Raw genomic sequence first — 72,089 nt, forward strand, 5'->3', positions numbered from 1 at the left:
TTTTACATATACATGTGCGTAATGTTTCAATTAATATATACATCTTTATGGGAAGAAGGTAAGCTACAAATTACTAACACAACTTAAATTGATTGTTACATTTTTAACACGAAAAAAAACCGGAATACTTGAAATAGTCCCAGTTAACAACCCAACAAGTATAAACATTTCCATCTTAATAGTTATCAAAAGTACCAGGATTATAATTTTATACGCCAAACGCGCGTTTCGTCTACATAAGACTCATCAGTGACGCTCAGATCAAAATAGTTAAAAAGCCAAATAAATACAAAGTTGAAGAGCATTGAGGATCAAAAATTCCTAAAAGTTGTGCCAAATATGGCTAAGGTAATCTACTCCTGGGGTAAGAAAATCCTTAGTTTTTCGAAAAATTCAAAGTTTAGTAAACAGAAAATTTATAAAAATGACCATATAATTGATGTTCATGTCAACACCGAAGTGCTGACTACTGGGCTGGTGATACCCTCGGGGACGAAACGTCCACCAGCAGTGGCATCGACCCAGTGGTGTAAATAGTTATCAAAAGTACCAGGATTATAATTTTATACGCCAAACGCGCGTTTCGTCTACATAAGACTCATCAGTGACGCTCAGATCAAAATAGTTAAAAAGCCAAATAAATACAAAGTTGAAGAGCATTGAGGATCAAAAATTCCTAAAAGTTGTGCCAAATATGGCTAAGGTAATCTACTCCTGGGGTAAGAAAATCCTTAGTTTTTCGAAAAATTCAAAGTTTAGTAAACAGAAAATTTATAAAAATGACCATATAATTGATGTTCATGTCAACACCGAAGTGCTGACTACTGGGCTGGTGATACCCTCGGGGACGAAACGTCCACCAGCAGTGGCATCGACCAAGTGGTGTAAATAGTTATCAAAAGTACCAGGATTATAATTTTATACGCCAAACGCGCGTTTCGTCTACATAAGACTCATCAGTGACGCTCAGATCAAAATAGTTAAAAAGCCAAATAAATACAAAGTTGAAGAGCATTGAGGATCAAAAATTCCTAAAAGTTGTGCCAAATATGGCTAAGGTAATCTACTCCTGGGGTAAGAAAATCCTTAGTTTTTCGAAAAATTCAAAGTTTAGTAAACAGAAAATTTATAAAAATGACCATATAATTGATGTTCATGTCAACACCGAAGTGCTGACTACTGGGCTGGTGATACCCTCGGGGACGAAACGTCCACCAGCAGTGGCATCTGTAAAACTAGTAAATCTTAATCTGAACTAGTAAAACTAACTGTCAGAAAGATTATTTATGTCAAAATAAAATTCTTACTCACGAAAACTAGTTGAAAACATTCTATAGGTTTAAAAAGGCAAGATTGAAATCCTAAAATTCTGCTAATATAATAAGACAAACTTGGAATCCTTGAAACACCGAGAAAATGATATATGACATGTCAATGAACATTCCAATAACCAACCAAAAACCAAGAAGATTCTTTCAGTGTATCACATTGATTTAATTCAGTAAGAACAGATAAATTCGTTATAGCCAGTAGTTTTATAAAAATCTTACTTCTGAAAAAAAAATATTATGAAGGAGCATCTAAAAAAAAAACAAATGAAGGGCAAGGCAGACAATCTATAATATTTAAATATAAAATATATGTTCATATTCTTCAAAACGATACAAGTATTACAAACTCTTTTCATTCTTATTATTTATACCAAAACATCGTTCAACACAAGACTAGAAACATGTTTTTTGACAGTCACCGTGAGTAGTGACCAATAGTTGCAAACATCCACGTCATTTGGACTTCCAAGGCGGTGGACTACAGACCAATGACATCAACCTTCAAATGCAGCAAGCAAACACACCAATGATCAAATTGACAGAAAAAAATATTCTGTTAGATCCAACTGAGTTATTTAAATCCTCCCTCGTGCCTATATATCGAAGCTAAGCACATATAGCACACTATTTACAATCAAACTTATCACATTATTCTTTACAGCAAACAACTTTCCAGCGAAATGTTGTACTTCATTTGGCGATCATTGTAATTAGATTTGATTTTATTAAGTGTCGTAAATAAACATCATGTACAATTAATTGACACAAAATTTCATTTTTCTTTGACATAAGTTAGAAATATTATATATATTCTATCAAATCTGATGGAAGTATGAGATTTCCTCCTACATTTTCACTCTGAATGTATATGGAAAATGAAATCACGAAATTTGACATTTGATGCCTCTTAAATTATCTCGATTTTTTTTTTTTTTTTCTAAATTCTATTTGAAATTTGTGTTGAATAAAACAAACTTGTTTGTTGCTTGTTTCTCATTTTTGCAATTTTCTTTGTCTATATGCCTTTTAATGTTTCTTTGTTATATATATGACGTGGCTCTGTACATCCCGTCAATGTGTTATTTTACTATGGTAAATTATGTATTCTTGTCTTTAATTGTTGCTACTATTCTTGATCTTTATGCCATTCTATGCTTTTTTGTTACAAATATGTTTGTTTTTAATTGTGATTAAGATTATTATAGTATTAATGAATGGGTGTTTTTATAATGGCCCTGTTATATGTCCAAGGTCTGTAATAATGGTCGAGGAAGTCTGTAATGGCCCGAGGCAACGCCGAGGACCATTACAGACATCCGAAGCCATTATTACTGACAAAGGACACATAACAGGGCCATTATATAAACACCCATTTCTTAATACATTTATCAACCAACTGAAAAAAAGTGTATGTGTTGCTGCCAACTTGATGTAATCTCTTACTTTTTTAATGACAGTTCAGTTTGAAAAAAAATAATTTGTACTTTACCATGATCAGGCTTTAAATATACCAAATATCCAAGATATTAAGTTGAACGAAGTTATGTGTTGAAAAACAGGATGAACAGTGATCCCTTTATATGATTCTTTAATGTTCGTTGCTGGTTACTAAATTAAATAAAATACAAAAAGGTATTATACTCTTTACAGCTTGATTTTTTAACTTTATTTAAAAACCCTAACTTGGCTTAATACAGACAAGCTGGGCATTAATACAGGGCCTTTACAGAAAAACAGGGCCATTACAGAAAAACAGGGTCATTACAGAAAAACAGGCCCATTATAGAAAAAAACAGGGCCATTACAGAAAATATGTTATTTTTCATAACCAGTCATTTTTGGCAATAATGTACTTAGTTGGTTAATAAAACACATTATTGACTGATGTCCTTTTGACATTTCTACCTATTATGTTTGTATATTTTGATCACGCATCGTTGATGATTTGCAGTAGTTTAAAGATATTAAAAATGTCTCGATTACGCATTAGAAAACGTAGGCTGTAGCAGAGTGCTACCAAACGAAGAAAAAGGATTGAGATGTTAAGGATCACCACATTTCTTTCTCTTTTCTGTTTGTTTCAAATGGTATTTCTTCTCAAAGGAGTATTTGACAAAGGGAGGGGGTAATTTGTTTTGGATTTCTAAGTGTATTTTCACGGATCTGAGATACTAAACAAACAATACAATTTACCTAACACTTTTTTTAGTATTGCATTTATGAATAAATCGTTGTTTGGGTGAAGACCAGTGGCAAATATTTCTGTTTACGTCCAGTCAATTTGGGAAGACCTTTTCAACTGAATAATGTGTTCGGCAATGATGATGCTTCAAGTCTTTATTTAAGGAATTTTTTCTGTCTATGAAGAAATAACATAAAAAATGTGGTGCACACTGAATAACATGCGTAGCGGGTTATTTACAGTGTGCACCACATTTTTTATGTTATTTCGAATAGACAGAAAAAATATTACAGTCATTTCTTATAATTTAATTCTAAATTCCATTTTTAAACCGTAGAAAATTATAAAAACGTTGATGACGTCACGGTCACATGACTTAATTATGTTTATGGGCTGACAACAAAATAACGTCAGCCAATCAGAAGACGAGTTACATCCAAAATTAAATTATAAGGGGTTAATAAAGCTACATGAAGTTATTTTTAATAACAAATAGATATATCAAGTTTAGACAAATATTCTGTAAAGAACTGTATAATAATTGTGCATTGATATAAATATCAATTTTATTCAAAAATCGTTTCTTTCTTAAATATACATGGTAAAATTAATGTTATAATTGCCTAGTTTTGTTTATACTTAATCTACACAAGGCCAACATTGACTATCGACTGCATATCTGGCCTAAGTAGAAAGATGTTGACCAGGGGTAATGCAAAGAACGTCTCGTACTTTTTCTACAAAAAAGTTCATCGAAAGATACCAAGACGTTGTTGATAATTATTCTGTTTTAACTTCACAAATCATAAACGATGGTGTATAGGTATATATTCGAAGGACTGACGTCGTTTATCATCTTAAAAACGTGTAATAATAATCTTTATTCAATTTTGTCTTTGTAAATTTAATTATAACTTTTAGTATTTAGTTTATTTGGTAATATCCATTTGTAGTGGGCGGTTACATAAACATCCTGTAATGAATCAAAGTTATCCATAAAGCGGGAAGTTTGGCATGCCACAAAACCAGGTTCCACCATTTTTTCATAAAATACCCTGTACCAAGTCAGGAAAATGGCCATTGTTACATTATAGTTCGTTTCTGTGTGTGTTACATTTCGGTGTTGTGTCGTTGTTCTCTTATATTTGATACGTTTCCCTCAGTTTTAGTTTGTAACCCGGATTTGTTTTTTTTATCTATCGATTTATGAATTTTGAACAGTGGTATACTACTGTTGCCTTTATTTATCCATTGTGTCTATTACTTAAATAATTTATTGTATTGATATCTCTTCATAATTAAAGCGTTTTCTTGGTGGTGTAAGGACTTCGTCCTAGTCGTCCTGGTGTATGGGTTTGAGTGTGGGCTTACATAATTCAGTTCTTGCGTTCGAATCCCAGCATAGATGCTGTATTTTTTCTACATTAATTTTAAGTTTTATTGTGGATTAGACATTCCAGCCAGCGGCTCATTAAGGGTTTGAATTAAATAATGATATATAACGTAGATAATAAAGATTGTATGGCGTTATAATCTAGATTTTATGAAGCTTTTATGATTTTAACTAATCTAGTATAGTTGTAATGTAAAATCGTTATCCCATTTGGACTTGGAATGTCAGTGTATTAATATTAATATCACCCTCTGGTCTCCGGTCATCGTGATGATCTTACACTGACACACCAAGTCCTCATGTGATAGCTATTACGGAAGAAACCATTGAATATAACCTGATGACTTCATTTCAAAGTCTGATTTGGGAAGCGTTGATTCGAGAAAAAAAAAATCAAAGGTAAATGAATAGACTGACGTCATGACTATGTAAACCATAGAATAACTTAACATCAAGGTGTAGCTTCAAAGCTAAAAATTAAATAAATTATTATTTGATTTTGTCGTGTGACCCCTTCGCAACAGCTTATACCCTAACATCTGATTTAAGCTGTCATACACTTATAATGTTATTTCATAAATGTCATCTGAACCTGCGGAAGACAAGAAAGATTATACACTAACACCCTTCAGTTAAATATCATTTGTGGTGTTAAATTATAAAGTAAGTCAATAGTAATTAATTAATGCCCCAAAACGAATGAATGGCCATCGTAGCGACTATGCATGCAAGATAAGCCTTATCTCAGTCGACATTTGAGGTCCTTTGGCCACTCTCAGGCAGATCGCAATCGACTGCCAATTGCCATCATAGACCACAACACTGCTTGCTCTAAGGAGGGTGGACTCATCAGGGAAAGATTATTAATATGAAAATAAAAAAAACTTATGCACAAAATGGAATAAATGAAAAGGTGTAGTTCTAATTTGCGCAGTGCATTTCATTTGAGGTATAAAACATATTACGACACAGTCTTTGTTGCTATTTATTGACCGTTGCCAACTCTGGAAATAAACTAGCTTAAATCGCAGGGTTCTACTAATTTAATGATGTACAAGTACGAAGTCACGTTTAATTACTTCAACTTGGTCAAAATGTATTATTGTTTTTTACTCCAACTATTATCAAACTGCTATTTATTTGGGATGTTTAGATACGCAGATTTTGTTTTTATTATTTAACTGTCGTCAAATTCAAAACATTATATCAGCTTAGATCGGTCAGTACTGTTACTTGTTTATATCGCACATTTTTTTTTCTTTGAAGCATATCTATGCTTCTCTGTTTTAAATAGCTATATAACCAACGTTATTTCTGAAATTTATTTTAGAATTGTACAAGCGTTTTTGTGTTCGATTTTAATTGTAAATTCAAGATTGTTAAATATAAACTACAATAGATTAGTATGATTCATTTTACATTAAAATCATATTGCTGAAGTATATTGGTTATCCAAAATATTTATAAATAATTACATTTATTTGTTTCCTTTTTTAACTTTTGGTTTTGTTTTGTACACTTTTTTGTCGTTTATATATATTATAATTTTGTTCTTAAATGAAATATAACTTTTTGTTTATAAAATATGCAATCGCATTATGAAGGTTAATTGAAAACCAATCATTTAATGAAAAATAAAATATTTAGACAGGATAGTTTATATATTATTTTACATATCTGATTGTGCTTTTAACATTACCAATCAACAAATAAACGTTTTATACCATTTTCACAGCATATGCAGATTCGAAAAGATATAGTTCATACTTTTTCATTCTTAGGAAGTTTGAAGCTCATAAAAATCGGTATTGCAGTAAACAAGTATCATACGATTTCTTCGTGATCTTGTCTACTAATTGATTTTAGTCAATAATCTATTTAGAGCCAATATCTGGTGTTGTTGCAGTTATATATGCGTTAAACGTAATATGATATTGAATTTATAGACATAAAGACTATGAACTTGTAACATGTTACTTCATTGGATCATCGATTTTACCTGAAAGTTCATATTCTAAGAAAAGCTGTAGATAATTTTATGTTTGGTATGAGAGAGCATTCCAGAGATTGTTAATAAAGTAATAATGGATACAAATTTCATTGCTCCTTTGGCAAGCTTTGATAAATTAAACTTAACGTTAAGAAATTATAAATATACCCATAATATATCATTTAAGATTGGTGAAAATGACAGTGATGATACTATGAGAGCTGAACACTTTTTACATGTTCTTCAATATCAGTTTCCTCTCTTACATGATGTGTGGAAAAACGAACCAGAAATAGCATATGGAGTACACATACTAATTGGATTTGTAGCTTTGATAGTAGGAACAGCAGGTTTAATTGGAAATTTAATAGTCATTTGTCTTTTTGTGAGGTAAGCACTTTTACTTTTATGTTTTTGAAAAGTCTACATGCAATTCTTTTCAATCTGATTTGTAGCTAATGTTTGAATTCAAGTTTGCAATTGCAAAATAAAGCAGGATTGCAATTCCAACTTGGAACGCTGGTGTAACATATTTATTTCTGTCCAGGCAAGACCCTTTGTTCTAATGATGAAGAAAGTTCTTTATGTTTCTTTATTTTTTCATTAAATATATTAAAAGAGGGACAAAGATACCAAAGGGACAGTCAAACTCATAAGAATAAACAACACGAACCCCACCAAAAACTAGGGGTGATCTCAGGTGCTCCGGAAGGGTAAGCAGATCCTGCTCCACATGTGGCACCCGTCGTGTTGCTTATGTGATTACAAATCCGGTAAATAGTCTAATTCGGTAGGTCACATTCATGAAAGGGAAGGGGATTGTAGTAACGACGTAAGGAACATATCCGATGTCATTTGTGAAACGGTTATTCCATAACGGTCAACCAACTCGTGATGGCGTCCGTAAAATTTACGAAGGGATGCTTTCAACTTCACCATTTGGTATAAAAGATGTATGCAGGGACTCGATTTGCATGCTGCTTATCGTGTTCAGTTTCTATAAGCTGGTGTTGCTTCGTACGCAATTACTCTATTGGTTTATTGCTAACATTCGGAATAACCATTTCAAAAAGTAAAAATCAAACACAATCCACCATTTTTTTTCTCAGAATTTCTGTACCAATTTCTTAATAAGACTTGATTTCCATTCGTTTCGTTAATTAATATAGGCTAACGTTTGACTTTTTAATTTTTTATCGTCTACCCCTTTTTAGTTTTAACCTTAAAGTTCTGTATTTTTGTTAATCACTTCTTGTAGATTTGAGAAATTTGAAAAAGAGTACAATAGATTGAACAAGCAAAAATGGTAAGTCATTACACCATTATAAAAATATCCAATACATAATCGTTAATCAAAACCTTCCATATCCTTATTTCCGATTTCATTTTCTTTTTGACATATTTGGTTAAAACGGTATAATTTCTCAAAAGCTTTCAAATTACTTTTATATTACTTTTACATATATGATGTATTGTATACAGCTGTTCCTTCTCAAACGATTTATCAAATTTCTGTAATTTCTGTATTTCTCTAATCCTCAGTATTTAATTGAGTGCGTAACTGTTGGTTGTATCTATAATACTAAAATTACGAGGTCCAATTTGTCAGCCGTCATCACGTAAAAACGACGAATCAAAGAATTCAACTTTATATACAACTAATATAATACAAAGGTGTAGATTAAAAATTACACCACTCCAGGCCTTTTTGTTTTCCACGTAATTAATATTGCCAATAATTAGGAAGTTCCGGGTCGAGTCCGATACCGATACCAATAGTATAATCACCTGTTACCTATTACCTTATCTGTACGTTCCGCATCTGACAGGCGCACCCCCAAACGGTGTATTCAGGATTAATATGCTACATACACGGGTCATAATCACAGGGTTGACACTACTAAATTGTCAAATTGTTACCTATTGTAGTATTTTAATCCGTAAGACTTTCTAAGATAATAATACGAATACTAAAAATCTGGACTAAAAATATGTTTCAATTTGTTAGCGGGCATTTATTTATAACTAATATAGGACAATGCTGTTGATTAAAAAATACTCCATTCCAGGACCTTTTGTTTACCAAATAATTAATATTACCAATAATTGATAAGTTCCAGTTCGACAGGTTCAAACAGAAAGATTTGAAAGCAGAGAAAATTGTGTATCTTATAATCGGCATGACTTTATCAGATGACAGTACTAATACTAAGATAAGGCTTGCGCATAGTTATATACTTTAATTCAGTCACGGACCCGCGATATCACGGGTGTGTTCTAGTATTACATACAAATATTTCCTTTTTATTTATAGTTTAATTATATTTGTAAATCTTTGGTTTTCTGTTTTAGACTTTCGATGCACTTCATGACTTTAGATAATGAAAATTTCTGATATAATGTTTTGTAATAAAGGACGTAAGTGACAGTTTGCAGAGTACATTTTAGCGAATCGATAGGACATTGACGTAAAGGTGCACATGTTACAAATATCAGCGTCAAATTATAATCAATTGCAGCAAAACTGATAAATTAATGTTCATAATAGCTACATAAATTTATCCATATATACTTATATTTTACACACGATAGTAAAATGTTGTGATTATGTAAGGTCATAATGTTAAAACAGCTCAATAATGAAATGTCAAATTTCATAAAACAGCTCAATAATTAAATGTCATATTCTATAAAACAATTGCAGATCGAAATAAGGAATATTTGGAACACTACAATCATTCATCCAATCGAATACAACCCTAATATATACATGTAGCTTGCATTTTTTTCGTATTGGATGCTAGCGCTATTGCTTTACCTTTCAATAATCTGATGATCCAATAACATCTATCTGTTAGTTGGGTAACAACATTAATGTCAATTTTTAAATAAATTTTACAAGTAAGCAAAACTTTAAAAGTATGCCCAAAATTAATCATTCCTCTTATTAAATGTAACTATTATTCAACTCATCTCTTGAATATAAATGGTTCAAATGACTTGGCGCTAAATGGGCTATAAATTCGGTTATGAGGTAAAATTTTCATTTATATTTTGTAAAAAAGGTTATGACTGGATTCGAGTTTTTACAACAAACTATTGAATTAAAATATCATACATTATGGTGATGACTTCACTGGTAAATAAATTACAGTGATAATATATATAGAAAGGCAAGTAGTTACTTAGCAATCAATAACGTAAGTACGAAGAATCACACGTAAAATCGCAGCTCAATATAAATATTAACGAAGTATATTTTACGTTCCGTTCTAATCAGTTTCAAAGCGATGGTAGTCAAGATACTAGTAAGAGTAAAATAATAAAAATACGAAACTTCAAGAACAACTCTAAACAGAAAGTCTATAAGTAAATGGCAAAATCAAAAGGTCAAACACATCAAACTAATAGATAAAGATAATCCAAAATCTGGCTTCTATATTGAACGCTTTCATCAAATCGATATTTAGATAAACGATAAACGATAAAGCAGATAAAGTTAGGTCTGTCTCATATATTGACTTTCATCTAGAACTTGACAATAAAAGTCGGTTGAAAACAAAATTTTACGACAAAAAGATGATTTCAACTTTCTAATTGAGAACTTTCAATTTATATGTTGCAACTTTCCAGAGGCGCCTGCATACAGAGTATATATCTCGCAGTTCATACAATATTCCAGGGCTTGTATTTTCTATATATATCATGATTTCCCTGATAGAGCATTGCTGATTACAAGGAAGCTTTTAAACCAAGATTTCCAAGTGGTGAAGTTGAAATCATTCTTTTGTAAGTTTTACTGACGCCATCACGAGTTGGTTGACCGTTATGGAATAGTCGTTTCACAAATTATGGCGTAGCTACAATCCCGTCCCCTTTCCCCAAATGTTAACTACCAAATTGGACTTATAATCGCGTTTGTACTAAAATTTGTAACACGACGGGTGCCTTTTATGGAACAGGATATACTTATTTTATGTGTAATACATTGGCATGCTAAGGGTAGAAGCTACATTTATGGTATAAATTCTGATAATGAAGGTTTTTTTTTCAAAACACAAAATCTGAAAGCAAACGTTAGGTGCACCGCAAAGTCAGCATTATCGTCATTAATTGGAAAATATTCACATTTTTATACATGTAATAAAGATATATAAGATAAGCATTCTGTACAAAACTATGCAAGACTACAACAATAATTAATTACAGCACATTATAACACATTTATACGTAAAGTATACAACATTCCTACGTCTAAATAAAATATGTAAACAGGCTACGAACCAGTATATATTAATTAATGAACACCTATATTTCTGTTAATCATCAAAATTATCACTATTAATACAATTTGTTATCAAATAAATGTTGCATAGCACCCTCAAACGAAAGGACACTTTAAGATTCATCTTCTAAATTATGTTTACGATAAAATAGACTTGATCTTGTAAATGTAAATTTTCAAGTTCTCCTTGTTTCAAATCTAAAGTTGTGCAACTCAACCTCAAAATACTTCATTTATATGGATTAAAGACATTTTATTAGAATGTTTCAATGTTTCAGTTTCAAAAAATTATATGTTCGAAGTTTGCAGCCACCTTTGCTTACCAGAGTTCTCTTTGTTTATGAATTGCATGCCACTGATAAACCTATTTAATGCACGTTCTAGAAATATAATAAAAGCAAATGAGGGAATACCAACAAATTCTGTAATGTTACTCAAACAAATATTCTACATAGTACACATAAAATGTTTGCCTTACGTTCATATTCTATTTTTTTAAATACTAAACATGTAGTTTGAATAAGCCTAACTGAAGAAACCAAATCTCATGCGAGGTCAAACATGCGCAGATTATTTTTGTCATGTTTATTGTACATTAATTGGAATATTAATATAACTTATACATATGATTATATAAGGGTGAACCCGTCATAGATTGAAGTATTTAAATTCGGTACGCCAGATACACGTTTCGTGTACAAAAAACTCATCAGTGATTCTCATATTCAAAAGTTAAAAGGGCCAAATAAAGTACGAAGTTGAAGAGCATTGCGTATCCATATATCCCGTAAGGTTTTGTCAAATACAGAAAATGACATCATTTTCTTAAATTGCTAGCGTACTTGCCTTAAATAGAAACATAAGGGGGAACTTAGCTCAACTATGGTGTTAGATGGTACACTCGTGAAAGGAAGAGTGGTTGGTTTTTTCCTTCGACTAAGTAAAAAACCATATTGCGATATAATTTTGGGTATTCGAGTATTCCTTTTGCATAAAGTGATATCCAGAGGAATTGGGTTGAACCATTGCTGGAGGAGATCAATAATAACATAAAAACAAATCATTGTCTTGTAAAGGTACCATTTCAATTGAAAAAGGTTTCCTCTGTTGAGAAATTCTTTCTGTATTCTGATAAATGTTCACAAAGTAAAAGAGAGGCGGAAGATACCTAAGGGATATTCAATCTCACAAGCCGAAAACTGACAACGTTATTGCAAAAATAAAGAGATCGAAGGATAAACAACTGTACACAAAAAACAAACATAGAAAACTAAAAACTGAGTAATACGAACCCAAACGATATTCAAGGTATCAAATTATCTCAAGAGTATGCACATCCTGTTTCGCATGTGAATCCCGTCGTGGTGCTCAAGTAAGAACTATACCGATGATAAATCTAATTTAATAATCTGCTTACCCTTCCAGAGCACCTGAGATCACTCCTAGTTTTTGGTGGGGTTCGTGTTGTTTATTCTTTAGTTTTCTATGTTGTGTTATGTGTACTATTGTTTGTCTGTTTGTACTTTTTATTTTTAGTCATGACGTTGTCAGTTTATTGTCGATTTATGAGTTTGACTGTCCTTCTGGTATATTTCGTCCCTATTTTAATATGTTACATTCGTGAAAACGAAAACGGGATTGTGGTTACGACAATTGGAACATAATCATCTTCATGTGTGAAACACATATTCTAAAACGGTCAATCAACTCGTGATGATGTCTGTAAAAGTGACAAAAGGATGCTTCTACTTTACCACTTGAAACTCTTGGCTATATTGCCACCATGTGAGATAAAGCCCTCTTTCAATGAAATCTAGATTGGAATTGTAAACCTTGGTATATTGTATCAACTACGAAATATAAGGAGTATGCACACGCTTTTGGGATGTTGCTACATAGAAATGGAAAGTATAAATTGGAAAGCTTAAATAATCTATCTTGTTATTTAATTCTGTTTTGTTACAGAGCCTGGTATTCAGTGGTTGCTGATAATTCATGTCTGCCATAATTCTGGTTTTCTGATTTTGTTCCCATTTTACATCTTGACCGCCAATGACAGAGATTTCATAACTGTTATTGATCTTTAGTATGAACGGTTAATGAAGTCAGCATTGTTTGTCACATAAAACTTATTAGTACGGTCTTGCGATGCTTTATAGTATAAAAGAAATGTTTTACATAATGTTATCGTATTAATGATATAACTGCACATTGGGATATTCAGTGCTGGTTCTGTTGTTTATATTGAATATGAGTATGTAGGCGTAAACCCCCCAATGCTACATCCGATTCATTACAATTATATCTAAATATCTCAATGCGCGGGGATAAAGAATTTAAGATCTGTTTATTTAAAACTTTTATAAACAAAAAAACAGTACAAATAAGCTATGTTCGTGTGTTGTATTGTTACAGCACTGACCTACGTTATGGCAGTCTTTGCCGCTCACAAACATGTTTAATTCGGCACATTTCTTTAGTGCCACCTGTAAAGTCGGGACCCGGTAATCCAGTGGTTCTCGTTCGTTTATGTTTGGCACACATCTTTTTCGTAAATTGTATTGATATACATAATGTCGTTATTTTCTCCTTCAAATTATTTCACATTCTACATGTCAGTGCCTTTTATCGCAAATCATATGTTTTTTTTGTTCATTTTTGAAGGTCGAGCAATAACCTATAATTGTTTATATCTTAGTCATTTGAACTCCAGGGGATCGTTGTCTCAATCAAATCCATACCTCATCTTCTTATTTATATGTTAATGTGACAAAAATGTCTAATTTATTATCAATCCATGATAACAAGATCAATTCAGAATTTCTATCGTTTATAGTTCACATGGTGGTCAGTCATCGATGCAATATAAATCGGAAATTAATTTAGCCAACAGGAGAAAGTTTCACAAGTTAAGGGCGTACAGGAGAATGTGTCACCATATTCTGTATGTGTAATTGTCTTGGACACATCTCGCTGCTCTTTTTTTCACTTCTTATAAAAAAAGAAGATGTGGTATGATTGCTAATGAGACAGCTGTCCACAAGAGACCAAAATGACACAGACATAAACTACTATAGGTCACCGTACGGCCTCAACAATGAGCAAAGACCATACCGCATAGTCAGCTATAAAAGGCCCCGATAAGAAAATGTAAAACAATTCAAACGAGAAACTTAACGGCCTTGTTTATGTAAAACAAATACGTTACACATAAACAAACGACAATCACTGAATTACAGGCTCCTGACTTGGGACAGGCACATGCATGAATAATCGCTTTAATCTTTTTTTCACTTGATAGATCGATCCAAACTGTGCAAGCATATTGCAGTGTAGTTGAAAGAATACGTTGCTTCTTTTACACGTTAGATGTAATCTTTTAGTTTTCGATGGATAAATTCCAATGTCTTATTTGTTTTAATTACGGTGTTGTCAATTAATCTATCACTATAATGTGTTGTTAATGGTTATTCGTATGTATTTACTGACTTAACCGTTGTCGAGTGAATGTCCATGGAGCGTGTATAATGTCTCAAACACTTGTTTGCTCTTTTTTGTTTTATTTTTATATATTTATTTGTATGTATTGCCATTTATTAATATTCTCCCAATCTTCTAAGGATGTTGGGTCTAGAGAAAAATAACGCTGTTTGTCTGGTTGTTGGTCGTTTGAAATATGAAAATCTTTTGAATAGAATATTTGCTGTATAATACATTAAACCTGAACTCTAAATTTGGTGACAACACAAGTTCCGTGATTGGCAGTTCTAGTTTATGAACTGAAAAAAAACGAATCTCAAGCATTATGCTATTTATTTCTATCGACCAACATATAATAAAGTATGATTGTCATTCCTTTATCTGGACAAGTCTCTATGATTATTATATTGTCATGCTTTATCTTGAGAGATTATCTTTAAGTATAGAAACGAGATGATTAGAACTTTCGTGATCATATATTACGATCAATATTTATAAATAGTCATATTCGTGATAACTGACAAAATAATGTCGAATATTGTGTCACGAGATTTATTAACTATTAAGTATCTTCAAAGAAATTAGAGAGAGCAGATGAAATATTAAAATCAAATATTGTGATCAAATGAATAAATTATCATTAAGGTTAAAGTAGTAAACAACCGCAATATTGATACTGATTCTTTGTAATGCATCCAAAATAGACGAGATGGAGAGGTGTATGCGCTTAAAACAAAGTTAGCCATAAAATCTGTTAATAATAGAACGTTAACTATTAACTCAAAGGTTTGCAGTTGAGTTAAGAAATCGACCTCCCTAAAATACTGTTTTTATTTTTTCACAATACCAATACCATTTTCATGCTCACATTATACTCATTATAAATACTCGCCAAATTAAATTATGTCATATAATGAATAAATTATGAGAGTTGAATAGACAATGGAACATCAATGTCGAAGATTTGAGTTACATATAAGATAACATAAGATACAGCTAGTTTTGCTTTGAAAATTGGTACGCCCTAAAATCGGTTAATTGTTCAACTTTAAGTATAAAATTCAAAGGTTTGTAAAGTTAGTTAGGATGTGGACCTTCCTACAGTACTGTTTTTTTTTATTATTTCGTTTTGATTATAAATACTATAATCATTACTCGAATTTACTCTCTATACTAGACTCAGCAAAGTTAAAGATTTGCTGAAACCGAGTTAACCACAGCATTTTATCTCTAAATTATATTTACAAGGAAAGAAAATCGAATGACCAACACTTCTGTTTTATGTTTAGGGAAAGTAAATAGTCGTTTTGGTGTCAATTAGTTATGACAGTCCTATGGTCGATAATAACTATTATGATGTATCGTTTCATGTCAACATATATAAGATAATAATAACAAAATCACATGTAAACGTTTAATGAGACAACTACTACACAAGTGATAACAGAACCATGATCTCGTCTAACAATCTTCAAATATACTCTCTATAGGTATGGAGTAAGATACTTTATATATTAATAATAATAATCTTGATCTGTCATATAAGTAACATTATAATTGTGACATAAACAAAAGTAACGCCAACAATAAAAATAACTGAGTTGTACACACACATATCTATATATATACAAGTAAAACTAACTGAAAGTCCCCTGTCCTCAGCTCTAAAGACTGTTTTATAAAGGAACCTGTTTTTTTCACTTGGTTTATATTAGACGGAATTAGTAGGACTACTAGTTTTTTCAGTATCGGATAGATTTGGAAGCATGGGATTATCTATTGCCATGTCAAATTAGTTTTTTGTGTTTTTAAGACATCATGAATAGTTTTAAAAAGCGTTATTCGGTGCAATGTCTATAATAAATAATAAGGAAGTTTCAACATTTCGATTGTTATAATACAATGTGTTTGTCCTGGAATGGCTGTAGAAATACGAGCAACACGTTAATCCCCTCTATCAAAACAAATTTATGAACGTACTTTTTACAAAATATAATTACTGCTTTCTTACAGAATAATACTCTAATGACCATCTGAAGGATTATTATGTTGGATTTATAAAAAAAAAATGATATTTGCGAATCCGAGGTTAAAAGGGGCTGATCATACCTCAGCTTGTATATGTTTTTGACAAGCTAGTATATTGTCAGGAATAGACAAAAGTTAGTCTCCAACAGTTTGAAATATTAAGTTAACCATCTGCACTCGTACAAGATATGTTATTTGTCTGAAGGGGACTTCTCTTGATGTTTCCCAATAACACGAATATGTTTTTCCGCATCATATGTCAGATAAAACATTTGATTCTTTATTAAACTATAATAATTAGAAATGTATATTGGATTGTATCTAGTTTTGAACATAAAGTACTGTATTACTATGGTTTTATGACTAAGAATGGACATAAAAGCTATCAATAGATTTGTTGCTAATTTGTAGATCATATCTTGCTTTTGAAGCAAAAACTAATACATGTAACAGGGGCTTATTTACAAGGTTGAAAAACATATCGATATCTATTTATTGACTGTGCTTTTGTAAAAGTTCTTATTTTTGTCAATATCTCAGACTGACCTTCATACAGATAAATAACATTTAGTTGTTACATTTGTGTACAAGAGTAGTATGTGATCGTGTTTTTGTTCAACCAATTGTATTTTTAAACAATTTATCGGTTTTTGATGCTATTTTGCTACTTGAAAATTAAGGATGTGAGGTTAGGTAAAAAAAAATAATTTAAGAAATTAAAATTGATACTATAAGCTGTTAGAGCATCAATTAAGGATAAAGATAAGCTAAAACTATTGATAGGTCATGTACCTATTTTTCGAGAAATTTGAGATTTAAAATATGGCGCGTAAACTTTAAGGCTGACTCAGACTTTTACCTTATATTTGCATTGGTATTATTTGGATCTCAAACCAAAAGCAAGAAAATCAAGAATCTTCTAAAATTTTGGTATAAGTGATCTTGCATGAGCTATTAAGTCTTATATGAAAAAATAAACGGGTGTTATGGGGCAAAATATTTTACATTGTATAGTATGGAAAAACACCAAGGAGTCCGAACATTTGACACAAATTCCAAAACCTCACCTAAGTACATCCTTAAGTATCTTTTGTTAAGCTTGGCATAAATTTAAGGCAACAGTTTTATACCGTTCTTCAAATTTCGAGAAAACTAATCCGGGTTACAAACTAAAACCTAAAGAAACAATTCAACGTTAAGAGGAAACAACAGAAACACTTAAATGTATTAATAAAAAAACTAACGACAATGCAACATACAAAGAAACGAACTACCATATTCCTGACTTATTACTGGACATTTTAAGAAAAAATGGTGGGTTTTATGGATAGCCCAACCGAGCTCTTTGTTAAACCATTTTTTTAACTTCTTAGTTCGCCGTATCTTGAAACAAATCAGAATTTGGTACATGTATTTATTGTATTTGTAGCTTTTTTTGACATACGCTCAATTATCCTCAATTTAGAAGTTAAAAATGAAAAGTTGTGCTAATAAATCTTCTCACAGCCTTTTTATCGTTTATTTTTTTTTTATTTAAACAAAATACCATTAGTATTTCAACCTTTCACATTCATTTCATTATCTATAAATTATTCAGTAATAAGGAATGCTGAGGGTATCAATTTAACCTTTATCGCGATACGTAACATTTTATTGGCGTCATGACTTTAATATATATACCTGCTTCAAAGAAAAAATATTCTTTTTTTCAGAACCAAAAGTGTCTTATGAGAAATATTCCGTAAACAATCATACAAATGTTTGTTAAATGTAGCAAAATCAAATATTGTATATCAATTAATCATCACGTTTATATGATAGGATAGATGTTATTATGCAACTAAAGTTTGCAGTGGAACAGATATAGAACTATAACCATTATTCTATATTTAATTCCTTTGACTCGCCTTTCATGAAAATCTGTTTAATTTCTCCGTCTGCCATAACGTTCTTCAACTATTTTAATTGATTCCTTTTTCTCATTCGTTCACTTTCTACATTAATCCTATTCATTCCAGAAACTGCAGATAAAAAAGTGTCTGATCTTCCAAACTAACACTAAGAAATTGAATGATAAGGCCAGGATTGTGGTCCCTGGAATCAGCATTCTTTTCAAATTTATCAGAAACATCCTTTAGATGGTTGCAATGCAAGGGTATATCAGATATTTGAGTACATATTTTAGATTGTGTCTCTCAGAATAAAACATGCTTCCGCTTAAGAAAAACTGCAGACTTGCAAATCGGAAGATAATGTCATTGACATTTGGGATACTATCAACGTCCTGTCCTTTCCATATAGCTGTGTATGTAATTAACAAAGAACTGTCAACCACGACCATTATTGTAAATGATTGATGTAATGAAAATGACTTTGAACTTGAACAAAGCACACTAATCCTTTACAATAAATAATTTATACAAACTACATTATTTGCTTTGAACAAAGTATCGTCCTACTCATACCAGATAATCGTCCACGCACAGTATGTCTGGGTCTAGGCTCAAAAACTACAGAGCATTTTCTTTTTTTCTTCAGCAGGAATAAGTTTGCAATTGTCGATATTTCGCACCCACGCTTAAGGTAAATTGTAGAAGTTCGAAAGCCAATCTTTTCCGTACATTCTGGCAGACCTTATAATTGATTGAAATAATATAAATAATGACGTTATTGTAGAGGCAGTTTTTATATACTGTAAAAGCAGAAATTTTCGTGGGGGATTTAATTTCGTTTATTTCGTGGATAAGAATTAATCACGAAATTAAAACCCCAACGAAAAATTTAACAGTAGATTTACATTATTTTATGATCTGACTAAATCTTATTGACATTATACAATTGATGAACATAAATGCATACAATGAAATAAATAGCAGTTTTTATATACTAGTAGATAAGACAGTTGCTTTAACTGTTGTTTTACACAAATCATTGTTTTGACGCTTTAAAGCTGGACTGTTCGGTGTGAGCCATTGATCCGTGTTGAATGGTCTACTTTGACCTGTAATTGTTTTCATGTATACTATTGTGACTTGGATGGAGTGTTGCCTAATTCATTTGTACACATACCACATCTTCTTATTTGTATTTGCTAGTGTGTAATTAAGTATATATAATTAAAAGCAAAACGATATGGCATGATGCCAATGATGAGGTGCAGTTCTTTTACAGCAGACTCACCAGTGACACAGGAACAAAAAAAGTTAAAAAGTCCAAAAACACTACGAAGTTTAAGAACATCGAGGACCCAAAATTCCGAAAGGTTTTGTCAAATAAAGCTACGGTTATTTATGTCTGAGTAAAAAAATCTCAAGTGTTAAATACAAAGTTTATTAAACAGTTAATTTACAATCATGTCAATATTGAAGTGGTGACTGCATGTACTTGGCTGGTAGTCATTAAGTTTATTTCATTGACCATTTATGGCTTAGAACATTGCAAGTATAGAATCAACACCAACCAATAAACCACAACTACTCGTAGGTTATAACACTATATTATAGTCAAATTAGTGATATTAAAAAGACATTATAGACAGTAAATCAGTTCAATACCTAATTATCCAACTTATCGAGTGAAGGACAGTTCACAAATGACGCATTGCTGCAATTCAAGTTCAGTTAGAATCTACATATTATATATAAGTAAAATTATCTTATATAAATGTTAAGGCGAAGTGTACGTAATCATACTACACAATGGATTTTTTTTAAAATTTCACATATGAATTCTGCTTGTACAATTACACCAGAAAATAAAAATAGGGGGTATACGTTTTCGTTTTTGAGATACGAGCCGTTGAAATTAATAGCATGTTACGCCGAAATTACAAAGGATATACATAGGAAAAATCATCAAAATTAGCAGATATGTTACTTTATCAAGATTTTCTATTTTGTTGTTCAATAGATTTTTTTTAAATTGATATACGATTCAAAAATGAAAGCCGAATCCATCGGTGCAAAGAAAGTCCTTAGCAACCGTGCTATTTTTACGCAAATTCTTGTTGAGTTTGGTTTTTTGTCCGGAACATTAAAATTATTCGGCGACGTCACGGTCTACAGTAACGTCGCCACAACTTCTACCAGTAGGACAACCGGATATACCTTTTCGGCCAAAATGTGATTCGGCGGCGCTCAGTAGTCCTACGCCGAAAATTGGACTATTTTGCGTCGGCCGACGTCAACTGAAAAATGGCGCGCTTTTGTATTTTTTTTAAATTCGTTTGCGGCAAAGTGCGGACGATAAATACTGTCGATTTTAAGCATATCTACAGAAGAAAAAATATATGAGTTTACATATTATTGTCATTTTTGATCATTGAAACATAAGGAAATCTTATTTTTTTACATCTGAACATAGAATTTCGGATTTTGATTTTCTGCACTATAGGATTAAATCTATATCAAAAATGGGAACAAAAAAATACCTATCCTTCGATTTGCTAAAAATTTTTACAACCTATTCTCGCGAGTTTTTGGCATCGAAATTCGTAAAGAACAGAGGTGTCCAAACCAGGGCAAAAATTTGTTCCCATTCTAAAGTAGGGGTCTCAATCTTTTATAGGTTTTTCCTTGCATGGTCGGTAGATTTGAAAATTGGAAGAGTTTCTGTTTTTAAAGTAAATATTTATTCAAATATCATGAAAAGGTGAATCATTAGGTATAAAACCACTTTAAATATAGCAGTTTGTGTCACTGAATTGTAAAATTATAGATTTTTTTCGAAATTGAAGAAGGCGCCATTTTTGGCTATTTTTCCATAACGTCTATTGATATGCTAAAATTATGAAGTGTTTCTAAAAAAATCTCCGACTCAATTTTTTTAAAACTTTCATATGCTAATCTTTGGTACAAAATGTATGTGTTTTGAAAAAATTAGGCACTTCTATCGAGTAGAAATGGAGAATGGTCACCTTTACTTTGTATGTCCCCACTATGGGGGCCCTGTTCCTCCCTTTACCTTGTTTCTGAAGAACACGATAGTAATTCATCTCTCGAAAAAATTATCCACTAAAAATAGTTGAAACATATCAAATATATGTTAAGACATCAATAAATTTTACTGGATGTGATTTTTTAAGCAGAATTGCCGGAATCGACCTCAACCGAAGTTGTGTCAGTATATAGATAAACGTTGTCAATTTCCGGCGCCGAAAATGCCAACGTAAAATGTCATTAAAAGTTGGATTCTTTTCTTCTTTGTAGCAATTTTGTTAATCTTAATGCCAAAGAAGGCATGCAATATGTTGAATCCATACCAACGTTATACCATACTTGGTACCCTAGAGTGTTAGGCTTACACATCATGGGACCCCGACTGATTTGTTGAAATCAGAGACATATATACACATATGTGTATATATGTCTCTGTTGAAATCATGATCGTACTTTAACTAAAAGTTTACAAAGTAACTTATAAAAAACAAGATTCATTCCGTGAATATTGCTACCTGCCGTTGAGTTTTTAGGGAGCTACCATTTGATTTTTATGGGGGGGCTAGGATGAAAAATTTTGTCTTGCATTTTTTTTTAGTTGTAATCTCTGTCCTGCCTTTTTATTTTTCACTCTATTCGGTCCTGCTTTTTTTTTTTTTAGTTTATCTAGTCCAAATAATTATGACGTCTTGAAAGGCTATTATGATTTTTTTCTTTGACACCTTACTTAAGGTGTCAGCTATTATAATTTTTTTCTTTGACACCTTACTTAAGGTGTCAAAGAAAAAAAAGTAAGGTGTCAAAGAAAAAAATTATAATAGCCTTTCAAGACGTCATAATTATTTGGACTATAGTTTATCCTGACTTTTTTTACATAAATTATCATCCTGACTTTTTTTTTTGCAAGTGTCTCATCCTGCCTTTTTTTTTTACTCAAAACTCCTGTCCTGCCTATTTTTTTCAAATTTCATCCTAGCCCCCCCATAAAAATCAAATGGTAGCTCCCTTAATGAACATTTAATCTGATTCGGTCATAGAAAATCTGTTGATATTCCTTTCGTTAATATATAATTATCGTTGTGTGTTTTGTTTGGTTTCTTATTTTTAAAAGGGGGCGTTGGCAGGGGCATGCTCTTTTTATTTTGTCAAAGGCATGTGTCATTTTTAGGGCTCAGGGTTCTCAATCTCTGGTTACAGTGGAGGTTCAAACTCATCATGACTTTAAAACTTGTTAAAAATTCATTTTGCAGTTTCTTGGGGCATTGACATACTATCAATATATCTATGCATAGGAGGGATGACCAATTCTATTCAAAGTAGGTGGTGGGAATTCAAAAGAAATCCTGGTCCGTTCACAATAGTACTTCAGTGGCGGATCCAGAACTTTTCCTAAAAAGGGGGGGGGGGGGGGGGGGGCTCCAGTCATGCTTCAATGATTCCCGTCGTAACTCTATTATACCGTACAATGTCGTAGCAATGTCGTGCGTGTGTATCACCTATCTATGTATTACAAATGATCTAGCGTTGTTAATTTAAAATCAAATAAACTAATTTTAAAGAATATTTCTGTAGCAAAAAAAAATGCAAGTTTGTTATTAAATTTACCGCAAATGTAAGAAAGTTACCGCAGAGTTTATTCTTTTCTATATAATAATATTTTCCCGCGTTTCAATCAGTATAGCGGGAAAATGTTGTATTCTCGATATGGGAATCGTCAATTTTCGGTAGGCCGAATAAAATCTATCTAATCAGAGGACTGAGTTGTGGTCATATATAAGGTGTGTTTTCTGTGGTAGCTTCACTTCTAGCCGTAGTATTGACCGTGTAAACTACATTTTTCTAAATGATGATATTTATCTATTGTACATTATAACAAAAATCTTGATTTTCGAAAACTTTTTTTGAAATGACGAGGTCCGACGTCATTATCCTGAGATAGGTTCGAGCATTGATTCGGACACAGGTTTCCGTAATACGGTTTTTCCTGGTCGGCCTTGGCTATCAATAAGGGGTAATTTTATTAAACGTACAGTATACAATATTTTGCTGTGGTTGTACATAATGAAATGATTGGTAAATGAGAATGAAAATTGATTACTGATTTATATGTCACGATTATATATGTATTATACAATGATTATATCTGGCGTCCAGCACGTACGACAGGCTGTCGGCAAATTTGAATTTGTGTTTGAATTTTATTTTTTTACTGCCATGTGTACACGAAGGTGTTGTTGGTGTGCTGTCAATGGCAGAAAAGAGTGTCATTTGTGTGTCTGTCGTCTGTAGTATAGAGAATACGAGTGGTTTCTACAGCTTTTTTAATATTTTTTTCATGAATCAAATATTAAGTTTGAGTTTTTCTCGGTTAACACAGTGTTGTAAGAATGATTTGATCAGTTTTAATATTAGGATCGGGTATACACCTCGTTTTCCATCTTACTTCTGCATGTTTGTATTTAAAAAAAAGTAGACCTATGTTCTGCATATATTCATCTTCGTCATTTTTGCATGGTGTTATTCTGGGGATTTGCACACAATATATTCTGCATTATTAACCTATTTCATAAGTCATGTGTACTCACATGCTCGTGACGCAACTCTGCAAAAACAATATTTGATTTTACAAAATTTCCCGTCGCGAATCTTTAACTAATGACAAATAATGATGTAATGTTTGCTGAATGGAGTTTCAGTAACATAAGAACATATTTATTTTTTCCATGCATTATTTGTTAAAAATCCACATACACGGATTTAAATAATAAACATAATGCATACTATGGCTCTTCAACTATTTCCGATCGGTTATTATACATCCGTGACTTTCAAATGTTCAGCCTTTAGTGTTGTATATCAAGGTTAATCCAGAAAAGCGCTTCGTGTTGATTTCATTTAATCTTCAGACTTTTTAAGGCCGTAATGAGGTTAAAAAGAAGGACTTCCTAATACATTTTAACAAAATAGAAAAGATCAGAGTAGTTGGTATAACTTCCAATCGCAGATATTTCATACATATTCAAGATGAAAACATCACCTAATATGATACTTTTGAGATCGACTTATCTAGTGCAATTACGACAGATACATACCCAGTACCGTTATACAATAACATTTTGTATAGGGAAATGCTTTAGCAATGTATATATAGTGTAATGTTTTTGATTAACTGGTGTAAAATTAATGATATAGAAGAAAATACCAAAGGCGACCTCTTGAGAATGCATCATTTTCGATGCTTTAAAAATTTACCTAATAAAATTTTATAAGCAATGCACGGCGATTATTCATAATGTATTGCTACACGGGTTTACCTATAGTACGAATATTGTCTCTGCATAATGCAAGTGCATACATGTAGCTGCCCTACTTCTGTAATATAAAAAAAAAATAAGGAGATGTGGTATGACTTCCAATGAGACAACTATCTGCCACTGGTTAAATCAAGTCGATGTAAGCAAACACTATAAACAACCATACTGTTTTCAACAATTGAAGGAAAAAACATAATGTGTAGGCCACAAAAGACTCAGCTGACAAAATCAACCGCCTTATATAAAAATATTTACAGAAAACAAATACAATGTTGTGAGGTAACAGAATTAAACCTAAGTGAATTACAACCAGCTCTATGCTTTTATCTAGTTCATGATCATACAATGATATAAGACTTTGGAGTTCAAATCATTTACAGTAAACGTTTTTTTATCGAATACTTTTATTTTTAATTTTTTTTGGGGGTGGGGGTTCAACATTGAGGGTAAAAAAGAAATATTCGATAAAAAAAAAACGTTGAATGTAAATGATATGAACTCCAATGTCTTATATTATAAGACTAGTAAACCACAGGCTTCTCAATTCTTGTATGATCATGAACTAGGTGAAAGCATAGAGCTGACGGATATATCTTCGAAATTGGAATTTGATAAAGAAGAAATGACATTTTATAGTTTATCTTACATGTGTACTTTCAATTTCAATTTGGTTCTACATTAAGATTTAGTTTTCCCATAAATTGCGGACGGAATAGAATACACCTGTTTATTTTCTGCACATGTACTGATGTAGAAAAAGTTGAACACTGGGAATTGAATGACATAGTTTTTACTTATTCAAAGTAAATGTAAGAGTGATACAAGTTTTAAGTTACTGAGTATTTTTGGGGGCCTAATTTGTTTATTTTTCGTTTGTTGTCTTTGTTCTTCCGACTTGTAAGTGTTGCGCTAGTGGTCACATTATTTTCTTGGTATCGTCTGATTTCTTATATGAATATAAAGCATGTCCTAAAATTTTCAATTGCACAAAATACAAACATGTCAACGTCTTTTTTTTAACAATTAAATTCACACGTCTTTCATTAATTATTTGTAACCTATTATAAAAACTTTACGTTGAGTACTGTGTTTTTCGTTCAAGACTACGTCTACGCTGGGAACAGTACAGTTAATATATATGTTCCTGGTCAATTCAGGTTTTATTTTTATTAATTTGATATTAATAGAAGTAAAATTGTTACATGTTTATTTGTTTATTTGTTTATAATTTTGTTATGAGGTGTTTTTTCGTTCTGTTGATATCATAAACACGAAATGCCTTCTCCTACGCGTCTAAAACAAAACAAAAAACAGTCAGACTGCACACGGAACAACGTACAGAATGCTATGATTTCTAATAGGAATAATTTAATTAAATTTCTATGAGGTTTAAGACAGCACAGGCGTGCTTGTTGGATTCATGATAAACCGCTAAAAGTAGTTTCTCTTTCGTGTGTCCTTTCTTGGAGTAAGGGATATAACTTGCGTAACTAACGACGAACGTTTAAAATGACCTGTACCAAGTCAGGAATATGGCCATTGTTATATTATAGTTCGTTTCAGTGTGTGTTGCATTTTAACGTTATGTTTCCGTTGTGTCGTTTGTTTTCTCTTATTTTTGAGTGTGTGTTCACATTACTATAAGACGTGTCACGGTACTTATCTATTCCAAATTCATGTATTTGGTTTTTATGTTATATTTGTTATTTTCATAGGATTTTGTCTAATGCTTAGTCCGTTTTTGTGTGTGTGTTATATTTCAATGTTGTGTCGTTGTTCTCCTCTTATATTCAATGCGTTTCCCTCAGTTTTAGTTTGTTACCCAGATTTTGTTTTTTGTCCATTGATTTATGAGTTTTGAACAGCGGTATACTACTGTTCCCTTTATTTAATCCCGTATTCCGCTAGAGGCGTGCAATTACGTACACTTCGCCTTAATCAAAAGAGATAAAAAGGCTTTAATGTAAGATATGACATGCATACATGTGTAACTAGCGACAACTATACTAGTCAACAAAAGAAACGATACACGACTTTGAAATAAAATTTATCAAAAAGTATTAAATATAAAACAAAATGAAATACACTATTTTAAAAAGCTTTCATTTGCAATGTATGCACATGTGATAATGAAAATCAAAACTTGTCGGAAAGTATCTAAATTCCCTGTAAACGACTATAGGGTGCAAATAAGTTTTGCGGAAAGTTGAATAAAAAATCGACACGTAATTTTCTAAGTACTAAATAAAATTTCAACGTTGTTGAAAAATATTCAATATGCTAATCAAGTTGTGTTTCATGTTGTAACTAATGGGTTGAAATATTGTTTTTTTCAAATTTTTGTCTCAAATCAATGCTTTGGATATGAAAACAACACACAATAAATTTGGAACATTTCGGATTAGTTTTAAGATTGTGACCGCTTTTTGAATATCACTTTACACATACTGTCTATGGTAAATCAGTTGATAATGTATACATTTTAACGATTTCTCGTGGGGCCGAACTTTGGTAAACAAATAAACGAAGAAACTGTATGATTTTTAAAAACAAATTGATGGCAAACATTGTCTTTACCTTTAAATGAGAGGTTGGCATCATAAGTAGAAATGTCGTTTTATGTAAATTTTGTAAAAAACAAAAAAAATCGTCAAAACACATAACGAAAGCAAAAAACTATTTTTTTAAACGGATTTATATTTCCATAATGATTAAGTATTACTACCTTCTATATTGGTCCAATGAACGGAAAACTTTATCTTAAATTTGAAAAAAGTCTTGTATCGTTTCTTTTGTTGACTAGTATATATAGCAAAGAAGGAACAACAATCAATGACAGTTTTTTCTAAGTATATATGATTTTTTAAGGGTTTACTTAACTTTGTTTATATATAACTTTGAATCCTGTATGAGGAAAGAAATTGGTTTTACACTTTGTAATGGCTTCTTTCGTTGTAATGGATATCAAATCATTTGGCTTTAATTGTTATGTTTATGTTATGTTTCTTGTTTTTATTCTTTTTTTTTTCTTCATATTTTCTATTTTTCTTTTTTATGTTTCCTATAATTATTACTATTATCATTAGCTTTTTACGGTAACACTGTTTGTAAAGCTACCATCTTTAGAAATTGGTCATTCAAATCTGTTTTTAAGCTTAATACATATTTCGGAAAAGGTTGTTGTAATACTATGAATACTGAATATGGATCTTTTTTTGTATTTTTCAAAAAAGTATTTTGAGACTGTACAAGATCTCACGGTCCATACTATTCCTGCAGAAAATCTTTTAAAAATGTATACTTATTGAAGAAAAACGACATGATGTGTATCAGAAGAGTAATTACATTGAGCTTGCTTTAGTTGATAAAATCATCCCATGATTAGACTGGTTGTTTCTTGTGTGTTTGTGTGACGTGTTATACACGCGTTTTTTTTTATACATGTACATGTATATAGTTTTGTGTTTTCTTCTGGTCGATATTCGAGAAGTTACGATCTAAAAAGGGTCAACCCCCCCCCCCCCCCCCCCCCACTTATGGGGAGTTTTTGTTGACAATGACATTATTTTTATATAATAAAAAGTCGTTATTTGAATTAACTAATTTGAATAAAGGTAGACATTTACTTGTTTTCTAGTAAAAACAACACAAATACCGAACTCCGAGGAAAATTCAAACTGAATGTACCTTACAAAAAATGGCAAAATCAAAATATCAAACACATCAAACGAATGGATAACAACTGTCAAAATTCTGGACTTTTTATTTTCAAAAGGTTGTTTGTAACTTAAGTGAAGTCAGTTGGTCCTAAGATGAAAGTTGTATCAATACCAACCATGCCAATCCTTCCTTTTTTTTTAATTTTAACTGCAGTATTAGTTGGTTTGTGCTGTGTGGTTGCATTTCAATGTATGTCCGTGCCTGTGGTGTATTATCAGATTATTACATGGCATTTTTCATATCGCATGTATTATCAGCCCTAGGTTCAATATCAGCCAAAGAGCCGCATGGCTCGAGGGCTGATATTGACCGAGGCTGATAATTCATGCGATATCGAAAAATGACATGTTATGATCTTTTTATCATATGCTTCAACAATGGAGTAAAATAACAGATTCATATATTGATCCTTTTACGTGGTTCCCAAATAGAAGTTCAAAGCCTGATTGAAAAGTTCACGGACGTCGGACCCAAATTTAGTACATTCAATATCAAATCTTTCTACCATATGTATCAACAGAGGAGAAAACATATGCACGACTAGACAAACCAAAAAAAAAAAAAAAACAACAACACAACAATATACATAATGAACACTGTTTGGAAAAGTCAACCTTTTCAAAGAAACTTTCTAAATTATATTTGAAACTTATAAAGAATGCATTTATTTAATAATTTGTTTGTTTGTTTTTTTATTTTTATTCTGTTTTTTTTTTTTGTTTTTTTACACAATATACTTTTCAGTATCTAAATAATTGTTTTGTACACTATTTCGTAATGTTTTTCACTGAAAACGTAGCATTGAGGTGTATTTTCCGGAATTTGCCGAGTATCACCGGAATGCCATGTGATAACCTTACGGAAAGGCATGTGATAACAATCGAAGCATGTGATAAACTTTTCATATCAGCCCGCTAAGCACCAATTCCAAAAATATGGAATTTACGTTAATTTAATGCTATTATCATACAGTAAAAATCATATGTTATTGAGTCTAAGTATATGATAAATCTTTATATTCTACAGTCTATTACGTCATTTGGTCTCTGGTCGAGAGCTCTATCGTTGACTTTCATACCACAACTTCTCATTTTTATATTGACATTACTCCTAACATAGATGTAATCTATGCTTCTAATAAAAAAAAATAGAATAACCGATTCTTTCATATTTTATAGATCATGAATACAAGGAGATGTGAGATAAACATCATTAAAAAGAGAACCTCGAAGACATCCTTATTACATCAAATCATTTCAGACGACTATACATCAATTATAATACTACAATACACACAATAACCTCGAGTTTTAATCTAAAAAGACATCAAACATAAAATTGAAATCATTAATCCATTTGTTAGTAAATTCACACTTACATCCATGAACAAATGATTTTTTTAATGTCTATAAATCTGCTTTTTTTTTTTATTTGTTTCAAATTTCAAGATGAGAATGCCGATCTTTTTTCTTTATATTAGATATTTTTCTCATTTGATGTAAATATCAAAAGAGGATAATCATAGATTGTTTTTAACGTTGAAAAAGAAATTACACTATAATCCATATACAGAACACTGAACAACAGGATGCATTAATTTTTGAAATGTTTCATTACATCTTTTGGTTATAAGTTATCAATTATCCGTCTCCCTATGTTAAAAGACGATATTTTGCAAAAAACTAATTTTGAATATTTATTGTTTAACCCTACATTGTAAGAGTTATTGGTTTTTATTCAAACATTGTATACAACATTTTTGTTCGTGTATATATTTATCTAGATCTAAATGCAAATCTGTATTTTGTTTTTCATTGATTCGGGTTTTTTTTTTGTATACTTATATGACAATACAGATGAATTATATAAAAAAAAATCTATTTTAATAGATTAACTGTTCTATCATAATACAAACAAAACATCATAGATAAGTATCTGTCCATTATATCTCGTTAACAATAAAAACTTGTTTACTATGAAATCCTCCTTGGCTTATTGATCATAGTTTTGTTTTGATGCTTTAACAAAGAAACAAAAACAAACGAAAAGTTCTGTTGCCCATCAATATGGATTACTCTTTAAAATATAAATATTGTGTCCGCTAGGTCTGTGTTCTTTGTTGAATTTGGAACACATTATATATCATTCTTTTCTTGATGGAGGTTAAATGTTAACTTTGTTGATGTCTTTTTAATAATACAGTACAATGTAAATGAACAGGTCTTTACTGATTACAGGGTAATTATCCTCGTGCAGTTTACATAGATACTTAGTTGCATATATATATATAGTAATTCTATAAGTCCATAGAAATCAAATCTGACAGAAAATATGGAAGATTATTATCATTAATGAATTGTTCATCCTGTTGTGATTTAAAAGGTAAAAAACCTCAAGGAATATTTTCTTTTGTTAAAAAGTAAATTGTGAATCTTTATTTTTTATTTATTTTATCGAAATATATAAACAAAATATATACCACTTTAATGTGCGGTGTCATTTTTTTAGTTGTGTTTTATTGTGTTGTTGGAATCTTACAATTGACTTGATGTGATTCTTCTTCACCTTGTTCACAAGAAAAATTGAACAATAAGGACATAGATCCATTTGACATATTCATTGGAGAACTACTCAAAGAAACTCAGTAAACAAACTTTTAAAGTGACCTATATTTGTTAACCTTCTATGCCATTTGGTTTCTGGTTGAAGTTGTATCAGTGGTAATCATATCACATCTTCCTTTTCTATGTATACAGTTTTTAAATAATCTTTTTGAGTGTGTTTATACATGCAAGTGTCTTAGCAATGAACGATTTGTTGAAATCCATTGCCTAATATTGCAGTTTTTTTTTCTCTCTGCCGACTGCAGTGGATATGACAAGAATCTTAAGCTTTAGCCATGGTGGTGTCAGTTTATTTTCAATCCATGTGTTTGAATGTCCCTTTGGTAATTTGTCCCTCTTTTAAGACGATGTTAACATCTTGACAAATATAGTATTAAATTTTGAAAAACAGAACTAATCATCAATCATGATGATCGTGTTGTTATATTTGATTATATAGAAAACATGTTTTACTTATTCTGGCTATAATTTTAATGTCGTTTTGGTTCTGATAGTGAGTTGTCTCCTCAACAATCATAGCACATATTCTTATTTGACAATAGAAACTTATAGCAATGAAAAATTATTAGAAGATATAACACAATGGAGTTTTTTTTTAAATATAAGTACACGACTCAATTGAAAAATGCTTAAGCAATTACTACATTTGAAATGTTAATCAAGAATCATTTTAAACAACACGACGGGTATGACTAGTGTAACACGGAGCACCTGCATGCATCACTACTTTGTTGCGAGCTCCTCCAAATTATTTTTTTTATATTACAAAAGTACTGAACTAGAGAACGTTCACAGTTGTATCTATTTTCATTTATTTATATGGGCCATTCGATGCTTTGTGTTTTGTCTGCAGGTTTTTTGAAAGCCTATTTTGGTATTTTACCACTTTTCGTAAGTTACGATTTTATTCAAATGAAATTTACATTGTTTACAATAATATTCTTTCGCTTTCACTCTATTAAAGGACTACAAGGCTCGTTAGTCATTTTTGTTTTTGTTTTTCGTGTTTGTCTTGTTTATTTTTATATATATTTACAATGATAAACTGGGTTATAGTAAATGTCTATTCTTTAATTACGTGTTTAAATTATAAGCATTATGATGGAATAAGTTGCCTTGGACTCTGATGTACTGACGATTGGATATTATTTCTTAACAACTATTTATATCATTTGTGTGTAAATAGATGATCAATTTTTATAATTCCAGGTATAAAAGTTTACGACGATCTGCAAACCTTTTTGTTTTGAATTTAGCAGTAGGTGATACATTACTTATAGTTGCAAATGTTCCATTGTTGGTGATTTCAAGTTTCCGTGCTCAATGGATTGGCGGAGTAATAGGTAAGAATAAACAAAACTAAAAAGTAGAAATTAACGTTTGCGGAAATTCATTTTCACACATACAGAGTGTAATCACAAAGATTGACTTACGAGAATGGTAAATTGTAATAAGCATAACAATACAAAAATGAATAACAATAGACCCACGAGAGAGGCGAAATAAAGCAGTTGGACATTCAAAAGCATAAGTGAAAAACGAATAACAAAATCATGGCTAAAATCAGACAAACAAAACTACACAAAACATGAGGAGCCTGTAATTCAGTGGTTGTCGTTTGTTTGTGTGTTACATATTTATTTTTCATTCATTTTTTTTAACATAAATTAGGCCGTTAGTTTTCTTGTTTGAATTGTTTTACATTGTCTTATCAGGGCCTTTTATAGGTGACTATGTGGTATTGGTTTTGCTCATTGTTGAAGGCCGTACGGTGACCTATAGTTGTTAATGTCTGTTTCATTTTAGTCTTTTGTGGATAGTTGTCTCATTGGCAATCATACCACATCTTCTTTTTTATATGACATAAAAAAAAATAGAGACTGAGCAAAACGTACCCAACGAAAACCAAGGGTGGTCTTAGGTGATCCAGAAGGGAAGACATTTTTTTCGTCGTGTATCGAAGTATCGATCTAACAGTACTTGCAGTTAGCTTTTGATTCTGCCAAAATTTTGATTTTGAACTTTCATTTTTTTATTTTCCTCAGAGTTCAGTATTTTTGCGATTTTACTCTTTACATGTAGTAACTAAAAGTTAGTAAACATGAGAGAGATACAAATGGGCTAAGAGAAAATCAAACACAAACAATCAACCTTAATGAATGCATTCCTACTATATAATCGGTTTCTGTACTTTTTAGAATTCCTATTAGAATAGTGTCATCGTAAACTTCATAAACAATAAAGTTATTGAAGTACAAAAAAACAAATAAAACATTAAACATGTTAAAGTATTGAAACAAAATTTTTAATTGATTTGCGTTCAAAAATAAACCAGATGCAATATCTGAACATCTACAGTACTAGATTTACCATCATTTATAAGTTTATAAGGTAAAGAGAAAAATTCCATACGTATTGAAAGTTAAACCAATATGTCATAATCTTTTTTCTCGTCTATAATAAAACACGAAAATATAACAATAATACTCACACAAAGTCAATTGTTTCTTTTCAGGTTGTCACCTTTTTGCTTTCTTTGGTGGACTTTCAGGATTCGTTTCTATAAATACACTTACTGTGCTAGCCATAGAGCGTTGTGTTGTTATCACGTGTCATCTAACCTATAACAACAGACTATCTAATCCAAGAATTATTTTAGTATGTGTCATTGTATGGATATATTCATTCATATGGTCAATTCTACCGTATTTGGGTTGGGGAGGACACATGATGGAGGGGTCAAGGACATCATGTACATTCGATTACTTTACAAAAACTATTAACAACAGAATGTATGTGATATGTTTAATAGTGTTTTGTTTTGTATTACAATTGATAATAATATCTTTATCATATCTGAAAATTGTGACAGTGGTATTTTCCCGTCAACACGAGATAACGCACTCGAAATCAAACTCTAAAGCGGTATGCTTGCGGGTTTCATCAGGTAAAGACAGGCTAAAGGTCGAATGGCGTGCTACAAAAGCTGCAATGACTCTTGTTGGGGTATTTTGTATTTCTTGGACACCTTACGCTATCATTGCTTTGATTGGTCAGTTCAGCGATACGTCAATCATTACCCCGCTGTCGTCTGCATTACCTGGACTATTTGCTAAAATGTCTTCATTTTTAAACCCAATTATCTATACATTATTACATTCAAAGTATAGAAAAATGATTAGAAGCATTTTTCAAAATTCCGGAGAAGGGAATTATAGAAACGACTCTAATAATACTCAAAACATGAAATTAAATTTTGAAAAAGACACCACTTCCAGTCCAAACATAGGGATGATTAGCAGAAGTAGAAGTACAACTGTATTATAACTTTTTCATTCAACATACAGAAATGTTAATAACACATTGTTTCGTGAATTCTATGAAGGTCAGCATTGGATTTATGTACTGAATTAACTATCTACATGTGGGGAAATGCCAACAATGTTAAAAGCAGTTTATATATCTATTTGGTTATCGCGCCTGTTCTACACTTGTATGGTGTAGTCTAAAATCATTTCGACTGTAAATGTAAGAGAATTAGCAGTAAAATATTCAAATATGAAACAAACATATATACTTCTGTTTTGGTTTTTTTTCACTGCTATAATACACAGTTTTGTCGGGCAAATAATTATAGAATAAGTATGGAACATTAATTCAATAGTTTCTATAATTTTATACATCACTCTTGCATACAAATAAATCGTTTCAAAGACGCGAGTCGTGTTAAATTGATAGAAAAATCAAGTAAAACTTGATTTCAAAATTAGAGGCTGTTAGAGTATTACTACATGTATTGTGTTAACTTCTCGTTGCTCATAAATGATTTACTTTCTTTTAATTTTATAACGTTGATTTATTTGTTATTTCATAGAAAATTGTAGGAGATTTTGATTTTATATCAATTATTATCTTTTTCCAAATTACCTTATTTACTCCAATGGACATATTCCAAGTGTCGTAACTACAATCTCTCCCTCTTTTCTCAAATTAAGACATCACCGAATGAGACTTTTCAATTGATTTTGTTCTTTCATAAGCAACACGAGTGGTGCCACCTGTGGAACAGGAACTGCTGACCCTTCTGGAGAATCTTATTAGTCATATTCTAAAACTTTAGTTTTCTAGTATGTAAACGAGAGGCGAAAAATACCAAAGATACATTCAAACTCATTGTCCGAAAATAAACGCCACTGCTCAAAAGGAAAGAAAAACAACAAACAACACTATAGTCGCCGTTAGCTGAAATTCGTAGCGGTTATTGGTAAAAATAATCTTAACTATCAATCGCGTTCACTCGAGATATAGTTTTTCACATTCCATTTATAAATCGCAGAAGAAAAACCACTACTAACCTACCTTTTAAGTGATCACACTGTAATAATCCTGACCATCACATTTTACAGAATGTTTTCCATTGTAATTCCGCCATCTTCGTTTCTATGAGGATCATTTAGATATAGGAAGATGTGGTGTGAGTGCCAATGAGACAACTCTCCATACAAATAACAATTTAAAAAGTAAACCATTATAGGTTAAAGTACGGCCTTCAACACGGAGCCTTGGCTCACACCGAACAACAAGCTATAAAGGGCCCCAAAATTAGTTTACATATGACATTCGTCATTTACGCTGTTTCCTGAAACGTTCTTTTCATTGATGTGATAAGGTTTCCCGCGCTTTATGCAAATTTTATGAAATTGAACTCCACGGAAACCCTTCCGGTAAAAACAATGGCGGATTCCACCATTCAAAATCGTCTTGGAAAATGTGAAGGTCAGGATTATAACAGTGCAATCACTTAAAAGGTAGGTCAGTAGTGGTTTTTCTTTTTGCGATATATGAATGGAATGTGAAAAACTATATATCATGAGTGAACGTGGTTGACAGTTTAGATTATTTTTACCGATAACCGCTCCGAATTTCAGCTGACGGCGACTATACATACTGAGCAACACGAACCCCGCTAAAATCCGTCGATGGTGTCAATTGTCTCTAAAGGGTAAGCATGTGACACGCGTCGTAAATTTTTTTTTATAAACTTTTGTATACTTGATCGTCTTTTCTACGTTTATCGCCAGGGCGTTGTCTTCTTCAACCTATGAGATTGGAATGTATCCTTGGTATCGTCTGTATATTTTGTCTACACGTATATCAAATACCGATTCAGATATGAACCTTAGTTGTAGTACTAGTACTAATGAGGTTTTCATTCTTGAAATGTGATCACTTTATTGTTAATTTATGTTGTATGTTATTTGTTATATTCACAAAACTATTTTGTTTAAATAATGAACACAACGAACTTTGGTTTACGTTGTAATATTGTTACAGTGTTTTGTGAAACTAAAATTCGTTTTCAATTTGTATTACTTTTATTTTTTTAACTTTTTGTACACAGTTAATTTCCCTTCGTTAAACCCTTTACAAACAAGAGGAAGGACAGTGTTATGGTGGAATGAACATAAATATGTTGTCTTAAAATCAATCTGAAAATTCATGTTTTTACGTCGAATTTGAAAAAAAAGGAATTATATGTTAGGTATGATCCTCAAAGGCTACAAACCATCTACACTAAACTAATTCTATCAAAGTACAATAACTTAAAAACAGCAACATTTTGTGTGTAGATAAAGTGAATACCTCGTTAGCTGAACGGCGAAGTCAATATTAGGTTGGGTATACTACCCTCCTTTAAGAGTAGACTAGTAATCTACCTGTGTGTAGTATAAGACTACTCCGACGAACCACACGGTTATTAAATAAAAATAATCAGCAGGTCAGGAAAGGGGATACATCGAGTAAGAATAAGAGAAATATATTCATCAAACACAATATTTGTTATTAAGAGGATTTATTGTAAAAAAAAAAAGGATTTACAAAATCGCTTATCTTTGTAATACAATATAGAAATAACGGGTCGACATCATCATTTGGCTGACATTTATGTACACAATAATCTGTGTGTATTGTTTTTACAAGATGACAAGGACGTCTAAGATATCAATGGATTAGTATATGTACTTAGACAAAGTAATATTAATCATTAGAAGCATGCCTAAATTTGAGAAATTGAGGTTCTAATTAATTATTCTAATTGATATGGGTTTTTTTGATCATTTGCTAGATATTTGTTCCCTACACAGTTGGCGCTCATCTTTTAAACTGACCCCCCCCAAAAAAAAATGCAAATGGCAAAATAACCAAAAAACGGAACTCCGAGGAAAATTCAAAATGGAAAGTCCCTAATCAAATGGCAAAATCAAAACCTGAAACACCTCAAAACGAAAGAACAGATTTCAGAAGGATTTTACATTTTTGTTAAGGTGCGTAGCGTTGCTTACCAATGGAACATTTCTTGTAAATCATATTCTAATGATTAAAATTTGCATAGAGAGGGATAAACTATTATTTGATTGACTTTAACGGTCGAATATAAAAAAGATAACAAAGATGTATGATTGCCACTGAAACAATCATTCAAAAAAGTTCAAATTTATAAATGAATATAAGTATGTATTATAGGTAACGGCCTTCAACAATGACCTAAATATATATCTTGAAGTCAGTTATGAATGTCCATGTCATGGGTTTCCATGAGTAATATTTGACGCATGAAGGCATTCGCTTACATTCAAACCTGGAAAACTACAACTGAAATCTTGTCAAAGAACCCAGGATTAAACACTCATCAGTGACGCTCGAATAATACAAAATTAAAATAGATAATTCTATGTTATCAGTGTTTCAATATATTTTACCTTCTTTTAAATGATTGCTGAGTATTTATATTTTGAATAAATAATTTTCATTGTCTTTTATACAATCAACAAAAGATATATTAGTCTATTTCAATTATTTGTTTACTATCTTTGTTGTCACCGTAGTTTGATTGTTAAACTTTAAATGATCTTATAGATATTTTATTATCACACCACAGATTTTGTCGCGAGTTCACCATTCTGTTTACAATTTCAATAGAATCTTCATTCCAATGGCTGTGTCCATGTTTCACTATGTTTTAATGTAACTTTTAAATGCAATAGCACACTAATTCTTATATTCTTTACTCGTGATGTTAGCTTATTCTGGCACGTTATTGGTTATAATACAAATTGTCAAAGTATTCAATTTTCTAAATGATTGATATCAAAGTTTTTTATGGAAACTCCGGTAATTCCCCTAATTTGATTTTTGACTTTCCCATTTATCGTCACTATAATATATGAACAATGAAGCACTGACCAGTAAACTCGATGAACAATTACCCGAATTGCATTTGTATATTCAAACTGAAATCACAAATGCTATCCAATATGTAACCAATTTATTTACAGATAAAATGAAACTGAAATCTTGTCAACTTCCCTCATGTTATTTATTCCGCTTAACCAGCCGATGACCTTTTACAAAATTATGATCATTCCATGTGTGTATAATTACTACGCAAGATTTGCAAAATTATAATTAATAGACAAGATTTCATATATGTTCAGCAGAGGTAATGTAAATATCAGCTAAGTCATCATTTCAGTTTATAAACATGAAATGAATATTTTACGTTTTTAACAACGTGTGCTTTGTTTATTGAGAATTCAGAATACACTCTTGTAAAATAAACCATCATCAATCTTCACATTTTGGGACATGTTTCGTCCTGCAGTTGAGATATTGTTACAGACCATTAGGGTTGAACGGAATGGATAGTGGCTTATACATTTTGAAAATGGTAGCTGCAATGTTGCGATGCTTTTTCATTACCAGTCGGACACCAGCCTACAAATTTGATATGTTGAATCTGTCTGAAACGGTAAAATCGGTTTTTATGTCAAGTGAGTTTTCAATAAGACATAAACATGGAGCCTTAAATAGTATCTGGAGTGATATGGTTACAGAGAAAACTAATATTAAAGATGCTAAAGGTTGAAGAGGTATCATGGGACTGACAAGGAAAAAAACGCTGCAATTCGATGGATGCTTACAAGACACATCCTTGCGCATTTTAGTTCTAAAATGAGATCAAGATCGGGATTAGCCACAGATGCAGAAATTGAACTCGAAGAAAACAAGCCTTCGGCAATGACACGAGACAAGAAGAATGTCTCTGATTTGATATATGCATTCAAATAATAATCCATTAAACGTTGCCGATCATCCTGACCCATTGATAAATACTAGTATTTCTACAGAAATGAAAGCCTCAATAAATGTTCATGATTCTCTTCTTAAATCTATTGAACGTGGCAACCAGATGGTTAAATCTTTTTGTCGAAGGCTGCTCTAATGAGTTTGAAACCCATGTCTTCTACAGTCCTATGTCGAGGTCTCCTCTCAGTACTTTCGATGATACGACTGAGAACTCAAAACTCCAGTGTAAATCAGGTGACTTTTTTAACACACATATAAATCCAGCAAAAATAGTCGTGCTTTAGTTCTTGCTAATGTTCGCGAGAATGATTCTGTAGTCAGGATATTGGCATATCCTGTTGGTCCCATACCTTCAGCCCTGTTCAATGATGATAGTACCATGTGTAATTGTTGTAAATATGATATAATTCAAATTCTTGAAGAGGAAATTTGCTCTTCTTTCAATCTCCCAATTTATGATACTATTTGTCAAAGGTACCGGGCTTATAACTTGATACACCAGTCGCGCGTTTTGTCTACATAAGACTCATCAGTGACGCACAGATCAAAATAGATAAAAAATCAAACAAGTGTAAAGTTGAAGAGCATTGAGGACAAAATTCCAAAAAGTTGTTTTCAAACGGGAGATTAGGAATCATCGTTAACATTGGAAGTGCATTTATAGTCTCATTGTATGATCCGACGGGAAAGTTCATGTATCTTCATGATGATCAAAACAGCTCAGGGTGGAGTTTGCCACCACAAAGAATGCCAGTCTTGTGAACATTTTCCCATGTGAAAACGTTTTTACAGCTGCAAATGCAAATTTGGATAAACTCTTATATTGCTAAACCAGTGGTCTGGTTGGTAAGAGGGTAAAAACGGATTGCTCTCGGTTTTCTTTGAGGGACCTATGTCAGTAGATTTCCTTCAACACCTTGTTTGTACCTATACCGACAAGGGAAAACAGCATGCAATAACAACTGTGTATGCAACCAATAGAAATCCGCGTATACCAATATTTGTTCATGTAATGGGTCTGATGGTTGTAGAAATTCTTTAACTCATCGAGCAATATTGGAAGAAGACGACGATGAAAACGATGACTGATGTCAGGTTTTCAAAAGTTGTCGTGCCCTTTGTTTGTTATAATACACAATGCAACCACTCTTTCTCAGGGGTTCATTTATGCTTTTGTAAGGCAAAGGCACATAAAACCTAAAAAGTTCATAGAGCTAGAATATTCGCTGAAACTTCAGTCCATCATTAAAGTCATTTGATTTAATTACCTTGTGAACTATTTTTGACTGGCAATAAATATACATCATGCAAAAACCAAATAGACTTCGATTCTTTTTATAAATTCCGTTAAATTCAGAAATATATCTATAGAAGTACATGCAATGTAAAAAATAAATGAATTGAGATTTGTTGTTCCATTTTCTATTTTGTTGCTAGTCTAAATTCCCTTTAAAATATGCATTTGGTGGTTTCATTATTTTCAAATTAAGTTGAAAATGAAGTATTACAATTTATTTCATTATGAATGTCTTATTTAGTAACCATTCAGATATTTTTTGGACACTTTTTATAACCTCTTGTGAAATAAATTGACATAAAATGAAAAACTCAATCACTAACTTTTGACCTTATTTAAAAAAAATGCACCATATTTCAATTCTACGACCAGGCAAAAATTAAAGAATGAACATTTTTCTTTCCAAAAAGTCATAATTTAGGGTGGCCCATTAAAGGTGATTTTTTTTGGGATTGGTCATTCCATTATATATAGTCTAAGGATTATATATGTCTTAGAATGTACCTACGACACAAGAGAATTACATCAAGTCGATACTTATCTTATTGGTAAATAGAAACTATTTAAAAAAAGTAAAATTACAAATATACCGAACTCTGATGAAATTCTTAACGGAAAGTCCGTAATCAAATAGAATAATCAAAAGCTCAAACAAAATTGTAAAAGCATTTTCGTATGTAGAAAATGTTGGAATGAACCTGGTTTTATAGTAAGCTAAAGCTCTCACTTGTATAACTATGGAACGCGACAGCTGCCTTATGATAACAATAATCATATCATTAAGGGTAGAGATATATCAAGAAGCAAATTTTCTACACTATTACGACATTTGAATATACTACTCTGTCAATTTGCTATATCACTTAGTTAAAATTAGATGAAGATATAAAGAAGTTTTGATATGAAATAGAACAATTTTTTTATACTATTCTGTCATTTGACTGTGTCATGAAGATATTCTTTTATACTACGGAGACATTCTGCTTTGACATTGAGATACCTTTCCATACTATTGATACATGTATATATTTCTACAGAAAACTGATTATTACCTGTCTCATTATTGTCAATAGGAAGTTCGCGTATTTATTTATTGCTAATGAAGTGATTAACCTCGTTGATACACATACATTTAACAGTATTATAAACTGTAAGTGGTTATAGCGGTTAAATATATATATATATCAATGTAAAAGAAGAAAAAATTATAATGAGGTATATAATATAGACTATTTAATTTGATTTATAAATAGCAAAGTGTATATAGTTTCTTTAAAATTTGACATATTAGACATTACCTACACTTTCACGGAAAGTATAGTATTGGCATAATCATTTCTGTTCATTTAAAATGATGTTTTATGAAGGGAGGAAGTATTTAAACCATTATACAATTATTTGGAGTTTTCCTGATTTTTTCCAACACCTCAAGCCCTCAAATGTCATCCAAACGAACTGATTTTTTACTGTGAAGAAATTATTTATAAAAAAAAGTCCCTTCCTCGTCTATGGCTCTCATTCAAGGAACATATGGTGCAGAGATTATATCTTTTTATTGGAAATTAAAAGGTATAACATTGCTCTCAATACGTACTACACGTTCTTCTGGACTAGTTTTCATTTCAATAGATGATATAAAACGTCTTAAATCAGAGTAATAAAATGGCTCGAGAAGTTAATCTATAACTGTTTCAGATTAACATCAGCTTAAAGAGATGGAAACCTTAGTTTAACAAAAACAAAAAAAAACCGTTAAATTATGAACTTGAAATTTACAGACAAAACAAACATGTGCCTGAGCTTTTAATTTTGCCATTTGATTAGGAACTTCCCGTTTTAAATTTTCCTCGGATTGCAGCATTTTTGTGATTTTACTTTTGTTTATAAATAAACTTACAAATACCGATGGTGTTTTAGGTGTAATACCACCAAATCATGGTACGTCACATCCGGTTGCATACGAAAGTAGGCCTAAAAAAATATTCCCTTGAATTTGACAGTTGTAGAAAATTAACCCTGCATTTCAATGCACTTACATTTTTCTGAGTCGTAAATATGTATGTTAGGTGTCTGAAAGCATCATTCTTTTTTTATTTGATGGTCTTATAAAATATTTTGGAACGTTAAGGTTACATAGTTACCAAAGCAGGTAACCAGTAAATAACAGTGTAAAAATTGGGTTGTCTACCCTCGGCGGTGGTTACTTTCTTATATGCAATGAAATGTAGTGTGAAATTTTCACTGTATCACTGGAAAGGATTGAACTTTACACATGCAAAGTATTTCTTTGGTTGAAATAAAGGTAAATACTGTTCAATTTTTTTAAAAGTGCCAATTTAACAAAGACTAATAGGGAAAAATCAATGGTGGTATTACACCTATTTAGGGAAACTAAATGTGCACTCGTGACCCTATTGTACTATCATTTTTAAAAGTTATTAATAAACCAGTTCATACATTGTAAACATGGACTATACGGAATGGATTTAGACACAGAAAGTACGTTTGAGGTAAAATTGCATTGAAATGGGGTTTTACGGGTGTTTTCTTAGTCAAATGGGTGGACAGACGAAGCTGTATTTAGATTACTGTGTTAAATTTTAAATTACCCTTACAGTTTTTGTTTTGTTTATACAACATGTGAATTTTTTATTTCAGTGTTAACCATGTTCTGAAGAGCATTCTGTTGAACAATCTTATATGTGAATTGGTCTGCAGATGACACTTCAGCATTAAAGTATGTATCAACTATCATCATGTTTTTTTTTGTTTTGGCCGCAAAAGTTTACAATTTGCCATTGTGCCGTCTACATTTTGCACAGACAATAACTCATCTAAACACTTATTTGTCCTGGATTTATACACATCAGAATCCAGTCTCACATACTTAAACTTTATAATTCTTACCAATTATTTTTTGTACCAGCATTCCAAGGGACATAACCCTTTTTAAAAACATTTTGAGGTATTTTTTTATTACTCTTTCTCCCCATTTTCTAATGTAAAATACAAGAAAGTGGACTTTTTGTGTAAATCTATTAGAAATATACTGTTATGAGTAAATAAAAAGACTTTGATACCAGTAGCAATAAATGATTGACTGAAAGGGAACCGTTATTTCTCACACTAGGGGAACAGACCAAAAACTCAAGTTACACATAAGGGCTTATAGAAACTTCCGTGTAGACTGTTAACATTTATAGAGACAGTTCTTTAAGCTAAAACACTTTAATTATTGATTTAACATTACATTTATTTCATTTTTGTGGGAAAATAATCACATTTGTTTTATCTTTTAGACAAAAGATATCAAGTTTTGATGAAAAAGAAAGGAAGGAGGAAAAATGGACCAAAACAGACCAAAACAGACCTTCAAATGAACTCTAAAAGGTGCAATAAAATTGTTTATCATCTTAAAGTTGTCTTTTGTATTCTATTTAATTGTTTGAATGCATATATCATGAGTTTATGATCAGATATTAGTCAACACTGCATTTTATAATGATACACTGAAATTAGGATTTTTCGAAGAAATTGGACTGAAATTGCCGTAGGATATGGCCTTACATTATAGTGATTTTCTCTGAAACTATATTTCTGACTGAGACAAAACTTGACAGTTATGCTTGAAATAACTTGCAATTGAAGGGGAAAAAATTGCATTAAGTTTATTTGACATTTAGGTGTTCTTTACGGGTAGGCAAAAAGTATATTTACTTAACAAATCTTCCCTTTCGTTTTACCCTAGATAAAATACACAACTGAATTTAAAAAAAGTTAACTTATTTGTTTTTTTTTTTAATTACATTGATTTCAGATCCTGGAGATTTCTAAGGTTGGTAAGTCCACATGTTTCGAGATTAAAAAAAAATTTAAATTGTGTTTGTTAAAATGCATTAATGCATCGCTATCATCCGTGTTACTAATTATTTCAAACTGCTAAGCATACACGCATCCCAACAACATGCAACATGTAAACAACTGATCGACAATTAGGAGCAAGTGCGCAGAATATTATTTAATAATTTTAATGCAAAGACAAATGCGTTCTTTTTTAATATAGCTATATTTTAAAAATCCCAATGTTGCATCGTAGGAACAAAGGCATAATTATAGTTACTATGTAAATACCAGTTTTGCTGCCATAATTTTTACGTAATTCTAAAATAAACTTCATGTGTTCGATGTGTTTGAACTTTTGATTTTGCCATTTAATTACGGTTTACCAATTTCGAATTTTCATTGGAGTTTGGTATTTTTGGTATTTTTGTTATTTTACTGTTTTTTCAATACATACATAAAAGTTAAGTGTTATCTCGCTTAATGACATAATTCATGTAACATAAATCATAGAATATTTCTTTAATTGGGAATTCGTCTCGCTATATATTTCCAGTCGTACTCTTGTGTACACTTTGTACCAAAAAGACTATTTTGATTTCGAATTACAAATACCGATGGTGTTTTACGGTTAGGCAACAAGTATATTTATTAGATATAAATCTTCCTTTTTGTTTTCAACCAGATAAATTACATAATCATGGTATTTGAATTAAGTTAACTTTTTTTTGTCACTTCCGACCCGACAACGGTACTTGAGTTATTTTTGTGTTTATGATGTATAGGTTTTGGTTATATCGTGTTCATATTTGAATGGAAATATAACAAAAAAATATCGGTAAAATTGAGAAAAGAAATGGGGAATATTTCAAAGCGACAACAACCCGGCCATAGAGCAGACAACAGCCGAAGGCCACCCATGGGTCGTCAATGTAGCGAAAAAATCCCGCACCCGGAGGCGTCCTTCAGTTGGCCCCTTAAACAGTATGTATACTAGTTCAGTTATAATGGACGTCATACTAAACTCCGAATTATACAAAAGAAACTAAAATTAAAAATCACAAGACTAACAAAGGCAAAAGGCTCCTGACTTGGGACAGGCGCAAAATTGCGGCGGGGTTAAACATGTTTATGAGATCTCAACCCTCCCCCTATACCTCTAGCCAATGTAAATTAGTAAACGCATAACAATACGCACTTTAAAAATTCATTTCAAGAGAAGTCCGAGTCCAAAGTCAGAAGATGTAACAAAAGAAAATAAACAAAATGACAATAATACATAAATAACAACAGACTACTAGTAGTTAACTGACATGCAAGCTCCAGACCTCATCAATTAAATCGATTGAAAAATTATGTCTTCATCATATGAATATCAGGCACTATCCCTCCCGTTAGGGGTTTAGTATCCTACTATTATAAAATATATGAGAAGAACATAACCCGTGTCATGCCAACAACTGGTTTTTTTTTAAATAAATGTGTTTAGTTCCGAGTACTCTATGTCTTTCAAACGCCTTTTAACTTTATGTTAGTAGCATAGAATCAAACTCAAAAACAGTTCTCATCAGTATTACATTTCAAAATAGATCTGTGACATCATGATAATGAACATTACAATTTCTCTAAATTGTTCAAAAATTAAGGAATGTATCTCCCTCGTTTTTTGTTTATAGCTCTTCATCCTTTTGATAAGCTTTGGAATTTCAAATGATTTGACAAAGAGCATCACTGAAAATGCATTTGTTGTCGAAATGCGAATTTAGTTCCGTTTATGTTATTTCATTTGTAAGTAATAGTATGCATCTCTCAAACTTGGTAAATGTAATTCAGTATAGATACCAGGATTCAAACTCATCAGCTTAGTTTAAATCGAAGAAAGTAAAAAGGCTAACTAAAGTGCAAATTTTAATGCGAAAAGCGTTGAGATCCCGATATTCCGAAAGGTTTCGACAAATACTGTTATAAGTTAGTCTATTCCTGAGGTAAAACATCTTTAGTACTTCCTTAAAATTATATTAATTTGTTCATCTTTTTTATGTAATTGAGCGATAAAACAAAACTTTAATATTAGAATCGTTTTGTTGTGTGTATATGAAAGATTTCAGTTAATATCAAAAGACTTTAAGATGGCTTAGGCGTACCGAATAAATATGTTCCAGAAACACAATTATCCCACAAATACATCGATATGATTGACTTGTTAGGATATTATCAAAGTCGACCAGTTTAAATCATTGCAAACTTCATTACTACATTAGAAGGGAAGTAGTTTAAACTATGTAACAAAAAACACATTTACTCAGTTCGTATCCCTAGTATCGTGACATCTTCTAGAGATGTTATGTGTTATACTTTACGGTGTGATACTATACAAATTCAAGTAGATTGGTTGTTCGATAAAACTTGTTTCCAGATCGATTAAAAGAAGTATGTTAATGAAATAAAGACAAAACCCCGTAGAACTGCTGTAATTTCGTGTACTTCCGTTTCCAAGTAACATACCAAACATCCGTTAATTTACTATCTATGTAAGATGAAAATGTATATTTTGTAAATATGTTGTCAAATGTGTTTATATATATTTGCTGATATATTATTGTTGTCACGTTTACCAATTTTGTTTGTTTTGGTTGCCCACGCAATTGTGCCAAAATAATGAAATTAAAAATACAAGTGGGACATTAACCTAGTCATGAGACCAGAAGGTTGATCCAAACTTTTTCCTTGCCAAATGCATGTACCAAGTCAACAAAATTTCCAGTCATTCAGTTGGTTGGATACGTCAAGCGTTTGACATTGCTTTGGGTATTGAAGATTTCTTCCTTTTTGAATTTATCCTGAAGTTCGGTACTTTTGTTTATGCTTTTTTCATATACATCACTGTCATACATTTGTTGTGAATTATCATTTTTTTCTGTATGGATCTGCCATATTGAGTAGTGATATTTAAGAAGCCGTCATTAACTTTTTTATTCAAAAGCCCTCAAATGTCATCTACTGTGATCAAAATAGTTTCAAAAACGTTTCTTTATCGTATATAGGTCTAATTCAAGGTACCTATGGTGCAGCGTTTATGACGTTTTATTGAAAAGAAAAAGGTATTTCACGATTTATATGCGCACTACATGTATTTCGGGATTAATTTTCATTTGATGTGCTAAACAAAGGCAACAGTAGTAAATCGCTCTTACGAAGTCATAAATCTATCAAGAGATATTACCGTTTCAGTGAAAAACAAAATGAAAAGGGCTTGAACAGTTAAGGGCATACGATTCAGTTACAGTGGAGGTAATGACGTTGATAACGAAAATTGTTTTTTCGGGACGTCAAACTGTGACTTATCGGAAAAAGATACAGTTTTCGACTGATTTTTATCATTAAAACTGATTTAACTTGAAAACGAATTCATGCACCCCTTTTTTTTAAAGTGACATTTGGTTTTATTACGTATGAAGATAATGTATATCAATTTTCATGAATAAGTCAATAGTGCAATATTTTTTTTAGATTTGATAGATTTACTGCAAATGAAGACGTTATTTTTCTACATTCATGAACATTTGATAAATATGAGTTTTTTTGTAAATATAAAATGTACAAATTTATAGAACATTTAAAAAGAAATTTCAAATAATTTAACAAAAAAGCTTGTATTTATCGTTTTAAACCGAAAAGTAATAGATTATACTGCAAATGAAGACGTTATGTTTCTACATTCATGAACATTTGATGAATATGAGTTTTTTGTAAATATAAAATGTACAAATTTATAGAACATTTATATAAAAATGAAATTACAAATAATTTAACAAAAAAAGTTTGTGTTTATCGTTTTAAACCGAAAAGTAGTAGATTATACTGCAAATGAAGACGTTATTTTTCTACATTCATGAACATTTGATAAATATGAGTTTTTTGTAAATATAAAATGTACAAATTTATAGAACATTTATATAAAAATGAAATCACAAATAATTTAACAAAAAAAAGCTTGCGTTTATCGTTTTAAACAAAAAAGTAGATGATTATAGTAGCTTCTGAATGCATTACTAAACAGTTTTAGTCTATTCATATAAATCACAGCTTTCGCTCTTGGTATCATCTTGTTAAAACTGCTGCGACAATTCCAAATCTTAGGAGAAGTCACACTAAACAGGGAAAGTGAGTGTTGATCCGACAAATGGAACGTATGTGTGACACAGATATCCATAAAGGTCAATCAATTGATGATGCGATCTGTGAAAGTTGAAATGATAATTTGGATGTACATGCAAATACATGTGTGTTGTACTAACACAATATTCTGATAGGTTGGTACTTTTTTTTAATTTTAAACAACCACCTCAGTTTGATATTAATAAGTATTGCAATTTTTATTGTTATTAAATGTAATATCAGTATTTAGTACAAATATAATCTCAAATCAATCCTAATTCTATCTTATTTTTGATAAATAGTTTAAGTCATTCAAATGTAACGTTATTTTTTGTGTGCTGTTTTATAAATTCAAATTTGACGTCATTTTTTGTCCTTTTTTACAATTTCAAATGTGACGTATCGTCTTGCGTTAAGGCCTTGACTAACTCGGGTGGGTTTATTTTTTGTGTTGGAATATGTTTGTTTATGTAAGGTATCCGGGTTTTTTTTCTGTAGTTAGTTAATACTTCATTTTTATCATGTATATCTTTTATATAGTCATTTTATAAAATTTACTGTTTGCAAAAGTATCAACTATCTAAATAATAAGGATGTTCTTATCCCAAGCAGAAAACCATAGCCGTATTTGGCTTTTTTTAACTTTTCATCAGTGCTTGTACTTGTTTTGGATTTCGAACTTTTGTATCTGGACGTCACTAGTAAGTCTTGTGTGGACGAAACGCACTTCTGGCGTATTAAATTTTAAACCTGGTGCCTTTTGTTAGCTTTTATTCGTGTGTTTCTTTGTCCAATATGTTATACTATTTATTTGTGTTGTAGTCCTGTAATGTTGTGTTGTCATTTTAATGTTATATTTAACATTGCCATTAAAGCGTGAGGTTTGGCATGCCACAAAACTAGGTTCAACCCACCATTTTTTTCTTTAAAAAAAATGTCCTGTACCAGGTTAGGAATATGGCCATTGTTAAATTAGTTCGTTTATGTGTGTGTTACATTTTAACATTGTGTTTCTTTTGTGTCGTTTATTTCCTCTTATATTTGAGTGTGAATCCACATTATTATAAGACGTGTCACGGTACTTTTATATCCCACATTCATGTATTTAGTTTTGATGTTATATTTGTTATTCTCGTCGGATTTTGTCTAATGCTTAGTTCGTTTTGTATGTGTTACATTTTAATGTTGTATCGTTGTTCTCCTCTTATATTTGATGCGTTTCCCTCAGTTTTAGTTTGTAACCCGGATTTGTTTTTTTCTATCGATTTATGAGTTTTGAACAGCGGTATACTACTGTTGCCTTTTTTTGTCCCCTAGGACTTGAAAATATCTAGTATCAAACTGGTATGATATTTTCCAACACAATAACAATAAAAAAAAAATGATTAAAATGTTCACATGCATATGTTATGTATTTATTGCAAAGGGTTCAGCAGAATATTTTTATTTGATATCTCTTACGATACGAAAAAAAAACACTTTTATCAAATGCAATGCGTTGGAAGCACTTTTCTTGATTAACTATCTCAAGAAACATAAAAAATCAAGTGCAAGAAAGTGTAAATTCTTGCAGAGCAGAGTAACATACATGAATATTTGCAAACTGCTTAGAGTCTGAAATGACCATAGGTTGTGCTCGAACAGTAAAGAGCACATAATTTACCTACTTTTTAATGAAATTTTAAAATTTGACAGCAATACCCAAACAGACTAAACAACCTGGCATTCTGAAAGATCAATATAATTCAGACAACTCTTTAGTTTTATGAAAATCCAAGTTCATTTGAAAAAGTTATAAAAAAAGATGACTCTGAATTTAGTCCAAACTAAGATTCTAGCTATTCATCCTAATGATCTAATCCTTAAACGTGACAGCAATAAATCGAAATAAAAAACAACCTGGCTTTCTTTAAACCAGTATAACTAAGATAGCTGTAAAGTTTTATAAGATTCCAAGTTAATTTGCAAAGGTTCTAGAAATAATTAATGGTGACTATCTGAACTAGCTTTTTTTACCTATTATTGAAATCCTTTAATTTGACAGCAATGAATCAAACTAACAAATAACCTGTAATTTGGTTAGATCAATATATAATTGAGTAAGATAGGCTGATTCAGACAAGTTTAGGCTTAATTTAGATTGTCTAGATTTAGTCAAGACTGGTCAAGAAAGGTCAAAACTGGTCGAGCATTTGTCGAAATCATTTCAAACTATACCAAGGTTATCAAGTACTGAATTAGACTAATTGAATAAAGTTGATACCAAAGTCGAGTACAGTTAAGATTACATCGAGTCTTATTAAGTGAAATGTATGCTAGACTTTACTGGGTAAACAAAAAATATGGCCTTTTCAGACTTTGAGCTGTTTGTAGTGACTTCAACTTTTTAGTATCCAGCAAAGATTGCCTTCAAAAATAGTCGCATATCTGTCATATTGTATCGTAAACTATATTTTATACTTTCAGAAGATTAACACATGTTACTTTAACAAACTTTTATTTGAAATTGTCCATCAAAACAATTCGAAAATATTAAAAACTAAGGTTTGAAATCCCTTAGGCAAGTTACCCTTAGATGGATTTTGCTATTTTGTAAGTCTTTTTGATTTGTACAGCTCTTCAACTGTTTATATTCTTATACATCCATATATATTTGGCCTTGACCGTTCCTGATTAACCTAAATAACAGAAAAGTACTTCGGACGAAATTTATAACGTGTTGTTGCATGTTTTGTGAATTTAAAAAAAGAAGATGTGGTATGATTGCCAATGAGACAACTCTCCATATTAGACCAAAATGACACAGACATTAACAACTATAGGTCAAAGTACGGCCTTCAACAATGAGCTAAGCCCTTACCGAATAATCAGCTATAAAAGGCTCCGAAATGACAATGTAAAACAATTCAAACGAGAAAACTAACGGCCTTATTTATGTAAAAATGAACAAAAAACAAATATGTAACATAAACAAACGACAACAACTAAATTACATGTTCCTGAATGTCAATTGTATGTTTGTTTTAAAATTTGCTTCATCATGTCAAATTACGGTTATAATGATGAAATATGATTTATAAAGAATATTGTTTTATATAATTCGCTACAGTGAATATTTTCAATCAAACTTAACAGCTGCAGAAAGGTCTGACGCAGTTCATTCCATTTTTAACTACACACTCATGTTTCCAAATTTTCTCAAATGTCATATCATACGAGCAAACCTATATTTGACTAACTTTTTATTTGTTTATTATTTATTTACAATGACTGCAAATCCTACATATCGTTAAGGTTGGTATTTCCACATGTTTCGTGATTAGAATAAAACTTTAAATTGTGTTTGTTAAAATACATTAATGTGTCGCAATCATTTAATTTCAAGGACAACGGGAATGTACGAATGTTAAAAGGGGACATTAAACGATTTTCTACGTATCCTTTCACTCCTTTCAATTATGTGTTAATATTTGAATTGGAATATGAAAAAACCTATCGGTACTCTATGTTTCACTAACGTCTTTTTACTTTATTTCAGTAGCATAGAATCAAAATTGAAAACAGTTCTCACCAATCTAACGTTTCAAAATAGATCTGTGACAGTATTATAATGCACATCTTACATTTGTAAGTGATAATATGCAACTTTCAAACTTAGTACACGTACATTGTATGTAAACACAACATACATATCAGGATTCAAACTGTGTACATCAGACGCGTTTCTCCTAACAAACACCCATTAGTTACGTTTGAATCGAAGAAGTTAAAAAGGCTTAATTAAGTACAAATGCGAAGAAATGTATTGAAAAATACAGTTATAGGTTGCATTTCTGTAAATATTGACAATGCATTTTCCCATAGGAACTCCCATTACGGCTAAAATTGTACCACTTTTACTATGAAGTTTTGAAAAAAATCAAATCCTAGAATGGGAAAATCATATGCACTAATTTTTTTCAAAGGTATAAACAATATACACATGTGCATGTACTGGTAACATTCCCAAGTATGTCTCTATGAGATGCAACATAGAGATCGTAACTGGTACCCAGTATGTAAACAAAGTAAATCATTTAAGAAATAATTGATGCAAGCTATACTTTATTATAGTTTTAACATGGGTAGGCATTATATTCGTGATTATTTTTGCCAGGGCTAAAATAACACGAATATAATGCCTACCCATGTTAAAACTACAATAAAGTATAGCTCGAATCATTTATTTCGATTCTGAATAGAACAATTAAGGTAATTTCTATGTCCGATTAGTACAAGTGTAAAAGCGTTTGTGTTAGCTCTTCCATGAACCTCCCTTTTTATTGGTAAAGAAGCCAACGGATGGCACTGTGATTTTTCAGAGGGATGAGTTTAAACAGCCAGCATGAAAGGTTGTCGTATCTAGGTCAAATATGTCAATTTCGGAATGCAACACATTACAGTCATAATAAATGAATCAGTAACAACATGTGCATCATTTAAGAGTTTGAAAGTGTTTTAAGTTAATGAAATATATAAAATGCATGCCAATTTGATCAAATGCATTATTCTGCAGTAGTCAATATACGCATGTGCAAACACACTTTATTGGATTTAGACCATGGCTTTGTTCACAAAGGGAAAGAAGCTCGTCATATTAGAATTAAGAATATTCTATATCTCCCCAAGAGAGGCGTGGTTTGGGAAACAGCTGTATTTACAAAGTGCAATCTATAAGTTCTTCTTTAGTATTAATTTCTTCCTCTTTTATAAAATTGAGCGGTAAAACAGCACTTTAATATCAAAATCTTTTTTTGAGTGTATATACCTTTTTTTGTAAATCTCAAGACTCTAAGATGGCTTATGCGTACCGAATAAATATGTTCCAGACACATAATTATCTCACATATACATCGATATGATAGACTTGTTACGATAAAAATTATCAACGTCAACCAGTTTGAATCATTGCAAACTTCATAAATAGAAGAGAAGTAATTTCAACTATGTAACAAAAAATACATTTACTCGAGCTCGGTTCGTATTCATAGTATCGTGACATCTTTTAAATATGGAACGCCACAGCTGCCTTAGGATAACAATAACCATATCATTCCGGGTAAAGATATATCATGAAGCAAATGTTCTATACTATAACAACATTTTACTATAATACTCTGTCAATTTGCTATATCACTAAGATCAATTTATATACTATAAAGACACTTTGATACAACATGGAGCTACCTTTTTATACTATTCTGTCATTTCACTTTGTTATGAAGATAATAGTTCATACTATGAAGACATCTTGATATAACATGAAGCTACATTTTCATACTGATTTGTCATTTAACTAAACTATTATGTGATATTGCTATGTCATAAAGATACATTTATACTATAAAGATATCTGAATATAACATTAAGCAACTTTTTCATACTATTTTGTCACCCCAGTATATTAAAACGATAACTTTGTATTCTATACAATCATCTCGATACAACATGGAACAATTTTGTCATACTATTATGTCATTTAACTACCTTATAAAGAAATATTTTAATATTAAGCTAACAGTTTTTATATTACGAAGTGTGATCTATATACCAGTAGACTATTTGATTACACTATAAGACCATTTCGTTATACCCTTTCACCATATCATAAGACCATTTCACCATGCATATCATAAGGCCATTTTATCATATCATTATACCATTTCACCATATCACAAGACCATTTCATCATACCATAAGACAAATCTATAAATAGCTGCAAAAATTCCCCGCGAAAATCATCCGCAACATCGATTGTAATGAGAGAGAAAAAGACCGTGAAGGAAATCTTTTTGTGGGCCTTCGCGAATCCCTTTCAAGATGAATGAATTTATTGACTCTAATGTTGCATTTCCCATCAGCGATGCGGAGTTGCAAAGACTTGGTGTCGACAAGACAGGCGACACATACAGATTGGTATACCTCCTTAAAATAAATACACAAAAACTAAATAACATACAAGACAAAAACAAAAAGATGGTCTATATTCTTTTCGCCAAATTTTAGTTATCATGACAACAACCTGTTTGTTTTAGATGGTTTACTTGAAGCACATCTTTTCAAATCATTTTGACAGGTACGATGCAAAATGTGTGACCCGTATCCCGTAACTATTTCAATTAAGCCGTATTCTTGAATGTTTTTATTAACTAATAGCTGAAAGCCAGATCGGCATATGTTTAAAATGATATTATTATTAAAATCATAATGATCTTTAAAACGCAGTTAACAAATCAATGCTGAAAATTGATAAATCTTTACTTTTCTATATAAAATTAACCATTTTATAACATATTTACTATATACCGTTTGTTCCTCTTTACATAAGCTTTCGAATGAGGTATAAGGTATATAATCAGACTGTATTTAGGGACTGGAGGGTCACAGCAGTCCATTCCATTATTCAAAATATCCATTTCATTATTCAAAGTTGGCTATTTCTTAATTTTTACGCGTGTTTTATGTCCTCTGTAACCCTTATAATTGTCATTGCTGCACAATCGGTTTGTTATATCTATAATCATAGGATGCAGAATAGCCAAGGTCCAGTGAGAATAAAAAAGACAACGTAGAGTATTCAAAAGAGTAGGTACGGTAAGGACTGATTTTGGCCTCAAAATTTCAGGTTCATCTGACGAAATATGTTGACCACTTTTTAAACACTTAAGTGTCTATTTCTTTTGAATCAATAAGTTTAAGTGAACGATTTGAACTGATTCAGTTATTAAAAACCATCCGATTCAAGCTCAAATATGAAAAATCTACCAAATATGCCGAAAAATGTCACTTTTCAGATTGTTTTTGTTAAAAATGAAAGTGGCCGCATCCGTGTTTATCCTCAACCTTTGTATATGTTATGTATTATCATAAAATACAGCTTACATTTCAATATTAAAGATGGATACACGCAGCCACTTTCGTTTTAAACGAAAACCGTCTAAAATTTAACTAAAATGCTAGAAATGTGAAGATTTCAGTAATATAGCATGACTTTATTGGTGTTGGTACCCGATATATGTGCATTGTATTGTCAAAACCAGCCCATATTTATGAAGCAGAAGCATTCCTCTGTCCAATAAATAACTAAAAGTTTATATTTCAACAATTTTGTAAAACTGCTATATTTTGGGGCCAAAAAGGGGTCTTACTGTACCTACTCCTTTGTAGTTTTCATTTTAGACTCGTACATATATATATATATATATACAACTCGTCTAAACATCAACCCAACAATGTTAGATCTGTAAATTTGCTTTCGCAAATTTTTGGTTCTTCCCTCGCCGGGATTCGAACCCATGCTACTGTGATATCGTGACACCAAATCGCCTGCACTGCAGCCGTCCCGCTAGACCACACGACCACCTGGGCTCTCAAATATGTTTTGTTATTCAGGTCGTCCATACATTTAACCGAGGAATTTCTGTTAAATATAGGTAGGAAAACCCACCATTTAATCTTCCGATGCTAGAGAAATAAATCAACTTTAATATCTAAAGTGTGTTTTCATTTTATTTTTCTGATATTTCTTTGAATATTTGTTCGAAAACACCAAAAAGACGTTACGGTATTTAGACATACGGGCTAAAGCTATAGTGTCAAAGTCAATTTTTTAAATTTCTATTTCACTATTCACCGCTTCAACTTGAATAATGAAACATTTATTATTTTATTATTCATTATTCATCACTTATTTGTTTTAGATTTATGAGTTTGACTGTCCCTTTGGTATCTTTCGTCCCTCTTTTATAGGCGAGTGACATTCAGACCTAAAACATATTATTAATGCACCTATCTAACACACAGCTATATTATATATCATTCGAAAAAATTATTTTTCTCGGTCGTAAAAGTGAAATATGGTGCTTTTTTTTTTTTTAAATTGGGGTCAAAGGTCATTCACAAAAAATTGAAAGAATAACACTTTTGTAGTATTATTATCTTATTTGAAGCAGCTGGTAATATAGTTAATTCAAATTTTACTTTACAAGATGCTATGATAACGTCTCTCTGATTCTTAGTTGCATATCGTTCATGGTTTGGCGATAATTGACGTCATTTTGACGTTTTCACTCTGCTATAGGTAAAACGGTACTTTTTACAAAAACGACGTACATGTATAATAACAAATATTTGACCTTAAATGTGTTAATATTTACTATAATTGATGGTATACCATCCACAATTTTTAAAAAATATGATGAAATATTTGTAAGTAGGACGAGTAAAAGGGAGAGAAAACAACGCAATAAAGAGAGTAAAAAGTAGACGTATTTGTCACATCACCAGTGACAATAGTCGCCTGTTTGTTGACAGTCTACAAACCGTGTCAAGATCGGAAATCACTATCTTACATGTTTAATAGAACCACAAGCAAAGTTAAAGAGGATATACGAATCACATTTTACGTCTGTCCGTCCGTCATTCCCCACTTGTTTGCGGCCCGTGTCGAACTAAATCAGGTAACTAATACATGTATACAGATATACAGTTTAACCAAAAACCAATGATTTCAAATATAAAATGCATTGCTTTGAACTATAGCACTGATGTTAAACACACTTAGTTCAGAGGTGTATTATGGGATGGCACGTGGTTCTTCATAAATTAAATCAGTTCATCTTAACATTGACATTGACATTTAAGCCGTCAAGTTTTCAAACATTGTTTGATTCGTGCTTGTCTGGTTTGTGTCCAGTCCATATCTTTTGAACCGTTGAACCTGGATTTTCCAAACTAAGTATACATATACATCATATAATAGGGGATGGTCATAAACTAAAATCAGGTCACTGTGATATGGATCCAATCATAATGGAATCCTGCCCGCGACATATATAGCTGCAAAGCTAAGGTTTACCAAACTTCAGATACAGAAGTCGGTTTCACAATAAAACTTAAGACAAGATTAATCGTAAGTAAACTGAACTTTTCATGACATACGACCAGCTTTAGTCGTAAGATTTTTTTGTGAAACTCACCCCAGATGCAAAAATTAGAATGCGGTGATTTACAAAATAAAGTTAGGTCCCACGGTGACCTTTATTTTGACATTTGGGATTATATACTTTACAAACACTTTGATTTCTTAACGTAATTTTTTTTATTACGACTTCATTTATTTTCACTCACATTCGTGCAGTCCAAAGTTTTGCAGTTAAAAACTGCAAGCATTAATTTCTTACCAGTATTCAAAACTTAGATATATATAGATATTTACCAACGAATAAGAATTTGCGGTTTTCAGTTCGGCTAAACCTATATATATAGTTTGTTTTTTTCATTCTGGGGGAGTTTCTATGAATAATCTATTTCTTTAAAAGAAGCGAAATAAATCTAATTTATTACAAATAATTCCATTTTCATTTTTGTGATTTTTAACAATATAAGACAATCGAAATTCATATTTAGAAACTGAGCCTGTGAAGCTTTTGCTTTACTGGAACAATTCCTGATACTTCGCTGTAACTGACATAATTGAGTGTAACAGAGGCTTACAATGATTTCAGTACATGCACAAGTTCCCTAATGCATATATTTTCCGTCACAAGAACAATTTATAAAATCCTGAAGAAAGTATGACGTATAAAGACCACTTTTGTCATCCGTACTCCTACTTGGGTAAACCTACTGCCGTATTTGTTTGTTATGACACCATGTCTTTGTTTGCTAGCTTTCAGAACATATAGTTTGAATGATGATGCACTTGGTGGTAGGCGTGACACGATGGCAATCTTTTTGGTTGGATGTAGCTTGCTCAAATCGTCTTAATAAGACTTACACATACTTATTTTTGGTTTCGCACACTTTAGAGTTTTCTTGCAGCACCGATTTTCGTGTGAATACGAATTTTGTTTAATTTGTCATAGACCCGCCATCTATTGATGATTTTGATGATTTCGAAAGCGTTAAAAGAGAGTTTTCTTAGGAACAAAGAAAGATGATGAGCTGTTAGAACATGTAAGAGCATGAACTACTGTTAAAGGTACATATATTTAATAAAAAACAATATACATACACAATAACATGTTGCATCGCTAACCATAATTCCCACTGGTTATAGAACTCGTAAACAGCACACAGTTGTTCCATGCCTAAAATACAACGAAGTGTCAAGTCGTCGATGGACCTCTGACATTACTACTCTTAAATTGTTAATCCGTATATAGAATAAGAAGCCTGAAGATATCATGTTGTAATCACGGTACCTTTGATAAGTATGATTAAAAGGACACTTTGATCTCTGTATACCAGAGACTAAATGCTTTGAGGTAAACAACTATAGTTTATCGTATGGCCTAAAACACGAAGCAATGGCCAACACTTTATAATAAGCAATAAAGGTTCTATATCAATTTTAGTTAGATACCCAAAAGCTTGATTCATGCTCAAAACTACAAACAAAAGCAAAAATCATTAAAAAAAACCTATAACGACAACCATAATGAATAACAAATCAATTTGAAAGGTACCAGGCAAATGATCTATTGTTTACGCTAGACACGCGTTTCGTCTACATAAGACTCATCGGTGACGCTCGAACCAAGTAAAACTTCGAAGAATATTTAAAAACACGTAATCATATTTTAAATACGGATTAGGTAATATATACGCCTGAGGTAGAACGTTTATTGTATTTCAAATATCTACGAAGAATTTAAATTCGTCAACTGAATGAATAGATATTCCCATATATTAAAGTATTTATAGCATGTCAACATACAGGCTCCTGACGTGGCCCTAACACACATATATATATACTATGCTTCCTCTAAACTACAGACCAAATTTGCACCATTAATAAGTCTACCGTATGCGATGGTTAAAACGGTAGGAAATTTAAAAGGCGGACATATCTCACGTTCAAGTTCATGGGGAAATATCAGATTTGACACATGTTTGCGTACTTTTAGTTGCAAAACAAAAATGTGCATTGATCCAATTGAGAAAGAAGTAGTTTTCAATAGTTATTCATAATGCCTTTAATTTGTAAGTGCAAAATGACTAAGAATAACAAGATATTAGTTTTCTTCCAAGAAAAAAAACGTTGACATCTAAGTTATCGGATGTAGCTCGATTTGGTATAATGAAATGGTCTTATGATATGGTGAAATGGTATTGTGGTATGATGAAATGGTTTTCTTTGGCACAACTTTTTGGAATTTTGGATCATAATGCTTGTACTTGTTTGGCTTTATACATATTTTGATATGAGCGTCACTGATGAGTCTTATGAAGACGAAACGCGCGTCTGGCGTATTAAATTATAATCCTGGTACCTTTGATAACTGCTTATGATATGTTGAAATGGTATTATGGTATGATTAAATGGTCTTACAGTGTAATCAAATAGTCTACTGGTAAATAGATGACACCTTGTGATATAAGAGCTGTTAGCTTGATATTAAAAATGTCTTTATAAGATAGTTTTAATGACATAATAGTATGACAAAATTGTTCCATGTTGTATCGAGATGATTGTATAGTATACAAATTTATCGTTATATTATACTGTGGTGACAAAATAGTATGAAAACGTTGCTTAATGTTATATTCAGATGTCTTTATAGTATAAAATGTATATTTATGACAAAACAATATCACTTAATAGTTTAGTTTAATGACAAATCAATATGAAATGTAGCTCCATGTTATATCAAGATGTCTCCATAGTATGAAATATTATCTTCATAACAAAGTGAAATGACAGAATAGTATGAAAAGGTAGCTCCATGTTGTATCAAAGTGTCTTCATAGTATATAAATTGATCTTAGTGATATAGCAAAAAATTGACAGAGTATTATAGTCAAATGTCGTTATAGTATAGAACATTTGCTTCATGATATATCTTTACCCGTAATGATATTGTTGTTATTATCATAAGGTAGCTGTGACGTTCCGTTTTTAAATGTCTATCTTGTAGAGATAATATGTTTTATACTTAGCGGTATACTATACAAATTCAAATAGATTGGATGTTCGATAAAACTTGTTTCCAGATCGATTTAAAGAAATATGTTCAAGAAAAAACACACGAACCCACAGAACTACCGTAATTTCGTGTAAATCCGTTTACAATTATAATACCAAACATCCGTTAATTTACTATCTATGTTAGATGAAATTGTATGTTTTTACACATTCATATCACTGAAATATCTTTGTTGTGAATTCTTTTCATATTCTATTTTGATACTGCGTAGAACTGTACTATTGAGTAGTGAAATTGAGTAGCTGACATTAACTTTGTTAATGTAAATTCTGTAAATAAAGATTTATTATGTTATGTTTTATGGAATTCTCCTGGAAATGTTTCCTGACTGTTCGATAACTTTATTGACGACCTGCTATACAGCATGATACAATAATATCTTGAATTGTCATTTCCCAGTAGAATGACAAATGAAAATAAATTAAAACGAGAGAAAAACAGGAACTTAACATTTACAAACGCGAAGGTTAAGACACGATTACATTGCTAAACAACGTAACTCATGAAAAGTAAAATCACAAAAATACTGAACTCAGAGGAAAATCAATTCGGAAAGTCCATAATCACATGGCAAAGTCAAATAACAAAACGCATCAAAAACGAATGGACAAGAACTGTCATATTCCTGACTTGGTACAGGCATTTTCAAATGTAGAAACTGAGTACGTAAAACATTTCAACGAATGCTACATCAATATAATAAAACAGCCAAACCTTCACATTAGAACTTAATATACTATCAATAGCATAACTTAATATTGGATTGACATGAAAAACATCTATTATTTGAATACTTCATCAGTAGACGTGAAAACAGCTACATTCACCAACAAAACGCCTGACTGTGAAACCAGACTGACATTATATTCAATTGATGAAATATTTGCCTAAAATTCACATGGTAAAACATTGTTTAGCACTAGAATCATATTGTACATAAGAAACTACTCAAAAGCTTGTCCATAGAATCAGGTGGACCTATAACACATTCAAATATACAACAGTAGAATCAGACACATCTTTAAAAACATTCCACATCACAGCCCTAAACTCAGACGGACGTAGCACACAATAATCATATGAACCTAATTAGTTATCAAAGGTATCAGGGTTATTATTTAATACGCCAGACGCGCGTTTCATCTACATCAGACTCATCAGTGACACTTAGACCGCATAACTGGTACATACTCATAAATATGCATTTTCGAAAAGGCAACAAATTGATCGAGCCGTTTGATTGTTTTTGTTAGAACTGTTTGACATTTTGAAATTACGGGGCGTTCACAGAAAAATATGAAGATCACTTAGACTTGATATATTTCATGCTCCTGAAAACCTTTCTGATCTTACCTTCATCAGAAACACTCAACACTAATATTTAAAAGCCAAAAAAGTATAAAATAAAAAAGAGCTAGAAAAAAGATCATAAAATAATATAAAAAATCAATCTTAGATCAACATTGTCTGATGGAGTTGGAACCATATAGAATCTTACTATATTTTATATGGTTTGCTCATTGTTGAAGGCAGATTGATGATATCTTTTCATTAACATCATAGTCAATTATTTTATAGGATAGTTGTATCTTTGAAAATCATACCACTTCTCAATATATTTATATCTATATTTTCCTATAGTATTTTGGGGTTCTCTATTTTGATTACAATATTTATCCTGATATTAAAGTCGATGAAATATGATCTTACAGTTGTAACACTAAGTCCGGAAAGTTATACCTGGTATCATGTAATAGATGGATGTTTTACCTTGTCTGAACAATCTTTTTTATTTGATCTAATTCGTCATCTGAGATGGATCGTTCAGTGACAGTTTGCTAACATTGTCAATGATACAACTACTCTTAAAGTGTTTGTTTCCGCAAACTCATACTATTTGTAATATGACCTCTTCACTCATTTCCATTTTTTATTGAAGGAGGAACAATGAAAAGATAGAACAACACTCATTACATAGTAGTAATAAAAAAGAAGTATTTTTTTTTTTAATATCCTTCTGGCGTTCCACAATTCGAACAGTTGTAAAGTATTAAAAATTTAATGCACGTGGAACGTGAACGATTATCACATTGAACTTGAATATACAGAAAGCTCCTTATGGGGGCTCTGATTTGTATAACTATCACTTGAAAGTGTTTTTGCATTGTTTTGTTATCCTAGCTTGTAGCAATTCTCAGTGACTTCGTGTATCATAATAATTGAACAATGCTGTAATTTTAAAAACAAATTCATGACAATTACTAGTAGATAGAGATTTCATCATACTGTATTCAATTAAAGATGCAATAAAGGTCGGATTATTCATTCAAAGCTTCACCTATTATCATCCTACGAAAACTCCTAATTAAATTTATCGGGATTGTCAAGATGAGAAAAGTCATTGACTACTGCAGCAGATTGATCATTATCACAAATAACAAATCATCCAACATCTTTAATGATATTATAATCTTCAAATGCGAAATTGTTAAAACGAAATGAAGGAAAAGAAAAGGAAAGAAGTGGTTTGACTCAAAACACGGAGCTGGTATATAAATAACAGGATATTTTGGTTATATATCAATTTTAACAGTAACTTAACAAGGAAATATTACCAAAATACCAATTAACGAAAAGCACGATCAACGAGCTCAAACGTTCGAGTAGAAAATAATTACAGTTTGATTGGCTGGATCAATCTCAAAATATTTGATTTGTTATAAACATTGTACTTTCATTATTATAGTTTTATTTTGTAATAAGGTTTTGTTTCAGCGTTTGATAAAACAGTTGCTTACAACCATTTCATTTGAACTTTGGTAGATATTTGTTTCATTCGAAACCATACCACATCTCCTAATTTCTATAATGACTATCTTCAACATTAACTATGGTTTAAAGAGTGTAGCGAGAAGGCCTCTTACGTTTTTCTATACCATTTTTATTCGACAGTTATATGTAAAAGGGGACATGGTAATCTGCAATGAGTCTATTGAGCCTCATATAATTTCTCTTTTGTTTGTTCCTATATTCTGTATACTTGCTGTCTTGTGTATGTCGTGATTGGCTGATACAGTTTAATTCAATCGGTTTCTATTGCCAGATATGGAGCCACCCTTTACTGTATGATCAGAAGAGAAACATAAACTTTAAAAATTAGATAATGGGCCGGAAAATGGAAATATAAATACAGTACTTGGCTAAGCAACAACCAAAGCTGATGAAATTGCTACAGATGACGAAAAGCAACAGCTATGAATGCAGAAAATATTACTGCTTCTCTTATTAAACTTGAAGCTTCAAGAAAATACTCCCATCCAACAAAAACACAAAAAAAGTATTTATTGGCACTTGGTTCGTGGTAATTATTAAGATTTTGAAGCATTTATTACAGAATCGGTTCAAAAACTGTTGAAGGACTGGGAGTTGATTTCGATTAGTCCAGCACCAGTAAAAAAATCAATCAGAAAACTTCATGTTTTTTTTACAAGAATTTTTTAAGAATGTTAGTCAAAAGTGTTTATCCGACACTTCGAAAGTCAATGTTGATCATCTATTTTAAAAGAGGTATGTCTCAGTCACTCTATTGGAAATACAAGTTCTATAGAAAATTGCATTGGAAGTAATGTCACGGATACAGCTTATGCCAGATATTTATATAATTTAATATTGCCCTTAGATAGATGATATGTTCTATGTGGAGATCATTTGAACTCTAAAAAAAACGTACAACTTTAAAAACTTGTCTTCACGACTTTTAAACTCGTGTGGCAGGATTTATATACTCGTGATCACAACTTCTTACCTCATGATCACGATTTTTAAACTTGTGCCACGACATTTACTACCTGGAGACACCACACAATTAGTGGACAATTTGAAAACATTGAACTTGAATATTCTAGAAGGGTCCGCGGGGACTTTTATTTATATAATTATCACCTCAAAGTGCGTTTTCTACTTATCCCAGCCGATAGCAATTCCCAGTGACGTCAATGTTCGTATTAAACAATGATGTAATTTTAAAGACATATTTATGACAATTAGATAGCGATTTCATCATATTTCATTCAATTTAGAATGCAAGTCCTGTCTGAATATTTATTAAAGCTTAAATAGCTATCATCCTACGAAAAATTAAATTAATCGAGATTATATAAATGAGAAACGTCATTGGCTGGTAAAGGAGCACGGAGTGCAATATTCAATCGCTTTGTAATACAATTTAAAGGATAGGTTAGATTATTCTATCAACTTTGCAGTCACCTTACAAAAACGTATTTAAATACCATTTTAATGAATAAGTCCAATAAGCTTAAACAACTGACACAAAATTACACAATCGAATCCGACTTATACTATCGGTGGCTGTACTTTCCAGGTGTCAAACAGAACATCATAAAAATAACATTTAATAACAAGCCATGAAAAAACACCACAGATATACAGACAAACATTTCACGTATTGCATGCCTCAAATCATAGATACCACGATAAACATTAAGAAAGTCGGACCCACGTTTTGTCTTTATAATAATCATCCACTATCCTTGTTACATAACATGTTTGTTTCTTTTATATTAGACATATTAGACAGAATTGCTATTCTATAAAAACAATTTTGATTGATATTTGTATCACTTGTAGAGATGAAATTATTTTATTATGTAGTTTGTTGGTTTGAAACAATCAGAGTTGATTTTTATTCAACAAATACCCGACGCATTGATGAACACCAATGAATAGATATAACCTGTATCAAAGAGTATCCAAGTATCATCCTAATTACATAACATATTGCTTTCCGTTATATGACTCCGATACCATACACTAGTTATGATTGATATATTTATATTTCTATATCACTTGTAGAGAGAAAAGTATTGTATCTATTCCAGGATATGAAGTTTGATTGTAAATTAAGAAAACGTAGTTATGCTGTGTGTAGAATTACGTTATTTGTATTGTCTTGCATGCGTATTTTTCATCAATTACATTTAACGTTGTTTGGTCTTTTGAACAACTCTTGCAGTCTTTGGGGTTTACTTTTTTGTTATAAATCACCGGTTTTGATAATTTTTCAAGTTCGTAGATATACAGTCATGTTCTATACCGTATTGCATAACAGTAAGAGTTCGGTATCTCTGTTTATTTTTTTCCTTTGTAGATAGAAGTAATGCATTTATTTTTATTTCTTCATTCAATTTCCCTTTATTTTCGCTATCTCGTATACCATATCAGTCAGAAGGTTTGTACCTGTTATATATATTATCAATATATTGAAAATATAAAAATATAAAGTTCACTATGACTTTATACATATCATGCGTCTAAAGAGCTTTCTGAATTAAACTTTTTAAAGAACGTTCAAACAAACATTTCAATGCCAAAAATATATAAAAACACAAAATAACAGAAGAGCTAAAAGGAACCTAAAAATAATATAAAAATCCATCTAAGCTCAAATTGACTGAGAGAGTTGGAACAATCTATCTTACTGTACGATTTTGGTTTTGCTCATTGTTGAAGGCAGTTCTATAATCTGTATCTGTTCAAAGCTCAGATGGCCTTTTTTCCTTAATCGATATTTGTATCATGGATAATTACATATTTAAATATTTAGATATTTAAATATCCGTTTAATTGTTTTGGGGAACTACATTTTTATATTCTAGTCTTTGTGTATGTTTTGAACGTTCACAGTTATATTTTGGTAGCATGTTATAAGATGGTTGTTTGATATTTGTCTGAACAATCGTTTTTATTCGATCTAATTGGGTTATCTGAGTAGCATATTTAAGTACCAGTTTACTATATTATTTGTACTATTATTTGTCTTTTCATTTTTAGCCATTGCGTTGTCAGTTTATTTTCTATCAATGAGTTTGACTCTCCCTCTGGTATCTAACTAATAGTTGTTTGGTGAACGGCTTCTTCAGCCATTTTATTTTTTACATTTTTATATTTGAAAGATACAGGGGAACAGTGGAAAAGTAGTACAGCTTCCGTTTTCTTGGAGTTGAAAAAAAAGTAGATTGTGTAGACAACTCGCTCTAAGCTCCACATTTTAATCGTTAGTAAAAGTATTGTAACCTTTAGTGCAAATGGAACGCGAGCGATTATCACATTGAACTTGAATATATGAGTAGGTTCTATGGGGGCTCTTATTTGCATAACTGTCACATCATGGTGTTTTTGCATTGTTGATGCCATTGATGTCATTATAAAGACATTGTCGTGACAGTAAGATTGGGTGTTCATCATATTTTATTAAATTTAAGATGCATTTAAGGTCTTATTATTTATTCAAAACTTCAACAATTATCATCCTACGATTTTTTTTTTATTAAATCTATCGAAATTATAAAGATGAGAAAAGTCACTGACTTTTAAAGAAGATTTATTATTATCATACGTAACAAATTATCCAACCCCTTTAATAATATAATCATCTTCAGATGCGAAATTGTTTAAACGAAATCAAAGAAAAGAAAAGGAAAGAAGTGGTTTGACTGAAAGCACGGAACAAACCGTATAACCGCTTTGCCTTATTACTAATAGGATATGCTGGTTATATACTAGTGTTGTCAAATCGTACATGTTTGTCTAACCGCTAACTCGGATACTTGTTCGACCGATTTACCGGTTAACCTGTAGTTTAATTGATGTTTGAAGGCCTTATCTATAGTACCCACACATAGATATAAAAAGATGTGGTCTGAGTGTCAGTGTGACAACCTTCCATCATAAATTTACGCTTTTAATACGTTGAATTGCAGTTTGTCCTTTGGCATTATAAGGCTTGTTTGTGAGGATTCCTTGCGAAGTCTGACTTTTAATAATAAAAAAAGAACGCATCAACTAAGGTGTTTGTACTAACTTCAGATTGAAAAAAAAACATTCTTGATCTCGTAGAATTGAATATGTCTGAAACCGATGATTCTTTCATTTTCTCTTGTTGTCTCCGAAAATAATGAGAAGTGTTTCGATGTGAAATGAATAAGCATGTTACTCGTACCATCAAGTATACATTGAGTTCATTCACATTGGTTTGCATTTTATAATGTTTAGTTAACATTGATTAAAAGGTACCGTTAAAAAAACATGTTTTATGGAGTTTCTCGCTACATTGAAGACCCATTGGTGGCCTTCGGCTGTTGTCTGCTCTATTTTGTCGCTTTGCCACATTCCCAATTTCCTTTCTCAATTTAATGTTTATTAATTGTGTTTCCTTAAGATCTTGCCCCAAGCTGAGAAACAAATTCTAATTAATTTTATGTTTTTATATCAACAATAGCAATCAATATACTGGACAATTGATTTTTCAAATTACTTACCACGACGACAATTTTCAAATAAAAAATAACTATTTAATGATTATATACAAATTTATATAAATAAAATTGAGAATGGAAATGGGGAATGTGTCAAAGAGATTTTTAAAAATTGAAAATAAGTCCAGTTAACCGGTTAGCATTTTTGGTATTCGGTATTCGGTCGTTCAAACGGTTAACCGTTGACAACACTATTATATATCATTTTTTCAGCAACCTTACAAGAAACGTATCCAAATATACCTATTAACTAAAAGCAAGCACAACAAACTACAACGTCAAAGGAGAGAACTAAAATCATACAATAATAACATTAACATAACCAAAGATCGAATACGAGTCAGAGTAAGACATTTCAAAAAGTAAAATCACAAAAATACTGAACTCAGAGGAAAATCTAATAGTCGGAAAGTCCATAATCACATGGCAAAATCAAATGACAAAACACATAAAGACGAATGGACAAGAAATATCATATTCCTGAGTTGGTACAGGCATTTTCAAATGTTGAAAATGGTTGATTAAACCTGGTTTTATAGCGCTAAACCTCTGACTTTGATGACAGTCTCATCAAATGCTGTTATACTTACAATGATGCGTGAACTAAACAGACACAATAAATAAAATAGTCAAAATATCGGTACAGCAGTCATCATCGTGTAACAATTTTAAAAGGAAAATTTAACAGAACACGAAAACATCTATCTACAAACACATTCATTGATTCACCTGTCTGACGTCAGAAAATTTTATACGTCACATATATTTGTCGTTCAATGTATATATACAAACAGTTAAAAAATTTCACATGGGCAATGTTAGCACACAGGGTAAAACAATAAAAAGTATGCAAGAATTAACTTCAGAAATAGACCAAGCCCCAAAATATATAGAATTTATAAGAATCCACAAATAGTTCATTCCACTACGTGATTGAATAGTTCATTCCACTACGCAAGTGACGGGGCCAATCTCAAAATAATTGAGTATCATTTGAACTTTTTTTTAAATGGTTGTCTGATTGTTAATCATATCACATGTCCTTACTTTATAATGACTACTGCATATTTTAACTAATTCATGTTGCTTAGTATTTATATTTTTATCTCGTGTTTTGTCGATGTGTACTATTTTTTGTCTGTTTCTCTTTTTCTTTGTTTGCCATGACGTTGTCAGTTTATTTTGATTTGTGATAAAGTTTTTGAATAAATGCACATTTTTACTCCAATGGGGTTGAAGGCATACGTAAATCAACAAAATTAGTTTACAATACATAAAAAAACAGTAAAAGAACAAAACATGATATGCATATGTATATTTCATACAGTTATTGAGTCCTCCTACTCAGTGACCATGCCTTTTTCAACAAATGGAGCAGCATAATGTACAAATGTATAATTGATGGACAAAAAAGACATAAAACCAATTCATCAAAATCACCTTTATTATCTATATCAGAATAGATATTTTTAACTCTCTGTAAAAATTCAACTCTCAAATCTGAATTTTTTGTACATGTAAATAAAAAATGGTCTTCTTCATCTTTTTTATTTAGACAGCAATGTTGACATAAACGTTCTTTTCTTTTCATATTATGAGTTTGAATGTCCCTCTGGTATCTTTCGCCCGTCTTTTTTTAACTCTAATAATTACAGCGCCCCAGTATGGTCATTGTCCTCCAAAGGTTAATGTAGTGATTGATAGGGAGTCGGGTAAGTCTTTTTTAACTATGATTTTAAGGAGTGTGACGAGAAAGCCTATAACGAGTTCTGATAACTTTTCGACTCGCTAAAACATGTTCAAAGGAGACTCGGTAATTTGAAATATGTCTGTTGAGCCTCTATTGTTTCTCTTTTTCTTGTGGTTCTACATTAAATATTTTCATGGTTATCTGCTGCCTGGTGTGTGTCTTGAATGACTGATAAAGTAATTGAATCGGTTTCACTTGTGAAATTAAGACTCACCCTTTCTTGTATATACAGTAGAGGAAATCCGAACTTTTTTCTTTTGATTGGATAATGGGCTAAACAATTGTATTATAAATGCAGTCTATGCTACAACAAAAGCCGAGTTAATGTCCAAAGATAAGATGTATGCTGTATTTGTACATCTTGAAGCTTCAAGAACAATGTCCCAAACCTAACAACAGAAAAAAGATATAAAGTATCTTTGATGCACATGGTTCGTTGTAACCACCAAAGATATGTAACATTTATCACAAAACCGGTTATTATGCACTTGAATTTTTACTTGATAACATTTTTGTTCGCTTTGGAGATTCCGTATATCGTCAAGTTATTGGAATTCCAATGGGGACTAACTGTGCACCACTTATTGAGGACCTGTTTTTGTATTGTTATGAGTTACAATTTATGACTAAAATTAGCAAAGACCCATCAAAACAACATTTGATACAAAAATTTAACAATACTTTTAGATATTTGGATGATATATTGGCTCTAAATAATGACCACTTCAGTATGTATACTAAAGAAATTTATCCTGTAGAACTTACTTTAAATAAAGCTAATGATAACAATGACCACTGCCCTTTCCTCGATCTTGATATCTATATCATAAACGGGAAGCTTAATACAAAAATTTATGATAAAAGAGATGATTTTTCATTTCCTATTGTTAATTATCCATTTTTAGATGGTGACGTTCCCTTGTCACCATCTTATGGTGTTTATATATCTCAACTTGTACGATTCGCTCGTGTATGTAACAATGTATTAGATTTTAGCGAGAGAAATTTATGTATTACTGAAAAATTATTACACCAGGGTTTTCGATATCACAAACTGGTCAAAACATTTACTAAATTTTATCACCGGTATAAGGAAATAATTCGTAAATATAACTCAACATGCAGACATCTTATACGTTCAGGTATTTCACATCCAAAATTTTATGGAAATATTCTTTATAAAGCACAAAAATGTCAGTATTCTCCTCAGAAACTAACAAAACCTTTAAATAGACTTATTAAAAGGGGATATAGTTACGATACTGTTGTCAGGTCATTAAAGATTGCATATTTTGGCTTTAACATTGATTCACTGATAGGGTCTTTGCATCGGAACTAAACACATTTATTTCTAAAAAAACAGTTGTTGGCATGACACGGGTTATGTTCTTCTCATATACTTTATGATAGTATGATACTTAACCCCTAACGGGAGGGATTGTACCTGATATTCATATGATGAAGACATAATCTTTCAATCAGTTTAATTGAGGTCTGGAGCTGGCATGTCAGTTAACTGCTAGTAGTCTGTTGTTATTTATGTATTATTGTCATTTTATTTATTTTCTTTTGTTACATCTTTTGACATCAGACTCGGACTTCTCTTGAACTGAATTTTAATGTGCGTATTGTTATTCTTTTACTTTTCTACATTGGCTAGAGGTATAGGGGGAGGGTTGAGATCTCATAAACATGTTTAACCCCGCCGCAATTTTGCGCCTGTCCCAAGTCAGGAGCCTCTGGCCTTTGTTAGTCTTGTATGATTTTAAATTTTAGTTTCTTGTGTATAATTCGGAGTTTAGTATGACGTCCATTATCACTGTACTATTATGCATATTTTAGGGGCCAGCTGAAGGACACCTACGGGTGCGGGAATTCTCGCTACATTGAAGACCCATTGGTTGCCTTCGGCTGTTGTTTGCTCTATGGTCGGGTGGTTGTCGCTTTGACATATTCACCATTTCCTTTCTCAATTTTATTAAAAGTTTTTAAGAGTCTAGAAGATTATCAAGATTATTCCAGCACCCGGAAAACCCGTAAAACAATCATTCAGAAAACTTCATGTCTATAAAAAAAAAAGCATGACTGTTCTTGGCATGTATGCCTGATTTTTTTTATGAAACATTCTTAGGTGTATACAAGAAATGTCTAAGACACTTCAAACGTCAGTGTTGCTTAACTCTTTAAAAACGCGCAACTTTAAAAACTGGTGCGCACGACTTTAAAACTCGTGTAAACGCCTTCTAAAT

General features: G+C 31.4%; 1 protein-coding gene and 1 long non-coding RNA gene across 4 annotated transcripts; both read left to right on the forward strand.

The window, feature by feature from the left end:
* The first annotated feature begins 6,854 nt into the window (after positions 1 to 6,854).
* Positions 6,855 to 35,472, forward strand: LOC139488451 (rhodopsin, GQ-coupled-like). Of its 2 annotated transcripts, XM_071274053.1 has the most exons (4): positions 6,855 to 7,286; positions 8,155 to 8,202; positions 32,494 to 32,627; positions 33,800 to 35,472. In XM_071274053.1, exons 1-4 carry the CDS (start codon positions 6,991 to 6,993, stop codon positions 34,609 to 34,611), a joined length of 1,290 nt encoding a protein of 429 aa, XP_071130154.1. In that variant the 5' UTR covers positions 6,855 to 6,990; the 3' UTR covers positions 34,612 to 35,472. The 2 variants fall into 2 exon arrangements, with proteins under 2 accessions (XP_071130154.1, XP_071130157.1); XM_071274056.1 differs by lacking the exon at positions 8,155 to 8,202 and having other exon boundaries at positions 6,903 to 7,286.
* Positions 35,473 to 42,645: 7,173 nt separating this feature from the next.
* On the forward strand, positions 42,646 to 44,147 carry LOC139490333 (uncharacterized). Of its 2 annotated transcripts, XR_011656289.1 has the most exons (3): positions 42,646 to 43,031; positions 43,388 to 43,466; positions 44,029 to 44,147. It is a non-coding gene; the product is annotated as an uncharacterized lncRNA (long non-coding RNA). The 2 variants fall into 2 exon arrangements; XR_011656288.1 differs by lacking the exon at positions 42,646 to 43,031 and having other exon boundaries at positions 43,155 to 43,466.
* Positions 44,148 to 72,089: the final 27,942 nt, after the last annotated feature.

This window comes from Mytilus edulis, chromosome 9 (genome assembly GCF_963676685.1).
Source record: "Mytilus edulis chromosome 9, xbMytEdul2.2, whole genome shotgun sequence".
In the NCBI taxonomy this organism is placed as follows: Eukaryota; Metazoa; Mollusca; class Bivalvia; order Mytilida; family Mytilidae; genus Mytilus; species Mytilus edulis.

Excerpts from the sequence above, each read along its gene's own strand:
- LOC139488451 (XM_071274053.1), top strand. The coding sequence starts at position 6,991 with ATGGATACAAATTTCATTGCTCCTTTGGCAAGCTTTGATAAATTAAAC. Across the intron at positions 7,287-8,154 it reads GTCATTTGTCTTTTTGTGAG|ATTTGAGAAATTTGAAAAAG; the intron begins GTAAGCACTTTT and ends CACTTCTTGTAG. Across the intron at positions 8,203-32,493 it reads AGATTGAACAAGCAAAAATG|GTATAAAAGTTTACGACGAT; the intron begins GTAAGTCATTAC and ends TTATAATTCCAG.